Below are 72089 nucleotides of genomic sequence, written 5' to 3'. Positions count from 1 at the left end.
ACAGAACAAAAGGAGCATATAATGTATACACGCACTTTCACAAGAGGAAAATCACGTACGTGTTGAAAAACCAAGTTTTTGGTCCAAGGTATTTTGATCCAAGGTATTGATCCAAGGTATTTGGTCCGAGGTATTTGGTCCAAGGTATTGACCCTAGGTATTTGGTCCAAAGTGGCTTTGGTCCAAGGTATTAAGAAAGGCATAAGAATATATAAGGAGGAGAAGATCATTAGGCAAAGTGTGCAAGCAATAAGATTCTAAGGAATACTTCTATCTGAAGTATATTTTATGTTGCAGGATTGTGTTTGGGACTGGATCTAAAATATTTATGTGCACCTTGAGTTCAATGTTGGATCAGGATTATGAGACATGAAATAACTTATTTTTGAACGATATGATATTGGTTGAGGATAGATCTGATGCTTTATGCCTATTTTACTCATTATCTATCAAGATCTGGGTTTGTCTGAAGTCTGGAATTGCCGCAAAGTTCTAAGTCAATATTTTTAGATCTGTACGCAGGTTCATCTCGGATAAAGAGCATATACACGCAAGTTCGGTTCTTTCAAGTAGTGTGTACAAAGGAAAAGCTTCTTTCTCAGATCTGATTGAACTATCTGATCAAATTTTGTTGTTTTACTGTTGTCTGTCAATGAAGTCTTCTTAGATCTGAATGTAAAATTGAACACATAAGGAGGATGGCATTTGATTGATTGATAGTATAAGTGAGAAGAAGTGATCTCTATCCTTTCCTTTGTAAAGCTCTAAAAGTTGACAGTAGATATTCAGTATATTGATAGTTGGTACAGAATTGATTCAAAAGTTTATGTTTGCAGTAGTTTTGAAGGTATACGTAGGTTCAATTAACGGAAGTAGCGTATACATACAGTTTGGGTGCAGCCAAGTAGCATATACATTCTAATGCATGATTTTTGAGGTTACAACTGGTTCTGAATGATGATGCAGGGTTCTGGGTTCAATACAGTGTTCTGGTGTCAGTGATCTGATTGTTCAGATTAACTGAATATTGGTTGATGCAGTTTAAGTTTAAAAGCTTTGATGGGTCCAGTGTGAAAATTTGATGAAACGTGGCCTTCAGATTGTGGTGTTGTGATCCAGGAGTATCCAGTCTAAAAATTCATGAAACGTGGTCCCTGGTGAAAGAGTGGAGTTTTCTGTAGGCTGGCACCTACGTACTAGTAAACATATTGGCTAGTACAAGAGCTAGGGGGTTGTAGCTCCCTTCCAGTAGAAGCTGGAGAATGAGAGAAGGTTGCAACCTTTTATAGGTAGAAGCTTGCGTACTGGTATGAGTCTACACCAGTACAAGATTGTAAACATATTTTCTTATTATTAAAAGAAGACAGAGATGACAACAACAGGTGGTTTTTACCCACATTGGGTTTCCACCCTAAATCTTGGTGTTCATGTGTGTTGCTTATGTGTGATGCTTTATTCTGCTTTTACTGCACTGTCTAATAAATATCTGATATACTGGTTTAAGCTCAACACATGATAATTGTCTAAATCACAAGTTCTCTGCATATACACTAGTTTCTTTAAGCACAGTCGCACGTATATGCTAGTTCACTTCACTGAAATAGCGTATATAAATTTTTTTGGGAAATAAAATTATTGATCTGATAATACTAATTCACCCCCCTCTCAGTATTATTTCCAACAATTGGTATTAGAGCATGTCCTTCAAAAGAAGCTTTATCGCTTGAAGGGAGATCCATCAACATGAACAATCAAGAAAGCATGGGATCCATCAGACCACCAATCTTTGATGGGGAAAATTTGTTTATTGGAAAATAAGAACAACAACCTATCTACAATCTCTTGGAACAGATGTCTGGGAAATTTTGGAAGGAGGATATACATTTCCAACAACAATTCCTACAGACGCGGTAGGTAAAAAGCAATATGAAATCAATGCCAAAGCTATCAATACTTTATTGGAAATTCTATCACAATCAGAGTTTGTCAAAGTCATGCATCTCAAATCAGCCAAAGAAATATGGGACAAAATTGTTCTGAGCTACGAAGGAGACTCTCAGGTAAAACATGCTAAGCTTCAAACTCTCAGAATTCAATATGAAACTCTTAAGATGCATAGTGATGAAAGTATAGCTAGTTACCTCTTACGTACAGATGAGGTTTTCAATTGTATGAAAAATCTAGGTGAAGAAATAAAGGAAGTTACCTTAGTTGAGAAAGTTTTGAGATCCTTGTCTACTAAATTTGAATCCAAAGTGTCTTCCATAGAAGAAAAACAGGATCTGCAGAATATCACCATGACACAGCTTCACAGAATCTTAACTGCCAACGATATGAGAAGAGGACCATGAGATATGAGAGAAGCCGCATTTAAAGCCTCAGCAAAAGGAAAGGAAGAACACAATGAATTAGGACATATTTTAGAAGAAGAAGATGAGGTAAACTTTGTCAAGAAGCTTCAACGGGGTTCTGGAAGGTTTAGAGGTAAGCTACCCTTCAAATGCTTTTCTTGTGGCAGAGTCGGTCATTATGCTACCAGATGTCCTCATAAAGATAAATATGAAAAAGGAAAGGAATATGCAAAAGGGAATAGAAAACAAGTTGTGAATAAAAGGAGTTACTATACTCGTGAAGATAGCGATGGTTTATCTAATAACGATGAAGATGAAACTGGACAAGATTACAGACTTCTCATGGTTTATGATAACAATGATTTTTGGGATAGTTTAGAAGAGGATAGTGATGGTTTATCTAATAATGATGATTATAGACTTCTAATGGCTTATGACAATGATAATTTTTGGGGTGCTTTAGAAGAGGAAGACCTTCATGAAGAAATATCTAAACTCAAAATCTGTTTAGAAGAAAAGAATATGATTATAGATACCTTGACATACCAACTTGCTGAAAAAGAAAAACACAATGAAAAACTAGAATGTGAAATTGTGGGTCTAAGAAAGGATCTTGAGAGAATGAAATCTCTCAATATTAGATTTGCTAAAGGATCATAAACTTTAAATGAAATTATCAAAGTTCAACATTCTCCTATGATAAATACAGGTCTTGGATATACTGAAGAAGCATCTCAATCACTGAAGCTGTCAACCTTCATCAAAATCTATCTTGATGCAGCAAAGACTAGTGAACAGTATGACAATCGTCAACAAAGGCATAAAGTAGATCACCAGGTAAATCATACTCAATTTACTCCAAGGATGAATAGAATCCACAACCAACCTCAGGCAAATCATACTCAATTTTCTCCAAAGATGAATATCAATAGAAACTACAATCACCAGGTTAATAGATTCGATAGTTGCAGGAATTTCTTTAATGCACAATGTTTTTCATGTCATAGTTTTGGGCACAAATATGCTCAATGCGTTGCTTACAAAACCATCATGACTAGGGAAGCACGAAATCAAAGGAATGTAACAAGAATCAAGAGAAGCTCCTATAATAACTTTTCTCCTCTTGAAAATGATATAGAATTCTCAATCTATAACAACTTTGGTCATGAAGAATCTGAATGCAGTAGAAAATTTTGGCAAATATATCAAAAGGAGCAAACACCATTAAATCCCAAGATATGGAGAAGGAAAGAATATCGAACAGAAAGATGTGGTATAGCCTTGTATGCAGAAGGATAAGAAAATCAGTGGTACATCGATAGTGGATGCTCAAAACACATGATAGGTGACAAAGAAAAACTTCACTCATATATTGCCTTAGAAAAGGAAAAGAATGTCTCATTTGGAAATGAAACTCCTGTTGTCATAAAAGGTAAAGGCTTTGTTTTCTTGAAAGAAAGAGGTTAAATATGGAAATGTTATGTATGTAGACGGTTTAAAGCATAACCTTTAGAGTGTCAGTCAAATGTGTGATCAAGGAAATGAAGTGGTGTTTCGATCAAACAGATGTGTTGTTCATGAGCTTGATATAGGAGAGATCGTGATCAAAGGTACAAGAACTCCAAACAACTTATACATACTCAAGGGAGGACAACAACAGTTCTATCTAAACAAAAATGATGAAAACTGGCCGTGGCATAGAATATTGGGACATCTAAGCTTTTCTCAAATAAGAAAAGCATGTAGACTCAAGGCTATTCGTGATCTTCCAGATATCAACATCCCATAAAATACAATATGCAAACCATGCCAAATCGGTAAGCAAACCAGAGTTCACTTCATGGAAAAAGAAGGGTCAGCTAGTAAGCCTCTTGAACTTGTCCATATTGATCTATGTGGACCGTCAAGGAAAAAGTCTCTTCGTGGAGAAGAATATTTTATTTTGTTCATTGATGATTTTTCCAGAATGTGTTGGATAGGTCTTCTAAAGCATAAAGATGAAGCATTTGAAAAGTTCCAAGCCTTCAAAGCTTTGGTTGGAAATGAATTAGATCAAAAAATCAAATGTCTCAGATGTGATCGAGGAGGGGAATTTACATTGGATGAATACTTTGACTTTTGTGAACAACATAGAATAAAAATTCAATTCTCCACCGCAAGGACTCCTCAACAAAATGGTGTGGTAGAAAGAATGAACATAACAGTTCAAAAAATGGCTCGAGCTATGCTAGATGAATCTGGAACTCCTACAACCTTCTGGGGTGAAGCAACATTCGCTGCCATAACTATTCTCAACAAAGAAAATGTTCGGGTAAATTGCACTCAAACTCCACATGAACTTTGGTATGGCAAGACTCCTATTGTAAAATACTTTAAAGTTTTTGGAAGAAAATGTTTTATCAAAAGGACTGATGAAAAACTTGGTAAGTTTGAACCTAGAGTAGATGAAGGTATTATTCTTGGTTATTCCTCCAGAAGTAAAGGATATAAATGTTATAATAAAAGACCTGGGAAAATTGTTGAAAGCATTGATGTTGTAGTTGATGAAGCATGCAAAAATTCAAAACAGATAAAATCAACAGAAGATTATGACAATGAAGAATATGGGGATTATTTTACCACATCAAATCAAAATGATATTGAAGAAGAAACCAATGAAGCACCAGAAGAAGAGATAATGGTAGAAGAAAAGATTTCGTCCAGGTATGTTTAAAAAAATCATCTAGAAACTCAAATTTTAGGGGAAAAAGAGGCAGGTGTACAGACAAGAAGAACTACTACAGGGACCTCAAGCTATCTAGCATTACTATCTTCCACCGAACCTCAAAATGTAAATGAAGCATGCAAAGATGAATGTTGGGTAAAGGCCATGGATGAAGAACTTGAGCAAATTGAAAAGAATGATACTTGTGAATTTGTTCCTATACCTCATGATAAAAATATTATAGGAACTAAATGGATATTCAAAAAAAGGCTAAATGAAAGTGGAGAAGTCATTAGAAACAAGGCTAGACTTGTTTGTAAAGGATATGCTCAACAAGAAGGTATAGATTTTGAAGAAACCTTTGCACTTGTTGCCAGACTTGAAGCCATAAGGATGTTTCTTTCTCTTTCTATATTTCAGAAATTCAAAGTATACCAAATGGATGTAAAATCAACCTTCCTTAATGGAGATTTAGAAGAAGAAGTTTATATTGAACAGCCAGAAGGATTCATTCTTGGAAATGATGCAAAACTTATATGCAGACTCAAAAAGGATCTCTATGGTCTAAACAGGCTCCAAGGGCCTGGTATTACCACCTTGACAAATATCTACACCAACAAGGTTTTACAAAAGGTTTAGCAGATAAGAATCTATATACAAAGATTGAAACTGATAAATTGCTAATTATTATTGTTTATGTTGATGATATCATTTTTGGTAGCAATGAAGAATCCATGAGTCAGAATTTTGCTTCAATAATGCATCAAGAATTTGAAATGTCCTTGCTTGGTGAACTTACCTATTTTCTTGGTCTACAAGTTCAACAAATAAAGATGGTATTTTTCTGTCACAAACCAAATATCTCAAATAGATCTTGAAAAGGTGAGGAATGGAAGATTCTAAACCTGTATGTACCCCAATGATAACTGGATGTAGTCTCAGCTCAAATGATGAATCAACAGCAGTACATCAACTAAATTACAGATCCATGATTGGTGGTCTGCTTTCTCTAACAGGTACCTGACCTGAAATCATGCATGCAGTAGGAATAGTTGGAAGATTCCAAGAAAATCCAAAGGAATCACACCTTCAGGCAGTCAAAAGAATTTTCAAATATCTTCAAGGAACTCAGGAATTTGGTTTATGGTATCTTAGAGATGCAGATCTTACTCTTCATGCATATACATATGCAAATTGGGTAGGAAGTGTTGATGGTAGAAAAAGCACTAGTGATGGTGCATTCTATATGGGTTCCAGGTTAGTGTCTTAGTTCAGAAAGAAACAAAGTTCAATTGCTTTATCTACAGCTGAAGTAGAATATGTGGCTGCTGCATCTTGCTGTACACAACTACTTTGGATGATGCAAACTTTGCAAGACATTTAGATCACATGTACTCCACCTATATCCATTCTATGTGATAATACAAGTGCCATAAGTATTTCAAAGAATCCAGTCATGCACTCCAAGACCAAGCACATACCCATCAAGTACCATTTTCTACATGAACAAGTGTTTGAACAAAAGGTCAAATTGGAGTATGTTCCCTCCAAAGAACAGGTTGCTAATATATTCACTAAACCACTTCCCAGAGAAACATTTGAATATCTCAGACAAAAGCTAGGAGTAGTTGCTGCATCATCCTGTTGTTAAATCCAATTTTTTCAAAGAAAGGTTATTATACACGTGTTTCATGAAGTATAGTCACATACACACACGGGTTTTTGTAGGTCAAGGAGCATATATGTTTTTCAGACAGGAAAAATAGTGCAGCAGGCTCTGATATGGGTGCTCTGTCTGATATTGATGATTACTGTCTATCGATATGCTTTGTTCATTAATTTTTATATGATTGACATAGAGGCCTTGATAATTGATGTGTTAACAATGCATAGGTTGCACAGGTTCAGGGGGAGGATTAGCCTTCACATACGTTCAACATTGTTGGCATTATGGTTGCTGAGTCTAGCTTTGGCTTCAGATATTTATACCATTTGTTGCTTAAGTCATGTAAAAAGTCTAGGGTGTGATATGTCTTCTCATACATTTGAATGAGTCCTCTTGGACAAATGATGTAATTAGTATCCCCACTTTGCATGGGATGGTTGATGTAATATTTATTATTTCTTTCATGTATAAACTGGTATATCCCCACTTGGCTGGGAGATGGATGTATATATGAGTCATTGGTGACAGGAAAGTCATACTCACTTAGTTGAGTTATAGAATCATGTTGTTTTGGAGAATATTTTTGCAGACTCTGCATGTGCTCAGGGGGGGCATGGACGGTTTCAGTGCATCTCATCATGTACAAAGGGGAGCTCAATCAGAGAATTCAACATGTACTCAGGGGGAGCATGGACAACATAATGTATGTCAACGGGAGAGAATATCTTGGTTCGCTCTTTGCCCTTGATGTCAAAGGGGGCGAGTGTCTTGGTGTTGTTGTTGCCATCAAGTCCAAAGGGGGAGATTGTTGGCATTATGATACAGGTGTTGTCCTTGATGGCAACTCATTCAGATGACAGTTCACTGTGCAGTAGGTCAACAACAAAGGATTATAAATTAGACTCCAAAGTATGAAGAAATAGAGATATACACAGGTTAACCTTTTCCAAGAAGCGTATACACACGAGTTAATAGAAAAAATGGAGAATATAACGTATACACGCACTTTCATAAGAGGAAAAGCATGTACATGTTGAAAAACCAAGTTTTTGGTCCAAGGTATTTTGATCCAAGGTATTGATCCATGGTATTTGGTCCGAGGTATTTGGTCCAAGGTATTGGTCCTAAGTGGCTTTGGTCCAAGGTATTAAGAAAGGCCTAACAGTATATAAGGACGAGAAGATCATTAGGCAAAGTGTGCAAGCAATAAGATTCTAAGGAATACTTCTATCTGAAGTATATTTTATGTTGTGGGGTTGTGTTTGGGACTGTATCTAAAATATTTATGTGCACCTTGAGTTCAATGTTGGATCAGGATCATGAGACATGAAATAACTTATTCTTGAATGATTTGATATTGGTTGAGACTAGATCTGATGTTTTGTGCTTATTTTACTTATTATCTATCAAGATCCGGGTTTGTCTGAAGTCCAAAATTGATGCAAAGTTCTAAGTGAATATTTGCAGATATGTACGCAGGTTCATCTCGACCAAAGAGCGTATACGCATAGGTTCGGTTCTTTCAAGTAGTGTATGCAAAAGAAAAGATTCTTTCTCAAATCTGACTGAACTATCTGATCAAATTCTGTTGTTTTACTACTATCTGCCAATGAAGTCTTCTTAGATCTGAATGTAAAACTGAATACATAAGGAGGATGGAATTTGATTGATTGATTGTATAAGTGAGAAGAAGTGATCTCTGTCCCTGCCTATGTAAAGCTCTGAAAGTTGACAGTAGATATTTAGTATATTGATAGTTGGTATAGACTTGATTCAAAAGTTTATGTTTGCAGTAGTTTTGAAGGTATACGCAGGTTCAATTAACGGAAGTAGCGTATACACGTAGTTTGGGTGTAGCCAAGTAGCGTATACATTCTAATGCATGATTTTTGAGGTTACAACTAGTTTTGAATGATGATGCAGAGTTTTGGGTTTAGTAAAGTGTTCTGGTGTTAGTGATCTGATTATTCAGATTAAATGAATATTGGTTGATGCAATTTAAGTTTGAAAGCTTTGATGGGTCCAATTTGAAAATTTGATCAAACATGGCCTTTAGATTGTGGTGTTGTGATCCAGGAGTATCCAGTTTGAAAATTCATGAAACGTGGTCCTTGGTGAAAGAGTGGAGTTTTTTTGTAGGCTGGCACCTCTGTACTAGTAAACATATTGGCTAGTACAAGAGCTAGGGCATTGTAGCTCCCTTCCAGTAGAATTTGGAGAATGAGAGAAGGTTGTAACCTTCTGTAGGTAGAAGCTTGCGTACTGGTATGAGTATGTACTAGTACAAGATTGTAAACAAATTTACTATTAATAAAAGAAGACAGAGATGACAGTAGCAGGTGGTTTTTACTCACATTGGGTTTCCACCTTAAATCTTGGTGTTCGTGTGTGTTGCTTATGTGTGATGCTTTATTCTGCTTTTACTGTACTGTCTAATAAATCTATGATATATTGGTTTAATCTCAACACATGATAATTTTCTAAATCACAAGTTATCTGCATATACACTGGTTTCTTTAAGCACAGTCGTGTGTACACTCTAGTTCACTTCACTGAAGTAGCGTATATAAATCTGTTTGGGAAATAAAATTATTGATCTGATAATACTGATTCACCCCCCTCAGTATTATTTCCAACATAGAGAGAGACAATGTATGTTTTTGGGGACAAGATAGAGAGACAAAGAAGGAGACATGGAGGGAAATATAGTTATAGATGGTGGGGGAAGAAAGAGAGAGATTGGGGAGAGAGAGAAGGAGGGAGGGAGGGAGAGAGACACCGAGATTAAGGAGAGAGAAAGAGGGAAGATGAAAGAGACACACAGAGGAAAATAAATATATTATATAGTATTATACAATATTAAACATTATTAGCCATAGTGCAAGAGGAAGTAAGGCCTTTACAAAAGCTAAAATAAGTTGGATTTAAAAAAACCATGAATATTTTGGTTTTTCACCGAAATAAGTGCATTGATTTCAATGTAGATGTTGATTCGTTATCCTATTTGATTGGTTACATTGGATGTATTGATTTTAGTGTAGATGTTGATTTCTGATTTATTTGATTGCTTGCACTAGATGTATGATTTTAGTGTAGATGTTGATTTCTTACACGAGATGCATTCATTTTATTGTAGATCTTGGTTTCTAATCCTATTTGATTCCTTGCACTAGATGTATTGATTTTAGTGTAGATGTTGATTTTTTTATTTAATGTAACTAGATGTATGATGTACATTAATTTCAAAGTAATTAAAATAATAGTGTGCATTGATTTCAATGTAAGCACACAAAATTATTGATGATGTGCATTGATTTATGTGTTACAATAATTTATCCATGAATAAAATACATGAAGTTTCAACCTAAATAAAATGTTCACTTACCTGAAATGTTTTCTTCTTAAAATTGTAAACTATTTGTAATTGACTATGTGCTTACTACTCCAATTTTTCATCATTCAACTTTGTTAGTCACTTTGCAATCAAATGATGCAATAGAAACAACTATCGTTGAAACTTACTTGGGGTTTAACACTCCATAAGTCACAATGATTGAGTTTTGAGAAACCTACTATTAATATTGGAGAGAAAGAGAGACAATGTATTATGTTTACTACAATAGCTTGAGTTAAATATTTGAATGGTTTACGATTTCAACTGCCCCTTTCATATGCTCGATATGAATAGAGGAAAAAAGTAACAGGGTGACAATAAGAAAAATAGAAGAGAATAGTTTGAGATTGACCACAATGAAGACTATTTGTAATCGACTACTTTCTTATTCTTCACATTTTATATCAATAAACACTATTACATTATCACTTTGTATTCAAAATCTTTATTTATTATTTTTCATCATTCAAGTTATTAACAGTGTCGATCATTTTAACAAACTTAGTTAACTATGAAAATTTAAAATTAGAATGACGAGATTAATCTTAGACACATTTAACAATTTAAAAATTAAAATGATCAGAATAATTATATGTTCAACAAATTTTTCATGACCACACACGACTAAAACCAATCTAGATCCATCTTAACCATGGATCTATCAAGTGATGAGAGGGATCAAATCTCTCGATGTGGAAGCAATTCCTCAAGTTTTACACTCAAAAAAGAGGTTTGCACCTCGAGAGATTTGATCCATTAGTGATTTATAAATTTGGGAAATATATATCTATCTATATATATATATATATATATATATATATATAACTTTAACATATTGTTTATAAATATATAAGTTTATATAATTTAAGTGTGAATGGTGTATATATATGACAACATAATTTAAGTATTAAAATATTGATATCTTATGATAAGAAATATTGTTGTAGTGGCTATGTCTATATCCTTTGACTAAGAGAGAGGACAATTTCAGCCCTCACACACATTCAAAAATAATAAATAACAACAAAATTTAAATTATATATATATATATATATATATATATATATATATATATATATATATATATATATATATATATATATATATATATATATATATATATATATATATATATATATATGCAGAGCAGGGAGTTATTGAACTCAATACCAAAACCAGAAAATAAGAATGAAACTCAGATAACAGCACATAACACTCAGCCAGAGCAATTTTTCATTAATTTTCGAATGATCTTTACAATGCAAAGCTCATCAATATATAGCCTTTGAACCGGTTATCAGGTCATAACTTTTACCAAAAACTGGAAACCAAAAGAATCTCCTTTTAGCTAGATTATCATGCAAGATATCATAGTCCGAATGTAGGAGTACAATAATGAAGTGTAGATGAATCAAGAACTAACTAAAGAAATGTACTAAAAGCAAAGATTCGGGCAAGTGGGGACAACCACTTGTTATCTCATCCCTTAGAGGCTAAGCCATATGGGGACAAAATCTTGACATATGAAAAAAAAATCTTATCAGAATGGCCGGAATCTAGGACATCGAATATTTTACAAAAGTATTTACACAGTGGAGATTTTTTAACTGGACCAAATCCCACGGAAACCAAAAGCAATTATTCCATATCAATTGAGGTGATGTGCAAAGATTTCATTATAGTGATCTTCTGCAATCAGTCATTGTTTGCTCTTTCTTCATGATCATGTTGATGATGAGGATCCCTTTCTTGATAATAATCTGCTAAGCCATTTAACTCAGGAGCGAAAAATTCATTAGGAATATATAGCCATGGGGGATCATGTTCTCTGAAACAACAATAAAATGGGAATGAATACAGATTTTGGGGTCTGTATTGTTCATTGATAGAAATTCTACCTTGGAAACTTACAAAGAGATTAAAAGATTGGTCCCCTTCATTTGCAACTATCAATGAATCCTGACGAACTAATGTGAATTCTATGACATGATCATTATGAGCAACTATATGCAATTCCCACATTAGAGTACTAAGAGTACACTTAGTATCATGTTCTAACATCCAATTGATTCTCGGCATATACTTGACTAAAAAGATTTTGAACCAAGGACTCCACCAATTGACAACACTATCTATATTTATAGCAAAGAAAATGACTTTGACAAACCCATGTATCCTGGCTTTTTGATGAATGGTAAAGTAATCATGCCATGTCCAGTCAATGTTCTGGATGAATGCAAGATATGAAGGCTCTGCTTCTCTAGACAAAGTATAATAAACTCTCCAAGGTCTCTCTCTATATGGTATCTCTTTAGCATATGACCACATGCTATCCTTAGACTCAAACCATTTTTGCAGAACTAGTTCCCTAAGACTTAATGGCAAAGACTCAAACTTTTTACAAAACAATCCCAACAGAAATGGTAATGACATTGACTACAAACTATTACTTCGCTGACTCTTCTAGACTGGACTGAACTTGATGCTTCATCCTGTCGCAATGGCCTGAACATTTTGATTTCTTTGATTTCTTGTGAACCTTCTCTTGTGAGCATATCAACAAGATAATTTTCAGCACCGGATTTATAGACTATATCAAAATCAAAACCATCAAGCCATAATGCCGATCTCAATAACCTGGTACTCCCTTGTTCAAGCAGTCTTTTGTTTGCCAAAATGCTCTTCATATGTTTCAAATCCGTTCTGACTAAGAATCTGACACATTTTAGGAACAAATGAAACCATTTTATTCCTCTTTTAACAGCTAGTATCTCTTTATGTGAAGAAGGATACTTTCTTTCAGTATCATCAAATGTTCCCGAGGAATAGCCACATACCAGTTCTTTTCTTCCACGCTTCTGCAACAATACTGTAGCCCAAGTATGATCCGAAGCATATGTCTCAAGAATAAATTGTAGATTGGTATCTGGCAGCTTAAGCTTTGGCAAATCTGTGATTTTGCTTTTAATTCTTCTGACTGCATTGGTCATCTCTTCTGTCCATCCTGCTGCTTGCTTCTTTAATCTTTTCTGAAGGATTTTTGTATCATCTGCTTGTTTCTCATAAAACTATCTTATATAATTCAAGCAACCAAGAAATCTCTGCAATGTTTTAATATCTGGAATAATGTCAGGAAATTTCAACAAATGGGTTAGAACATGAGGTTGCAGATTTACATGTCCTTGTTCTATATGCAGTCCCAAATAATCTATCCTAACTTTACTAATCTGAAAATTTTTCTTCTGAATCTGAAAGAACGAGACCATGCTTATAAACCAACTCATAAAACGTTTCTAAATGCATCTTGTGACTATTTACATCTCTGCTAAAAACAAGCAAATCATCTTTGTAGACTATTATGTACTCCTCCCCACCAAAAATGTCTTCCATCCTTTTCTGAAATTCTGATGGAGCATTTTTCAAACCAAAAGGCATTACAGTCCATTTATATTGGCCATGAGGGAATGTAAAATCAGTCTTGTATCTGTCATCAGGAAGAATTCCTATCTGCCAGAAACCACTTTTTAAGTCAAATTTGTTGAAAACATTGGCATTAGCAATTTTGGCAAGTAATAGCTCTTTCTTGGGCAAAGGATAGCGGATTGGCAACAAGGCATCATTCAGAGCTTTATATTTGATGACAAGCGCTTCTTACCTATTTTCTTCTCACTGTGTTTATTCACATAAAATGCAGGACAAGCCCAAGGGCTTTTACAGGGCTCTGTTAGTTTCTATTCTAAAAATTGTGCTATCTCTTGTTGACATAAGTTTTGCTCTAAGGGTCTCATATGATTAGCACTGGCTTTTTGTGGCTTTGGAACATAATTTTCTTTATAAGGCAGGGCCACAAAATAATTTTCGCGGGTTCAAAATGCATCAGGCCTAGAGGTAGTGAAATCTTTCCGAAGCTTGTCTGATATTTTCTCCAAAGTTTTGGGACCATGAAGTTCTACATTCTTCACAATCCTGTTAATCTTGGTTAAATCTTGGAGACTGTAGTAGACTAAATCTTGGTCTATCGGTTGTACTCTTATTTGATAATCACTAGACGAGGGCAAGCTGACTGGACCTTCAAAGGTGTTGAAGGTGACTGTGCCTTTACCAAAAGTGACAAGCAATAGATCATTCAAAAAATCTTGTCCTAAAAGAAAGTCAGAACCTGTATCAAAACTGTACAATGTAACTTTCACCTGGACATCATTCAAATAAATTGGAAAACCTGGAGCTATGTGATTGATTTCCATCACATCTTTTGTAATAGCTCTAAACTGCAATTTAGTCAGTTTCCAATAATAGGAAGAAATTGCACCATACTTGCAGCAACTACTCATGGCTCCGGAATCAATTTGAGCATCTAGAGTGTAATCTTTTATTTTTAGCAATTTTATTTTTATAGGGATTACCATTCTATCCCCAATTCCCATTACTTTGACTACTTCTATACTGGTATCTTTCTGAGGGAATTCTTCTAAAACATTCTTAAGCAAAAAACTGGATAATTTGGAATTACAATCATCATAATCTGAGATAAGCATCTAGAGTTTGGATGATAACTGAATCATCTTTGATCTAGTATGATGAATTGAGGATTATAATGATTCTATCTTGTTCCTTAAAGAACTGATTTTATCCATACTTGAATCTGATGATGAACTTTCTTTTATCTGGAGTGGCTTGGACAGGGAATCAAATTCTTTTTCTATGAACTCTTTTCTGTGAATTTTTCTTTATTCCTCTTCCCAGAAGGTAGTTGTTTTTCTAGACTTTCAAGTTTTTCTGCCAATCTCCTTCTTGTAGTGAACTGGACTGGATCAAGCTGAGCCAATTCAACTTTGACTGTTGCAATCTTCATCTGCAGGTTTTCAGAAGATCTGTAAAACATCTTTACGTCAGTAATAAAAGTTTCTTCTGAATCATAGGAACTGCCATCCAGATCTATTCTTCTTATATCAGCAATATATTCTTCAGTATCAGATGAAGAGGAACTAGAAACCTCAAAATATTCTCCTTCAGATGAGATATAAGATCCCATTCTTTCGGATCATGAATTGTAGAGAAAATATCCATAATTTTCATTTGTTTCTTATCTTTCTTCTCTCTACAGTTATTTGCATAGTGACCTTCTTTCCCACAAATAAAGCAAGTAACTTTCTTTGAAGGTTTTGAAGATTAAAATATTTTTTTTAATATAACTATGTTTCCTTTATATATTTAACTTTTATATTTTATTGAAATATTACATTTTTAATAAAAAAATATTTTCTTGTGCACGAGATTACATACTGTAATAGGAATCAAGGTGTTTTTGAACAAAATGTCATAAAACATGAAATTCTTGTAATACTCACACTTTAATTTTTCTTATAAATCCAATTTGAATCATCAAACATACTACCTTTTTTCGAAGAAAAAATCGTAATTTTATTCAACCTAAAAAAACAAGGACAAAATTACATTCTACAGATGCCCAAGAGAGTTCGATCATGTTAGCCAAGAAACCTACAAAATGATAAGTGCGAAGCCCCAAAAAAAATTCTCCAAAAACTGGAGGTCCATGAAACATCTATAAAAAATTACATTTTGGGGTTAAGTGTTAAAACACTTAACAATGCCCTTTTCTTCCTTTATTTTTCTCTATTTTTCTTCAAATTCCTTGATTGGGAGTGGAATTTACAATTGGCAGTTGACTATCTTATGTATTTATCATTTGATTCTTTGCCACCTTCGAAGATGCCTCTTTGTCTAAGTTCGAACCCTCGGATGCATGGGGTCTTTTAATACCTGTCATCTTAGAGAGAGGCACTTTGTTCTATTAGACTCGAATTGTGGTTGTTACTGCTGCCATCACTTGCATGCTTTGAATCATTGTTCCCTTATGCTCAATACCTTTGTCCATAGATGTTCCTTGTGATTTCTGGGTGTCCATAGGGTTATCCATTATTTTGATGTCCTCTTCCTTTGAAGAGATTTTCTCCTGAAACTACCAACCCTTTGGATTTTGGAGTTGTTTCTTTTTTATTTTTGGATAATTCTTTACCCGTGAACACAGGGTTTGTAGATTTCCAGTTTGAAGACAAATACAAAATCAGAATGTGATATTTTCAAAATCTAAATGTTGGGTTTACTATAAGTTGTTATTAATCAAGTGAATATGATTAGGTAAACCCTTAATAGGGTCTACTTTGACACATATCCTAACAAAGGTAAAAATTCCTTTTGAAGGTCTATCCAGATCCATCTTTACATACTTCCCCAAACTGTTTCCAATACCTTTTAGAACTTGGTGCTGCCAAAAAGGAAGAGGAAGGTTGTGTAATCTTACCCACACTGACATTTTGGAATCTAAGATGGTGTTGGCATAAAAACTTGGAAACCATCAGGTGATAAAAGGGTCTGCACTGCCCCAAAACCATGGGCCCCCATTTAGGGTGAACGACACATCTTCCAAGGTAGAAAATTGTACAATGAAATAACCCCTTGAACATGAATGGATTTCAAAATTTGAGGTCCAATTTGTACATACCTAATGATGTATATCCTCCACTTTTGGCCAAAACCCATTAAATGTACGAATGAATGTTCAAGATTGGAGGGTGGAGAACCATTTTGTAACTTCCAAAACATTTAATTCCATTGCCAGTGCCTGATCTATCTATTCCATGATGTAAGGTAAAAAAATAATGATATTTGGATCAGATTTGTTTTGTGACTCAACCTATCTCTTCACTACATCCTTAAATGAAGCTAGTCACTTAGTTACTGGGGCTAGTAAAACCTCCTCTCAACTACAAATTGATGATGATAGAGTTACGTTTGATGTCATGATATTCTAGCAAAAAGTCATCTTGCATAGATCTACTAGCATAAATCAGATTTTGAAACTCCATCAGGATACCCAATTTTGATCCTCTGTGTGGGGTCCTATAATCTATAAGATCAATTGATAATTATCTTTTGATTTTTTTAATGAGATGTTGTCAATAATACTTCATTTGAAAATTATTTCCAATGAAAAATAGAAAAAAACAAAAAGAAAAGAAAAGAAAAGAAAAAAAAAGAAAGGGGATATAAAAAAAGTGTATGAAAAAATAAAAGAGAAAATAGATAAATATTCAAACAAACAAAAAAATGTGATGAAAAAACCCCTTAGAAAATAAAAATATGCTTTGCTAGTTTAAATGCCGCGTTACTTGTTTGATAAATGAGTATAATTACTTAATCGCACAGTTTAAGCGTGATTATGTTACATGTTAATAAGTTTTTGATATAACACTTTTGCCGTTATGTAATAAAATTCGGGCTGAAGTCAATGGTCGTGATCTGACCTTTCGAGATTGACGGCGAGCAATCACTTCGGGCCCTGCCCCCCGCCCCTCCAATAGTAAATCAAGGGGAGGTGTCCAAAAAACGATATCTCTGATTACAATTTTTGCAACGTGGTGCTCCCTGGTGGATATTAGAGACCCCCCCTCCTTGCCTAAAATACTTACCACTCACCCCCCCTCTGAAATCTGCCTTTCCCCTCTTTCTACCTAAAAAATAACCATTGAATCTACTCCTTCCACTCCACTCCTCTCCCGCCAAGTGGCACATCACTTCCTGCTCCACTCCAAATCGGCTCCCGCCACATGGAACTTCCCCTTCCCATTTCGCTCCTGCTCCTATTGCATCCCTACCTGTCACTTAACTATTAAACTATCTATTTTAGCACATATCCATTCCCAGAGTAATGAACCCACTCCATTAAACGAACAATTATCAATGGTACAATGATATTGCACATAAAGAAAACCAGAACCTCATTCGCTCAACCTTTCCTCTACACTCTAGTGACAATGAACACCTGTGACTCTTGCAACCGTATCAGGACAAATACTATTCTTTCAACCACTCTCGGGTAATCACTGTTGTTCTGATCTAGGTGGCTCCAGAGACACACACAGGACAAAGAGGACTCAGGAAAGCTTAAAAATCAAAGTGTTTGGATTATGCTCAAACCAAGACCAGAGCGTATATTTCATCATCCTGATTGCGGCGGTGCTGATGGTTTGTCAATCCAAGTCCGGATGAAGGAGATAGAGGCAATCAAAGTTGGGTTGACTTTTTGATGACTGGGCAGGTTTAACGAGGATACAATTTTCACTTTTCTGCGGATGGAGTTCGGCCAACTCCTGCCATATTTCGGATGAAATCGTGGCCTTGTTAAAAAGACTCCTTCGGCCTAAAATTCAAAATTTTGAACATTCCTTCTTAATTATAAAAAAAAAGTATATATTAAAAAAAAAGAGAGTGGTGGTGGGCCACCACCCCCACCACCCACGCCTCTTCTTACCCATACGCATATATTAAGGTGAGGCTAGTGGGAGTTGAACCCGCCAGCCATGTGGGCCGGACCCCAGCGGGCGGCCCCATAAAGAACACCCTCCATCAATGTGGTACCACCATAAACTGCAACCCATAAATGGGTACGTAATAATCGTAAAACAATGCGCCCGTAAACCTCAAGGATTAATGGGTGTGCATGAGACATGGGGTGGGCCACCCAATGCGGATCTGACCCCCTTTTTTAATTTATGTTCGTTTAAAAAAATTAACTATAACGTGCAAAAAATAGGAGGGGCAGGGTTTGACCACCTGACCCCTCCTCAACTAATGCCTGATCTTACCATTGGGCCAAATTAATTTATTAGAATATCTGCTCGAAAAATAATATAAACCCAACATTTTCATCAGTGTGCCCAAAATGGAGGTACCAGGAGCAGTCATGGATTTTGAGATAGGAGGAGGCTGTGCACGTAGTTCGAGGCAGCATTTTACACGAGGGGTGAAATTTCACTTTGTCAGATTTTGACAAATTTTATATGGTTTCAGCACTTCTTGATGCCACAAATGCAATGGTGTTGTCCGTGTCTCCATCAAAGTTTTGCATTTTTTGGCCATTTTTAGTATGAGGGTGGAACCATGATCACTGCAAAAACAGGGAGCGGAACCATGATCCTTGCAATTTTCCTAAGTAGGTAATTTTTCTCCATGTCGAAATATAGTAAAATTTACAGTTGTTTTTCATGGTTTTCCGCAGGGATCAAAATGGCAAGGTCAGATTTTCCTTTGGAGTTGCATATTTTCAGTCCACTTATGGAGTAGAATCTTTGAGGAATCTAGGGGGGTCTAAAATATTCCTGAGCCCTAGATTCTAAACTTCTCAAAATTCAGAAATTTGACAGTCGATTTTGCTCTATTCAACACCACAAGTCTGATGGTGCATTCAGATTTCTCATTTTCTCATTCTATTCTTCAGACACTTTTCTAAGTGGAATGCAGGTGTCAGCATTCATGTGCGAGCAACCATTTTTGTGCGATTAATGTCGTGAGATTGATGTTTGAGTAGCTTCAGCAGTTTGACATCTGCTTCTTCAGATGGCCCTTGGTTGTGAGGTATAATGTCCCCTCAACCTTTAGACCTCTTAACACCATTCGTAAGTCCCTCAGATCTGTGAAGGATCCTATCGACCCTAAGGACATGAAGGGGGTATATATTATTCCTTGTTCCTGTGGAACCCCCTATATTGGTGAGACTAGTCACTCCATTAATCAAAGGATTAGTGAGCATGCAGCTGACCTTAAACATAGGAGAACCAAGTCATCCACTTTAGCAGAACATGCGGAGAAAACCAATCATCATGTTTGTATTGAGGAAGCCAGTGTTATCACTAGAGTGTCGCAGTTCCATCACCATAAATTTAGGGAAGCCCTTGAGATTGAAAAAAGGCCGAGCAATCTCAATAGAGAGGATGGCTAGAAGATCAGTAGTTGTTGGGTCCCAACCCTCACCTCCTAGTTGCTTCCTGCCATCCCTCTTTTTACAACTGGTTCTAGTTTTCTTTTTGTTTCTTTCCCCTTATTATCCTGTAACCTTCTCTCCTTTGCCTTTGTTCATATAGTAACATTTGGTTATGCTATTATTAATTATGACTTAAGCAATAATAGGATAAGAATGACTTTAATATTAAAATCAATCTTATGTCTTTGATTAATTTATAATTATAATAATCGAGCAACTTAACATATAAATATATCTAAATATTTATTCGTGCACATAAATTTATTTCAATAATAAGATATACATGTATATTTATAATAATTATTTAATAGTTAACTCTTTTATATATATTTCTTTTATACCCCCACCCTTTTTATTAATTTATAATTAAAATAATTGAACAATTGAACATATAAGTATATCTAAATATTTATAAATTCTAGAGGTTTATTCGTATACGTAAATCTATAATAAGATATATACGTATATTTATTATAATTATTTAATAGTTAGCTCGTATTTTAATTCATTAATACTTTAACCCCTATTATTTGATTAATTATTTAAATCATTAATATAACTCCCAAAAATTTAAAATTAAATAAATAAATAAATAAATGAAATAATAATAAATAAATATGTCATCCCCCCTTTTTCCGTGGATCCTGTCCAACTAGCCGTTTCCAGTCAAATATAGCCATTAGTTAGTCATTGTAGCTGTTTCCTAGTCAAATATAGCCGTTAGTTAGTTACCGTTGGATGTTCTGCTCTGACTATTTAACTTGTAATCTAGATTTGACTCTTCAACTTGTCCTGACGATGAACCACATTAGTTGGTTCGAAATGCACCGACAAATGAAATTTCTTGTGATTTACACCAAAAAATCTCTCATAAAGTTAAGTTTTGTAATACTCGCAGATGTGGTATTATTTCATTGATCACTCGGCCACCGACAAAAATATTAGCACCAAAATCGTTAATGGGTTTTTTAACTAGGCTCTCGACTTATTACATGATTGAATTTGGAAATTTTCTTTACTCGGCACCCTTGACTAACAATTTCGTATATGTCTACCACTTCAATATGAGCATATTACTCCACAATATTTGCATTATAGATCTATGTGCTAGTCAATTGAAGTCGACTATAGGTGCTACAAAAGTATTACTCATCCATCATGAGAGACTATCAACTAGTAAATAATAGCTCTATTAAATTACACTTTTCTCTAGCATGATTTTTTTTTCAAAACATAAACAAAGCATTAGTTGTTCTATTCCATTAGTCTATACACATTCATTGCAGATTTTTCTTGATCATTGTGTCGAACAAATAGGTCTGCTTTGTCAAATTAAAAATACAAGGAATATCAACTAGGTCAACCAAGTCGACACTTTTTGAAGAGTAATCCAGGTTGACCATATAACTTAAATAAGGTTTTTCTCTCCTTAGTCGCCTTTGTCAATTCTCGTGGCATTTAAGCAAGCAAGACAAATGCTAAATCCCGCACAATTTAAATTATGTGCATGCCTTCTCCATATATTTTATGTAACAAGTTTTGAAAGTGATCAATCGCTCCTTCAACTATTTTTTAAGCAACCAACGATCGACAACCAATAATACCCTTAATGACACAATGTTTTGTTGTAAAAATTCTCCAATTTGCTTAACTAATTACCCTTGCAAGCGCACCACTGAGACCACTCTAATCAAATGTGAGACATATGATAAACAAATATGATATTCATCTCTTCTAGAGATACGAGCATAATGCCCCTTGTTACCATTCCTTTAGATCTTTCCATTTATAGTGTTTTAGCTAGAAAGGTGCATTATCATTCTTTTTTATGTTTCCATTTATAGCGTTAAGGTGCATTATCATTCCTTTTGATGTTTCCATTTATAGTGTTTTGGCTATAAAGGTCCATTATCAATTTTTTGATGTTTCTATTTATAATGTTTTGGTTAGAAAGAAGTATTAAGGGTGTGTACAAAAACAAATGTTGATCTAAGGCTTTTTATGCAGATGGCTCCAACACATATAACATTTCATGATTGTATGCCATGGAAAATGCATTAGATCATCAAGGTTGAAATGATTCATATTGATACTCCATTACCACAAACAACATTTTATAATATATTAGTAAAATAGTTCTATTTTCCCCACAAAAGAAAACAAAAAAAATCTCCATAATAATTAATCACAAGATTTCTCTATAATTCTTACTCAAGCATTTTTACGATAATAACCATAGGAATAACTTCTCACACATTTATTTTCTTTATTCCAATTGCTTTGATAGGTAAGCACTATCATACTTTTATTTTTACTTATGCAAGCTTTGTCGTACATAGTCCATGTGAAAACATCCATGGGAAATCTTTTAAATTTACAGACCTTCCACAAGCATTAGCATTGACAAGAAATTTTCTAGGTAGCACACTTTTCTCACACAACATCTTGTCAAATAGATCTTTATTTACAACCTAATGTTCTTCATTTTTCTTTCTTCTTTAGGTTCTCACCATCTTCATTTAATATTGTTAAAATGTCAGACTCAGTACCAATGGAAATGGAACCTGTGTTGAAGTAATAGCCTTCACATGCAACTGCAATGGATTACATGATAAGCATATAGCAAGAACATACACAATGCACAAAGAAGAAACAAATTTCTAGAATGAGTTCTAGCTGTCTTCTTATTATAACTTCATGCATATTCATACATAGTAGATGTGGTTGGAGCAGTGGTACCCGCTCCAACCAATAACTCATACATTTACGTTTTACCATTTATTACATGCATTTACTCATATAATTATGATGACTTACATAGGCCTAAAAGTCCCCTACAATAGCTACCTATGTACAAACTCATAAATCCCATAGGAAAAAATCCTCTCGAAAAGAGAAATATTCTAGTGCTTAGCTAAGTATGGAGCTAAAATTGTAGATCTCAAAAATATCCATTGAATGGAAAGAACATAAGCCCACTCTAATAAGGAAGTATTAAAACTATGAACATGAGTGCCAAGAAGTCTCAATGAACTTTGTTGATCTTTGAAGTCGAATATGTTACAAAGCCACAAAAAAGGCAAACATTGACAACTTCCTCATAAATGATTTAGATAAAATAGGCAATGGTAAAGAACCAAGGCAAAGGCTTTAAATATAGGAAACACCATCAACAAACAAACAAACAATCATTCCTATAAGTATGGAAAACTTAGCTTAAACATGGTACAAAAACACTTATTAAATTGTCTAAACATTGTCACCATCACGTTGATCAAACACAAGAAATGAAAAAAAAAGAAATCACAATAATATTTGTCATCATCTAACTTCCCCCCTAGGAAGTACTAAAACTATGAAGATGAGAGCCAAGAAGTTTTAGTGAACTTGGTTGATCTTTGAAGTATAATATGTTGTAGAGGCACAAGAAAGGAAAATACTGACAACTTCCTCATAAATTCTTCAGAGAAAATATGCAATGGTAAAGAACCAAAACAAAAGCTTCAAATAGAAGAAACACCATCAACCAACAAAAAAATAATGATTCCTATAAGTATGGAAAACTTAGCTTAAACATGGTACACAAACACTTACAAAGTTGTCTAAAAATTGTCACCATCATGTTGATTGAGCAAAGGAAATGCAAACAAAAAAATCATAACAATATATGTCATCATCTAACTCCCCCCCTGAAACACAATCCAGGGAGCAACCACAATCAACATCAAACAATAGGAATGATATACAATTCCATAGCCGATGAGACAAAACCTTTATAAATTTTAATTTTTTTAATTGATTCCATGATCATCTATGAATCCAACGACAATCGACCTTCATGGTTAGCATTATTCCATGATTGAGCCTTTCATGTAATTTTTGCAATGATCTAAATGCATAATTGCGAGGTTTTGTGTTCTTGGGTAAAATCCTTTAAGATGAAGGATCAAAATTTTGTTTTGTAGGCTCATATATAGATGAAACATTAGGAATAAAACCATGTACATCAAAAATTCTCTTAGTGATCATATCAATCTAAGCAACATAAACAACAATGGATTGGTCTTCCAAAAACCTAGTCTAACCTCTACCTTCAAATAGTGATATCTATTCAATATGTTTATATGTAGGAAACGATGCAATAGTTTCATCATATCTGAGACCTGCTTGAGATGCTCTCACTTGAGTAATAGGAGCATGATTTCCCTATCCATTTTCCATAGGTCCTCCTGTGGTATCTGCTTTTTATTAGCAATCATGATCCAAATAGTATGTTTTGCAAAACTAGGTGTAAAGAAATCATGTGATGAGTCATGAACATTAACATTAGCCTTATAATAATCAACATCATGAAGGGTGGAAATACATGAGCCTAACAACTCAACAACAATGTCCTTCCTCTCAATATTTTGTATTTGATTGGCTTCATGTTCAATGTTTTTCTTACACTCTTGCAAGTATTGAATAATGTAATTTTTCTTAGTCAACTTTAAAAACAAGGCACCACAATTTTCTTTCAAAATTTGATATTAATAAAAAAATCTCTTGTTATGTTCTTGAAGAGGGGTAGCTTCTTCATAAAGCATTTCCATGGAGGATATTAAATAGGAAACCTCAGTTATTCGTTGATCATTTTTCTCCTCTAGCTAGTGAATTTTCTTCTTGAAGAAGCGTTTTTTGAGTCAAACAAGGACTTAACTTCCTCCTTCAAACCATAAAGGAGGTCAAATTTGGTCTAAAAATTGTCTACTAGGTTTTGGAAATACTTTCCCATTATTGACTCTATATTATCAACCTTCCTTATTTTCTCAGTGATAGAAGACTAGAACCAATTCTTAAGTGTTACATTTTCTTCTTGAAATATAGCAACAATGGACTACAAATGAAGGACCTTGTTGTGAAGCTGGTCCTCTACCTTCATCTCATGAAGTTCCTATAATATCTTACCCATTATGATAAATTGTTCAAAGAACCATAATTTAAACAAGAAAAGAGAGTTAGAGTTATTATCATTGCTAGGTAGTGTAATTGATCAATATGTTTGACAAAAAAAAGATAGAAAATATTTTCCATGGGCATTGAATGGGTAGAGCATCTTCTCCAAATGTACACCTCACAAACTAAATACTTCAATAATGGAAGTCAATTTAAAAAAATACTTTTTAATATTAAAAAAAAACATTTTCCAAATCAAATGATATTGGTGAATATATATTCTCAAAAAATCATGATCCTTGGCTAAAGTAATCCTTGCTCGTTAAATATAGTTTCACATGAGCTAAAGAATTTTTAAATTACCAGTCCTTATAAAAAAATTTCCCTTTGAAAAATATATTCCTCTATTGAATTGTTGAAAAAAATGGCCCACCAATACACATGCTCAAACAAAATAAATTACAACTTTTAATAATGCATTGGACCAATGAAATTTAAGATTGTGCCAACTAAATCTGAGCCTCCAATTCAATGGTCCCATATTTTAATAGATTAAGTGTTTGCAATAAAAAGGTTTCGCTAAAATAAATAATAAAAAATTGGGTGAGATTGATATTAATGCGGATAAACAAAGAAATTTACCACACTTTTTTTTTTAATTAAATGCACTTACTTTGGCACCATAAATCAGCATAGTAAAAACAGGAAATCACCATAGTGAAAAATATATACTTTAATAATGTTAAAAATGGAAAGACAAATTAGAATGAAACTTACAAACTGAAACTAGCAACTCACACGTGAGCCACGCTACACCTAGCGACTTCCCAAGTAGTACCGCTCAATTTTATTAATCATCAAATCATAAATATATAATTTTACATTAAATTTAGGGAGATCAAAACTATCTCCTAGAAAATAGGAACTAACTCTAATCTAAGACACACACACAGCTGTGAAACAAACTTTCTCCATTAATTTCAACTCTCCCCATTAATGGAGAAAGGATTCACTTGCACACCTAACATCTCCCTAAACAATTCAAATTTGATCTTTCCAAGAGGCTTTGTAAAGATATCAGTTGCATTTTCACAGGTGTTACAATATTCAAGAAAATCCTCTTTAGACTAAACATTTTCTCTAACAAAGTGAAATTGAGTATCTATATGTTTTGTGTTTTTATGAAAAACAAGATTATTTGCCAACTTGATTGAACTTTGGTTGTCATGTTTAATCACCATATCATCCTTTTGTTCTTCTCCTGCATCATGAAGAAGTCTTATCAACCAAAATGCTTCATAAGGGGATGCATATATATCTTGATACTCTACTTCTGTTGATGATAAGGATAAAATATTCTACTTTTTACTGCTCCAAGAAATGACCCACGACCCAATTTTGAAAGTATACCTAGTTATAGATTTTCTATCATCCAGATTTCGAGCCCAATATGAATCTGAATCACTTGCCTGTTTAACATCAAAAGAGTCAGTATATTTAATGCCAAAATGTATGGTTCCTGGAAGATACCTTAGGACACATTTTCTTGTCATCCTATGATTTTCAAGAGGTTTTGTCATAAACTGACTCAACAAACTGACTAAATATGTTAAGTCAGGTCTGGTTGTAGTCAAATAAATAAAAATTCCAACTAGTTGTCTGTACAGTGTAGCATCCACCTCTTTAGAACCATCATCACTTTGAAATTGAACATTCTACTATATCGGTACTAAAACAACTTTACACTGATCCATTTTTAATTTCTTCAACAATTCCCTAAAATACTTTCCTTGAGTAACAAAAGTCTAGCCAATATCTCTCTAGACTTCAAGACCCAAACAATAATGTAGTTGATGGCCAATATTCTGTCTTTCAAACTTATGTCTCCAAAATTTATGTTTCCAGACACACTGCTTCTGAGTGAGGTTGGAAAATTCAATTTTCGAGTTTGATGACTCAGCAAAAAGTAGACACACAGGGCTACTTGACCCAGTTATCAAAGTTCGAAATGGTCTCCTAAAAGTTGATTAAAAACACAATTCTGAATCGGGTCAACCCTTCTATAGGCTGGCGCGACATTTCTGTAAGCTAGCATGACCTTTCTGTAGGCTACCGTGACCTTTCTGTCTTACATGTGAGCCTTCTACTGCAGGCACGACCAACAGTGCAACCTTTTTATCTCACACGCGACCCTTCTGCTGCAGGCGCGACCAACGGTGCAAGCTTTTTATCTCACACGCGACCCTTCTACTGTAGGCACGACCCACGTGTGACCTTTCAGTCGGCTATGTGACCCTTTTGATTCTGGTGTGACCTTTCTGTTTCAAGTTCGACCCACGGCGCGATGCTTCTGTGACTAAGGGTTTTGCTTTCTTGGGGCTATTTAAAGCAAGAAAAAACATGTAAATTCAAGAATTCCTTAGATCTATCATTGATAAAACATGCAATTAGGATAAAATACTCACAACATTGACAAAATCTATAGATCAACCTCGTTTCGATGCAAAATTCCCACGGATACACAATTTACTGGATATCAATCTACAAGATTTCCACCATTAAACTACAACATAATTATTTTTCATCAATTGAAGCAAACAATTTCTTGACATAAGATGATATCAGATACACCATGAAACTCTACTAAATCAATTATAAAAGGAAAAATCACTACACATAAAATTGTTCTGGCCTTTACTGACCTGATCTACATTCAACATCTCTCAAAAAATGAGTTTTTCTCTTTTTTAAAGCTCTTCTCTAAATTCGAATTTCTGAATAACCTAATCTCTATTTAATTGGCCTAACACACACCTAAGCTAACAAAATCTATCACTTCACTCCTAATCTGGGCACTCCAATAAATTTTACAAACATATAATAAATAAGAACATTTAAGAGATCCAACCCTCTTTAGTGAATAATTTTGACCGGTCAAGTCAAAGGTAATTTATCTCCTTTGATGCTCCTGCATTAGACTCTTGGGGAGGAAAAGAAGGTTCCATCAAGTCTTCAAGATTCAATTGATATTTGTTCAACTTTGCTATTGTCATCCAACTAGCATCTTCAATTGGCCGTCCCTTCCATTTGATAAGATACTGATAATATGTTTGTCCTCTAGTTTTCTTTGTTACTCGCTTCTCCAAGACTGCTTCCACTTCTCTCTTTGATGTCCTTGGCATCTGTTCCTCCCAATTTAGAGTCTAAACTTCCTCATCTGCACGTCCATCTTTTGATTCTGCCCATGTTTCCTTGTACGGATACAAATTTGCAACATTAACGATAGGATATATTCCAATTCCTTCCGACAATAAAATCTCATAAGCATTTGAGGAAAGCTTCCTTAAAATTCTGTAGGGTCCCATCTTTTTAATTTTTAATTTTTTATAAGTCCTTACAAGAAATATTTCTTTCCTGAAGTAAACCATAACTAAATCACTCACTTGGAATTCCTTTTCTCTTCTCTTCACATCAGCCCTTTGTTTATACTTCCTGCTACTTTCCTATGACCTTTGCTTGACATCCTCCTGCAATTGCTGCATTTTTTCTACAAATTCCTCAACATTTTCACTCCTTATATCTTGTTTTCCCAAATCTCTAAGCTCATATACTCTTCTAGGATGAATATAAAAAACAATCTGAACTGGGCTCATCCCTGTACTCTTGTTAGGAGTATCATTGTAAGAAAATTCAGCTTGAGCAAGCGTTAAATTCCACTATTTTGGATGTTTGTAAACCAAGCTTCTTAATATGTTTCCCAAGGTCCTATTAACCACTTCAGTTTGCCCATCCATTTGTGGGTGATAGGCTGAACTAAAACAGAGGTTTGTACCTAACTTCTTCCATAGATTCCTTCAAATGTGTCCCATGAACTTATTATCTCTATCTGAAAGAATACTTACAGGCAACCCATGTAACCTTCCAATTTTTGAGAAAAAAAATTTAACAATATGAGTTTCATCACTAGTTTTCTTACAGGCAATGAAATAAGCCATTTTCGAATATTTATCCACAACAACATAGATAGAGTCATATCCTCTTTGAGTCTTTGGAAAAACCAAAACAAAATCCATGTTGACTGCATCCCAAGGCCTATTTCGCATTGGAAATGGTAGATATAACCCAGTATTTTGGCTCCTTCCTTTGGCATGTTGAAAAATCTTGCATTTCTCAACAAACGTTTTAACGTCAGTTTGCATTTTTGGCCAATAATAAAAAGCATTCACTTGAGTGAATGCCTTATCCTGCCCAAAGTGTCTAGACAATCCTCCGCTATGCTTTTCTTTACTCAATTTTTACCTCATGGAACATTTAGGAATACATAGTTTATTATTTTGGAACAACAAACCTCCTTGAATTAGGTAGTCTAACCATTGACTTCTATTATGAATCATAGGATTCTGAAAAATTGCATATATTTCTTTAAAATCCGCATATTCCTTGTACATGTTAATCATTTATTCAAATCCCAAAACACCAACCTTCAGCTCCTGCATAACCAAATTCACTTGGCTCAAAGCATCAACAACTTTATTTGACTTACCACTTGTGTGCTTAATTACAAAGGTGGAACTCTGTAAGTACTCCACCCACTTAGCATGCTTTTGGCTCAACTTTGGCTGATTATTTCTGAACTGTAGTGCATGATTGTTAGAATACAAAATAAATTCTTTGGGCAACAAGTAATGCTTCCATTTCTTTAAAGCTTGAATAACAAAATATAATTCTTTATCATAGGATGAGTACCTCCACTTGGCCTCATTCAACGTTTCACTGAAATAAGCTATAGGTCTTGGCTCCTGACTCAATACAACTCCAATTTCTACCCCACTAACATTAGTCTCAACTTGGAATATTTTATCAAAGTTTGGTAGGGCTAAAACAGGTTTTTTAGTAATTTTCTTTTTCAACAGTTTGAAGTAGTCTGTTGCGTTTGTCCACTTAAATGGTTGTTTGTTTTCCTTTATTGTTTCAACTATTGATGCATAGATCTGACTAAGTCTTCTTATAAACTTTCTATAAAAACTTGCAAGACCATGAAAACTTCTTACCTAAAATACGCTCCTTGGAGTTGGCCAATTCAAAATTGCTTGTATCTTTTCTGGGTCCATCTTCAAACCTTCTTCTGAGACTACAAATCCTAGGAAGACTTCAATTAAATCAACAAAAAGGAAACAACTAACCTATATGTATCAAATCCTATCTAAACTACTTAAGCTACTCTAATCTAGCCCTAGCTATCCTAATCTATCATGCAAGAGCAAAACAAAATGAGGTTAAACATCATATATAAATCCCAAGTCCAAATGAATTAATTACTAGTCCACATAAGAACAAGGCTGTATTAAATCCTAATCGCAATCCAATTACTTATACAGGAATATACATTCCTTTCCATACAAATAACATGTGCAACTGATGTTTAACAAAGTCTGGAATCAACAACCTTTCATGAATTATCAATGCTATTGAATTACATTCAAATAACCAAGAACAACCATGAACTGGTAGTTAACAATTTGCACAAAACAAATCACATTTATCTTTGTGTCAGCAAAAACACATTGATTCTAAACATATGAGAGAAAAGGAAAATAAATCTGAAACACAGGCTCCTTCTTGAACCAAACAATCCTCTTTATTCATAATAAATCAAAGCTTTTTTTTCCAAACAAAAAGCCCCCATCTCCTTTATATATAGAATTTAAAACCTTGGTGGAAAATCAGTTTGGTAAGAGCATAAAAATTCTCCGATCTGACCAAGGGGGAGAATACAAGCTAAAGGAATTCATGAAATTATGAAAATCTCACGGTATTGTTCAGCAGTATACAGTGCCACACACACCACAACAGAATGGAGTTGCAGAGTGCAAAAACAGAACCTTGGTGGAGTGCACAAGGAGCATGTTACAAGGTAAGGGTCTGTCTAATAGCTTTTGGGCAGAGGCTATTAATACTGCTGTATATTTGAAGAACAAAAGTCCTACCAGGGATCTTGGCTTCAAAACCCCTTTTGAAGCTCTATATGGATTTAAACCAGCAGTAAACCATCTAAGAGTATTTGGGTCAAAAGCATTTGCCCATATACCCAAAGCTGATAGGAAGAAATTAGATCCTAAAGCTGTGAAATGCATCTTTGTTGGTTATGGCACAAAATTTAAAGCATATAAATTATACAATCCTGAGTCTCGTAAGACATTTGCGAGCATGGATGTAGTGTTTCATGAACAGGTACAGGAAGGGAAAGATGATGTTGGTGATGATTGGCACATTCCATTGTTGTTGGAGGAAAGTAGCGAGGATGAAAGAGAGCAGGAGCAGAAAGAAGAGTAGAAAGAAGAGCAAAAAGAAGAACAGCAAGAAGGTGATAATGCAAGCCCAGTTATAGCAGAAGAAAACAAATTTGAGGTAAGTCCCCTACCAAGGAGATCAGGTAGGAAGACTCAATTACCATTGAAATTGAGAAACTATGCTTTGATGTCAAAGGTTTTGAACATTGTAGAACCCTCTAATTACAAAGAAGCTAGTCAATTTAAGGAATGGAGAGCTGCAATGAATGAAGAAATGGAATCAATTCTTAGAAATGATACTTGGGATTTAGTTGAGCTGCCTAAGAATAAAACACCCATAGGATGCAAGTGGCTGTTTAAACCAAAAACGAATGCAGACAGAAGTATAGATAAGTTAAAAGCTAGGCTGGTTGCAAAAGGATATTCACAACAGGAAGGTATAGATTTTGATGATGCTTTTGCACCTGTAGCAAAGCTAAATACAATTAGAATGCTTATTGCTTTAGCTACTAAATGTAATTGGGAATTACACCAGCTTGATGTTAAATCTGCATTTTTAAATGGTGATTTAAAAGAGGAAATTTACTTAGTACAACCAGAAGGATATGTAAAGCAGGGGCAGGAACATCTTGTTTGCAGATTGAAAAAGGCTTTATATGGTTTAAATCAAGCACCCAGGTCTTGGTACGAAAAGGTTGATTCTTTCTTTGTAGAGTATGGTTTCCATAGAAGTTTAAATGACCCAAATTTGTATACCAAGTACAATAATCAGGGGCAGATTATTTTGATTTCTCTGTATGTGGATGACATGATTATAACAGGAAATGCAGATGATTTAATCAGAGGAATCAAAAGGCTTATGGCACAAGTTTTTGAGATGAAGGATCTCGGAAGCCTTCACTACTGTCTGGGATTAGAAGTATCCAGAGATACTGGGCAAACTTTTCTTACCCAAGGGAAGTATGCCAGAAATCTGTTGGAAAAGTTTGGTATGGATCAGTGTAGAGCAGCAGCGACACCTTTGCAGCAGAATCTGAAATTGAACAGTGATGATGGCACTAAGGAGGTTGATGCCACAATGTACAGACAGCTGGTTGGCAGCCTGATATATCTTACAACAACCAGACCTGACTTGGCATACTCTATTAGTGTGTTGAGCCAATTTATGTCGAAACCGCTTGAAAGTCACTAGATAGCAGCAAAGAGCGTGTTAAGGTATCTTTGTGGTACTGTTAATTATGGTATTTTATACACTGATGTATCTGATGTTACTCTAGCAGGTTTTTCAGACTCAGACTGGGCAGGTAACCTGGATGATCGAAGGTCCATCACAGGTTATGCATTCAACATAGGTTCCGGGGTCATAGCTTGGAGCAACAAGAAGCAGAGTACTGTAGCCTTGTCTTCATGTGAAGCTGAGTATCAAGCATTGTGTGCGGCAACGTGTGAAGCGATCTGGTTGAGAAGGCTTCTCAAAGATGCAGGAAAAGAACAGAAGAATCCCACTTCCATCAAAAGCGACAACCAGAGCACCATTAAATTAGCATACAATCCAGTGTTTCACAAAAACACCAAACATATAGACACTCAGTTCCATTTTGTTAGAGAGAAAATATAGTCTAAAGAAATTGCTGTTGTATATTATAAAACTTGTGACAATGTGGCTGATATTTTCACAAAGCCTCTTGCACAAGTGAAATTTGAATTGTTTAGAAAGATGCTAGGAGTCCAGGAGAACCCTTTCTCCATTAAGGGGGGGAGTTAAAAATAATTAATATTATTTTTATATTAATGGAGAAAATGGTTACATTGTTGTAACGTTCTCCCTAGTTTAGGATTAGTTCCTAAAGTTTAGGGGTTTGGGTGCAACTTCCTAATTCCTAGTATTGTATTTAATGATGTAATCTTTCATTGATGAATATAGAGTGTACGAGCGTGATCTCTCTATTTTGGTGAGTGTAGTCTCCAGGTGCAGTCCACACCTGAGAGCTACATCTCTTTCTTTCAATTCTGTTCACATTTTATCTTTACAAAAGGTCACACTTGTTGATTAAGAAATTTACATGAAGCCAAAAGTTTTGTAATTTTTAAAGATTTAAATAAGTATTATCTTCATATGAAGATAGGGATGCATTTATATATCCTAGAAGTTAAAGATGCTAAGATAGCTAAAACATGGGGAATGAGAAGATCAAGATTTATGAACAAAATTTATAAATAAAATTTATTTTATTAAGATTGAGATTTATGAATAAATTTTATAAATATAATTTATTATATATATATGTTAATTTTTTTTTTTAAATCTTGTATTTGGTTATGAATTTTATTTTTTATTTTTTTTATAATGTTGTTGAATGTAAATATTATTAGTATATTCTTAAATTAGTATATTATTATAATAATTTTAGTTTGATTTTGAAAATTGTAAATTTTAATTGAAATCTTTATATCTACACATGAATTTTATTCTTTTAAAAACACACTTATATATTCTAGGAGTTCCTCTTAACTCATTTCTTCATAATTTTTTTTTGGGAGTACAATGAACCATTTTTATAATATGAACAATGATCTCTTTGGGCTAAAAATAATGTTTTTTTGACCATGTAAACTATGTCAATACCTGAAAAAAAAATGTATCGCCACGAAAATGAAATAAAAAAGCAAGTATAACATGTAATTAGATAAATGTATATAATTTATAATAAGTATGATGTAATTACAATAAATTTAAATTAAAGGATATTTTTTATTTCGATTTAATTTAATGTTATAATTTATTCTAATAATTATTATGTGGTATAAAAAAATAAAATTTAAAATTATTTTTAAATATATGAAATAATAAATCTAATTTAAAATTTATTTATATTAAAATTTTATAATTTTAAATATATAATATTATTTTGAGTGGGTTAAATGGTTAAGAAGACGTGTCTTATGAGATTATAAGTTCAAATTCAAGGGTAGAGTATATACACTTTTTTATTATTTATATTTTAGCAGCCAAATCTTTATGAAGAGGAGAGTTCCTTATTAGTCTATGCCTGCCAAAGTAGGACATTACTAATTTAATATTGACCAATACAAGTCATAATACTTAACTTTGAAAACTAAATATTTATTTTTCAATATTATTGAAAACATTAATTTTCAAATATTTGATTGGACCATAAATTGAAGGTCTTCTTGCATCATTTGCACAATTAATGTCATGTGGATCACTGCCTCTAATTTTTTGCCATAATTTTTGGATGCGTGGTTTTTAGATATTTGTGCAATGATTTTTCGTGGTTAAGCTTCATAGGAAAACCACATAAAATTAATTTTTTACCATTATTTAATGCCACCATAATTTAAGCACATATTTAAATAAAAAATAGATAGAAATAAGATATAAATAAGTATACTTATGAAAAACACACCATTATTTGTGTTTTCATGTTTTCTTCAACACTTTGACAAGAATGAGTAAAAATGTAAATATATAATCTTACCATTTACCATAATTAATACCCATCAAAAATTTAAAATCCAAAATCAAAAAATAACATGAGTTTTATCCACGATTAAAAATATGTTAATCTAGATAATAAGCTCAGATGTTATGATCTAGATATTTGAATAATTATCTCGATCCTAACATATTCTTATCGTTTCATAAAAGTCAAATCATTCATGGTTTTTACAAGTGACCTATTGTTCTTTTAGCGATAATAATTTCAAATTATACGGTATAACCAATAAGAATTCTTATGTGTTGAATGTCATAAAAGATTCTAGTTCTATGTGAGAATGATTTGTGCAATGTAGTGACAGAGTATGGTAACACTTCTCACTGGTTTAAAGGCATATTAGAACTCCCTCAATTAAACTCTTAAAAACTCGTGTAACCCAGATATCATGGTAACAAATTATTTATCATTCATTTTATTATATTTTACAAAATGATTAGTTCTCCAAATTTCTGATTTTCATAAACAATCTATTTATATAAAAACTATATTACTCTGAATTTAAAGAATGTCCAAATTTCTACTTTTCATGAACATGCGCTTCATGTTAATTATTAAACATGAATTCAAAGAAATATATATTTAAACTTCTTGGAATTTGTCATTTTTTCAAATTTTATTTGTTTGCAAGCAGGGAGCGGTATATATATATAAGAAGATTCGCCAAGCTTCTTGAAATTTGTCACTTCTTAGAGTTTTCATTATTTGCAGGCAGAGGCGATTGCAGGGCAGTCCTCACTATGGCTTTTGATGTGAGCGACGGGCACGGGTTGATAATCCAGTTTCTCGCGGTGATGCCATCTTGCGGATCTGTAAACAGGGAGGAGTACCCGCTGTGGTCGAGGCTCACACACTATGGGTTTGAATCTTTTTGTTTATGTGGTGGAGATTAAAATTCAAATCTATTTAAGCACCCCATTTTAGAAGATCAAAAGTATCTCTCTATTTTAACTAGCTCAAAGAAGAAAATTAAAATTAATATAGCAAAGATTAGAACGAATTCTCATAAGCTCCATAATGAAACAGGTCGTTGGGCAGTTCCCAAAAGGCCATGGATGGAAAGGATCTGCCATATATGTGAGAATAGGAACATGGAGGATGAAAACGACTTCTTCTTAGAGTGCCCCGCGTACAACCACGTTAGAGTTTCACAATCTTTGTTACAATACTGACCTTCCTAGCCTTTTACAATGTCAAAATTATAGTGAGCTTGGGAGGCTTCTCTCCAAGCTTTTTGAGCATAGGAATAAAATCTTAAATCAAAATAAATAATTTGTTTCTTTAGGTCCGATAGACCAATGTTTGGTCTCAGTGGACGTTAACCACCATCATCATCATCATCACAAATAAGTACAAATGAGTACTGAGTATAACTACTAAGTTTTTTTTTTAGTTACAAATGATTTGAGGCATGACTATTTATAATAATTTTCTCCACTTCAATATAATCCATTCCACATGAATTGGTGTGATGGATGAGATTAAGATTCAAATTTATTGAAGCAGAGCCTAATACAAATGAGTACCAAGTATGAGAATGATTATTAAGATTTTTTTTTTTTTTTAATACAAGGCCAAATTGAAAGTTTTAGTTGAACCAACTTTTTCTTTTAATACAGCGAACTACCAAGGCTAATAATACTAGAACATGAAAGAAGTTTATTTTGCATGAAAGCCAATCTAAACATCATTGGGAGACACATATTCCTGAAATAAACAAGGCAATTGGAATTAAGCACATCATTGGGAGACATATATTCCTGAAATAAACAAGGCAATTGGAATTAAGCACAGTAACCATACAATTTAAAAAACATGATCTGCAAAAATATCACTGAATCAAAATAAAACATAAATTAGTAAAAGCCACTAATACAATTCATTTATATATGGATATTTTGAAAAAATTACAACAATTATCTTTATATTCATTTCTATATGGATATTTTGAAAAAAATACAACAATTATCTTTAACATGTAGGAGTGAAAGTGTAAATGTGCAAACTTAATAGTCTTTACTACCCAATCACTTTGCAATTCTTCTAAAAACATAACATCCACTTAAGTGACAAAGACTACTTTTCCTTGCAATACTTGTTTAAAGAATAAATTAAACCATCCTAAATTCATATTAACTTCGGATTAAAGAATAAATTAAAAAAATTTACCTCGAAAAAAATTTGATTTCTAAATATTTAATAGATCCAAAATTAAAACCAATTTATATTAATTTTTAATAATTAAAAAACAATTTTAAAAAAATTATAATTTTTGTATTATTTAAAATATGTTTTTAATTGTGGGAGAAGGTAGTTAAAAGCTGGAGGACAGCGAGTATAGTCCAAGAAATCGAGGAAACTCTGAAAGGGATTGAATACAAGATCACCTCTCATGTAAGAAGAGAAGGAAATAAGCCCGCGGATTGCTTGGCCAATTGGGGAAGTAAAGAATCATTAGCGAAAGTGGATGACAGCTGGTCCAATCAAGCAACGATGACAAGATGGGACGGCCTAAAACAGCTCATAAACAACGATAACCATGACTCAGAATAATGGTAATCAAAATTTTGCATGGAGCGGGAGAAGGAGAATAAGGCAGGCTCATGCGGCAGCGAAGACAGGACAGAAGGACGGCGGCCTTAAATCCCTGACATCAGCATTTAATGATCATTCAGATCAGCAGGGACGCGGCCCAAAGCGAAAACCGGACATCACCGCAGGAACCATCATTCAAAGCGTAAGGGAGATAAGAAGTGGAGAGCAAACCCATCATAAGCGAAAAGGTGGCGAGAAGTTTATAAGGCAGAACAGGAGGAGAATGACAGGCAACAAGAATTCGAAGAAGGTGGCAAGAGAAGGGGAGATTTGGCAGAGGAATCATAATCAACGCCTCAACCGCACCAAAATGGCTGAGAGAAGGGATAAGACAGTCCAGGCAGAGAGGGAGGCAGTAGGCGACAGGCACTTTGAACGGGGCCGCGTCAAAATTGAAATAGAAAGCTCAGACGAAATGGAGCATAGCCAGGGGGGAGGCTTCAGGGGCAAGCATTTCGAAACAGGGCAAAGCAGCAAAGGAATTAAACGAGGCAGAAAAGGTGGGAGATGGAAGACGCATGAACAGAGAGGAAGAGGTCGACCCCGACAACCAACCATCAACGAGGAGGGTAATCAGGCGCAGAGAAGACGGAAAAGGGGAAAGAAATCAATTAGCATGGCGGTGCATGAAGCTGAACAGGCTTACAACTTGGAGACAAATCTGGACATAAGGAAAATCATTGATGCCATAGAGGACAGAGTATTAGAGGAACCGTCCGACCCGGAGATGGAGGAATGGGCCTCACAGCTGCTGGACCCAGGCAACACGCGAGGCAGATTAACCCTGTACCGCCGCGCTCTTCACACTTACTGGGTGCTGAAGCACCTCTTGGCAAAAGCCATGGAGCAAGTCGCGGCCGAGATGGTGGAAATGGCGCAGGAAACGGCGGCAGCGAAAAAGGAGGTGGCGAACGTGGAAGGGCTGTTGCGTCAACAGAACGAGCAACTCAAGGAAATCCAAGAGATGCTGAAGGAGCTGGGGAAGACCAACGACAACAACAAATTCGGAAGAGGAAATGCGGCGAATTGAGAGGCCTGTTATCTGTTTTCTTTTGAATTTAGAATGATACTGCTTGGGTTTTTGAATATGAGTTTGTATGCCTTAGCAGTAGTAGTAAATCTAGATCTGTTAGCAGTAATGGGACAGAATAGTTTTTTGGATAAACCTGGAGAGATAGGGCTTAATGTCCTGCAAAGTTTTTTGACATTTTTCAGCATGAAAAACTTTATTGACTGTCTGATGTTCTGGAACCAATAGATCCGGTTTCCCAGTTGGGCGGATTGAGCTTCCTATGGTTGTACTTCTAATTTTGATGTAGATAATAGAAATGACGTAGCGTACAAAAAAAAAAAATATGTTTTTAACCGTAATTTGAAAAACCTAAAACTCAAGCACTTTACCAATTTGACAAATGCAAATTATATTCTTACCAAAAATTATTAAAAAAAATACCTTATCAATTTTTATCATTACACTATACCATAAACTGAGAGACTCTCAGGTGAAAGACTGCAACGGGAAACTGCCTAAAAACATCATACAACATAACTCGAACTTCAAGTCATTTACGCTTGAGTACTAGAAACAGAATTCCTCCTTTCTCTCCACATCCCATGCTGTGTTCAGTGTTGTATCTCTTTCCAATTATTTGTCCGAACCTCTCAAACAACGCATCCATTATTTCTTCTCCAAAATGGTGTTTCAACAGACTTTCCAACACTGCTCTCAATATCTTCGCATCCTTTTTGCCAACTGCAGCCTTTGCAGAGGCCGAGCCTCTCATGGCTTCCATCTCCTCCTCGGTAAGTGTCTCTGATTTTCTCTGGAGCTCCAGTCGTAGTATTTCAAATGAACCCTGTCTCTCTACTTCTCCGCTCACTTCTTCTGGACATGGAGCATACAAGGGGATGTTGAATGAGTCAATATTCTCTTCCTCGATCAACCCCTGCACAAATAGTAAACTTTTCAATAACCATTTGAATTCAAGATCAAACCCATTCAAACTGAAGCTAAAAGCAATAATATAAAATTACCTGAGATACGAATTCATTCAAACTTCTCTCTAACGCTTCCCAGTAGAAGGCAAGGAAACCCTGATCGCTTGGATCTTGAGTTGTTCGACCTATTAACACCAAAAACATCCAGCCTCCTTCAACCACCTCCTCTGCCCGGACTCTCAGAAACGTGTTGAAATCTTTTCTGAAATTGACGAGAATACGCTTCCCCAACAACCCGAGATCCTCCACAGAAGATTTTCCCCTTATTCCATGCCACTGAATTTTTATTTGAAATATCAGCAGGAACCTGATCATGACACAAAAACTGGGTTAAGGTTGTGGATTAAGTGGATTTATTTTAATAATATTTATGTTTGTGTTAGGGCTGTATTATGTAAAACCATAAAATTTAAGGTTCAAATTCTCATTACTGAAATCAAAATAAAAATGAAAACAAGATTACCAAAACATACTTGGGAGAGCCAATGAACACTAAAGGAAGAATGAACGAAATGGATAGCTTTGTCTAGAAATAGCTTGCAATAGAATGAACCTGGTACGCCTGCTGCGAAATATGATCTGGCTGCTACTCCCTCTTCATTCTGATGATCAATATTTATTGAAAAAGAAAGAAAAATTCTAAAGAGTGAATTGAAATCAGAAGCAGGAAGATCGTTAAAGAATACTTGGCACTGCGGAACAGCCTGTTGGAATGATAATTTCAAACTGCCGGAAGCTGATAGTTGAAAAGCAGCAACGACTTTACTTCAACGAACCTGCAGATTTTTTCCTGCGATGCGATCCCATCGCATATCGCACATTTCCTTGTCAACCTTCACTGCGACCCTTTGATTGTCTGCGATTGCGATTTCGCGATGCGATCTGATCGCATATTGCAAATCGCATGATTCAACGGTTATGGAAGCGGTGGCACATCTTTTCTCTTCCTCTGATGCGATGGTGCGATATTATGATAAGCCATGCATTAAATTCCGATAAGATATTTTCAGCCGTGTAATTAATGATATTTACTAGGGTTGGTAAATGTAGGTGAAATTTTTAATTTTATTGTTTTCTATTTTACGGAAGTATGGGCACAAGCAACACGTATTGTAAGATATTTTTGTGTTGTTCATTATATAAAAAAAAAAATGCAAGCACAGACATAGGAGTGTAGAGAATTAGAGAAGAAGAGTTTTTTTTTATGCAACGCACAGCAGTACTGAACCTTTAGTTTTCTGAGATAATGAAATTGGTTTCTGGAACTGGAGCATTCCTGATGTAATCCCTCTGAAGAGGAAGACTATTTTGTAACAGTTTTATTTTTGTTGTTTTCTAATAAAGATCCTGTATTAGAAACAGAGCGTTGTTCTCTGTGCTATTTCTTTTGTGTTTGAAATAACCAGACATTTTCAACATGGTATCAGAGCTAGTCTAGGCACTCAGTGATTCAAAAACAGAGTTTGTTTTTCACTATAGGAGTTGTAAGAAGCTTATCAAGAAGAGAAAGTTTTTTTTTGCTTTTTATTATACAGTCAGTATCTCTTCTTTATTTATACAGGTTAAGATGGCAAATGCTGGAACCGGTTTGACAAATTCCCAACTGCCACAGTTTAATGGGAAAAATTACAGTTATTGGTCCATAACAATGAAAGCATTGTTTGCTTCTCAAGGAATATGGGAGCTGGTTGAAATTGGCTATGCTGAACCGGCAAATGCAACAGCATTGGCTGCTTTGACAGTAGAAGAAAGAGACTAGTTGAAGAGCGATAGGAAGAAGGATGCCAAAGCCCTCTTTTTCTCTTCCAATCAGTACATGAAAGTGTTTTTCCACGGATTGTAGCAGTAACAAAATCCAAGGAGGCATGGGATATTCTCAAAACTGCCTATCAAGGCATGGAGAAGGTGAAGACTGCAAAGTTGCAGATGTTGAGAAGAGACTTTGAAACACTCAGCATGAAGGAATCTGATACAATAGATTCATTTGTCACTCAGTTTATTGAGCTGATAACCCAGATAAGATCTCATGGTGAGATTCTTGAAGAAAGAAGGATTGTAGAGAAGATCTTGATATGTTTACCCTCAAGGTTTGAAGCTGTTGTGGTAGCAATAGAAGAAACAAAGGATCTCTCACAGTTCACAGTAGATGAACTGAGTGCTTCTCTTATGTCTCATGAACACAGAGTGAGTAGAGGAACAAATTCCTCTTTTGAGCAAGCATTCAAGACTCAGATGTCTTTTGGCCAAGGAAAAGGTCGAGGGAGAGCAAATAATAGAGGTCATGGAAGAAGCCAAAACAAAGGCAGAAATAATCCTGCAAGCACAAGCGGAAGGAGCTGCAATCAGAACCAAGATGAAGGTTCAAGCAAACAGCAAGCTCATGGACAAAGGTATGACAAATCTCAAGTCCAATGTCATTATTGTAAAAAATATGGGCACTACGCCAATGAATGTAGAAAAAAACAAAATGACATGAATAGTAGGCAGAATGAAAATTTTGCAAATGAAGGAGATAAGAATCCAAAGATTGTGCTGTTAACATGTAATATTGCACAAGACAAACAAGAAGATTTTTGGTTCTTAGACTCAGGTTGTAGTAATCACATGATGGGAAATATTGCAATGTTTGCCAATCTGGATGAAAATGTGAAATCTGAGGTAACAACAGGAACTGATAGTAAGATATCTGTCAAGGGTAAGGGCAGAGTCAGTATCCAAGAAAGAAATGGAGAACAGATGATTGTGCCAGAGGTATATTATGTACCCGGTCTGAAATGTAATCTTTTGAGCATTGGACAGCTCATTAACAAAGGTTACAATGTGTTCTTCAAAGATGATATGTGTACAATCAGAGACATACCTCCAAGTAAGAAGATCATTGCACAAGTGTAGATGACCAGCAATAGAATGTTTCCTCTCAAACTCAGGGCAGATTTGAAGGAAGGAAGAGCTATTACAGCTGTAACACAAGAAGTCTTTCAGGAACAAGTGAAAGATGAGAATTGGTTGTGGCACTTGAGATTTGGACATCTCAATTTTGGAGGCTTGAATCTGTTGCACAGAAAGGGAATGGTAAAGGGATTGCCATTGATCGAGAAACCAGACAGCCTTTGTGAAGGCTGCATCTTGGGCAAGTAACACAAAGAAAGCTTTCCAGCAGGAAAGAGTATAAGGGCAAAAGAACCCCTGGAAATTGTTCACTCTGATGTGTGTGGACCGATGCAAATACCATCATTTTCCAGAAATAAATATGTTTTAACTTTCATTGATGATAACACCAGAAAGACATGGGTGTATATGCTGAAACAGAAGAGTGAAGTGTTTGAGAAATTCTGCCACTTCAAAACTCTTGTTGAGAAGCAGTGTGGGCATTATATCAAAGTGCTCAGAACAGATAGAGGAGGAGAGTACATCTCCAAATACTTTCTGCATTTTTGCAGAGAGAATGGCATACAAAAGCAGTTCACCACGAGGTATACACCTCAGCAAAACGGTGTTGCCGAAAGGAAGAACAAGACCATTCTTGACATGGTCAGAAGTATGCTAAAGGCAAAACACTTGCCGCATGAGTATTGGGCAAAAGCTGTCATTTGCGCAGTTTACATCTTGAATAGATGCCCAGCTAAAGCTGTCATGAACAAAATACCAGAAGAAGCATGGAGTGGTCAAAAGAAAATTGTCACTCACATGAGATTATTCGGTTGTGTAGCATATGCACATGTACCAGATCAGCTAAGGAAGAAGCTTCACAGTAAGGGGGAGAAGTGTGTCTTTATTGGCTATTGTGATGAGTCAAAAGCATACAAACTCTATAATCCATCCACCAAGAAATTGATAGTAAGCAGAGATGTGCAGTTTATTGAAGATGAAGCTTGGGATGGAAGCTTAGAGAAGACAGTGTGTTATGAAACCAGCTCAAGAAAATATAGAAAAGAAAGATCAACGCCTTAGAATTCAGCCTCTTCGAGGGGGCAACCTCCTTTACATTACATAAATGAACAATTCTTGGATGATACAAATGACAAAACCTCCTTTCTATATATAGGAGTCTAAGGAGTCACAATATAATCCAGCCGACCTAACACTAATAATATAAAGCCACAAAAATAACAATAGAGGGATTCTATGGGGTACATAAATAACAATATGGGGGTAATAGCGGCACAACAATATAAATAGGGGGTATAACTACAATAGTAATGGGGTAATCACTAGTATTATAGGGACCCAACATGCCCCTCTCCTTCAAAAAAGTGTTGTCCTCAACGCTTGAGCAGTTCTGGATACTTCTGCATAAAATTCTCATCCTCCCATGTGGAATCTTCAGTGGATAAGTTCTTCCACTTGATAAGATACTATGAAATTGATCGATTTCGTAGCTGTCGAGTTCTTGTTTCTGTGATTGCTTCCGGTTCCAATATAATTTTTCCTTCCTCGTCAAGTTCTGGCAATATTGTTTGAATTGGGAGCTTGTCACCTATAACCTTATTTAAACATGAAACATGGAAAACTGGGTGGAATCGAGAAGCTGCAGGAAGCTCCAATTTGTATGCCATAGTACCAATCTTTTCGAACACCTTGTACAGACCATAATACTTTGGTGATAATTTATTATCCTTCTTAGCTTGCTTTAGGGACATTTTCTTATATGGTTATAGCCGTAGGAATACCCAATCACCTACATCAAAACTTATTTCACTGCGATGTTGATCTGCCTGTTGTTTCATTCTATTTTGTGCCAACACGAGGTTATCCTTTAAGAGTTGGAGGACTTGTTGTTGATGTTCGATGTGATGTTCCACTGCCTGAACCTTAGAATTTTCTCTTAAATATGATGTGATGGATGGTGGTTGATACCCATAAAGTGCCATAAATGGGGTCATTTTTGTTGCTGTATGGAAGGAAGTGTTATACCACCATTTAGCTAGAGGCAACCATTTGACCCATTGTGTATGTTTATCAGATACAAAGCAACGAAGATATCCTTCCAAACATTTGTTTACTATCTCAGTTTCCCATCAGATTGAGGATGATAAGATGAGCTATGAGCTAACTGAGTACCAAGACAAGAAAATAATTCTGTCCAAAAATTTCCAGTGAAAATGGGATCTCTGTCACTTACAATAATCTTTGGGTTTCCATGTAGCTTTTGAACTGTTTCCATAAATGCAGTAGAAACTGTACTGGCTTTAAATGGATGTGATAATGCACAAAAGTGTGCATACTTGGTAAGTCTATCAACTACCACCATGATGACACTCTTTCCCTCAGACTTGGGTAAACCTGTGATAAAATCCATTGAAACCTCCTCCCAACGTTGGCTTGGAATGGATAAAGGTTGTAATAGACCTGGTGTCTTAATTGTTTCAACTTTATTTTGCTGGCAAACCAAACATTCCGCCACAAAATTTTGAATATCTGATTTAAGGCCATCCCAAAAAAATTCCTTCTTAACCCTGTGGTAAGTTTTTAAAAATCCTGAGTGCCCTCCTAAGGGAGAAGTGTGCAATTCCATAAGAATCTTTTGTTTTAGCTGGGAATTCTTACAGAGGTATAAGCGATCTTTGTACCATAACGAATCATTTTTCCAGCTAAATGTATCAGAAGTACTGGAATCTTGTTGTAGCTTTTGAATAAGTGCCCACACTTCTTCGTCGTTCTTCCATTCCTCCCTTGCTTCATTTATCCAATCTGGTTGGATAATAGAAATGGCACACAACAATGCTTCCACATCCTCATCCTTTCTTGAGAGTGCATCTGCCACCACATTTTGCTTCCCTTTTTTGTAGATGATTTCAAAGTCATAACCCAACATCTTTGTGACCCACTTTTGTTGCTCTTCAGAGGATAATCTTTGTTCTAAAAAGTATTTAAGGCTATCATGATCCGTTTTTACCTTGAAGTGTCTTCCCATTAGGTAGGGTCGCCATTTCTTAAGTGCATGGAGTATTGCCAACATTTCCTTCTCATAAATAGCTTTGTTTAAAAACTTTCCCTTGATTGGACGACTTTCAAAAGCAATGGGTCTTTCATCTTGCATTAGAACAGCACCAATTCCATTTCCTGAAGCATCACATTCCACAATAAAGGTTTTTGTGAAGTCCGGCGTAGCTAAGACCGGTGCTTGGCACATTGCCTCTTTAAGATGTTCAAAGGCCTTTGTTGCTTCCGAAGTCCATGAAAATGAATCTTTCTTCAATAATGTTGTTAGAGGTGTTGCTATTCTCCCATAATTCTTAAGAAACTTGCGATAATACCCTGTCAACCCAAGAAATCCTCACAGATGCTTTATGGATGTGGGGATTTTCCATTCCTTAATGGCTTTAATTTTTCTAGGTTCTACCTTAACTCCTTCATGAGATACAATATGACCCAAATATTCCACCTCCTGGACTCCAAAGAAACATTTGGATCTTTTTGCATATAATTGTTTCTCCTCCAATAGTTGTAACACCCTGTCAACATGTTCAACATGATCCTTCCAAGACTTGCTGTAGATTAGTATATCATCAAAAAATACTAACACAAATTTTCTAAGAAATGGTTTGAAAATTGAATTCATCAAACCTTGAAATGTTGAAGGTGCATTGGTAAGGCCAAAAGGCATGACCAAAAATTCATAATGACCCTCATGAGTTCTAAATGCTGTTTTCGGAATGTCTTCAATCTTCATTCTAATTTGATGATATCCCGAACGAAGATCCAACTTGGTGAAGTAAATTGATCCATGCAATTCATCCAGTAATTCATCAATAACAGGAATGGGGAACTTATCTTTAATAGTGAGCTTGTTGAGCTCCCTATAATCTGGACACATGCGCCATGATCCATCCTTCTTGTGCACCAATACTACTGGAGCTGAGAAAGAACTTTGACTCGGTTGAATTATACCAGCCTCTAGCATTTCTGCAACCATACGTTCAATTTCACTTTTTTGGACATATGGATATCTGTACGGCCTGATGTTTGGAGGAACACTTCCTGGAATCAGATGAATAGCATGATCATGATCACGCATAGGTGGGAGACCTTTGGGAGTCTCAAATACCTTGGAATGATTGTCCAGGACTTTTTGGAGATCTGGAGAAATAGATGATTCCAATGTGGAAACATCTAGCGAACATAATTGTGAAATTACACCTCTTTGCTCCTTTTTTAGAAGCTTTGTCATGCCATTAGAGCTGATTATCTTTCCTGGTTTCCCCGCAATACCCCTTAATTCAACTTCCTTTCCTTCCACAGAAAATTTCATGAAAAGTTCTTGAAAATTAAAAGCTATTGTACCCAAGGATTGTAGCCATTGGACTCCTAGTACAACATCAGCACCTCCCATTGGAATGGAAAGCATTAGGCTAGTCAATACATATTCTCCCATGGATAGCTTGATATTATGGCACTTTCCAGAACAATTTATTGTTCCTCCATTTGCAATCATCACTTGACACTCTGGTGCTGGATATAGGAAGCAATTCAATTCTTTTGCTACCCTACAATGAATAAAATTGTGGGTGCTTCTTGAATCAATCAACACTATTACCTTTTTCTTCTTGATTTGTCCTTCTATCTTGATGGTTTGAGGAGTGGTAATTCCCGCCAATGCATTACAAGATATGGTCGGATTTATTTGTTCTTCATCTAGGCTTTGTTCCTGGAATCCTCTTCTTTTGACCTTTCTTGCTCCTTTTCTTCTTCTTCTTCACAATCTATGTAGAATAATTTCTTCTCAGCACACTTATGACCTTTTGTGTATTTGCTATCACAATTGTAACAAAGCCCTTTTGCTCTTTTTTCTTCCAATTGTTGTGGTGTCAACCTTGTAGGTTGTGGAAGACTGTGGGCAACAACACTTCCGTCTTTATAGTTGTGAACGGTATGCTTCCTAGTTGCCATAATTTTGCTTTCCATTTTTCTTGCTAACCTGAATGCCTTCTTAATGAATCAGGTTCCCAAAGGCGCACATCATGTTGGATATTATCCTTTAAAGACCCTATGAACACATCAATCCTATGCTCCTCTGGAATATCTTTTACCCTTATGTTCAATTTTTGGAAATCCTCAATGTGCTCCATTATTGAACCCTTTTGTTTGAGACTTATCAATTGGCTAAAAAAAGTGTTGCTTTTTGTATCCTCATAATGTGCTATCAATTCTTCCGTAAAAATTTCCCAAGTGATAAATTGTTTACGAGAAAAAAGCCATTGATACCATACAAACTGATTTGGTTCCAAATATAAAGTTGCCATACGTACCTTTTGTGTGTTTTGCACATTATTGAGATCGAAGAATTGCTCCATCTGTAATATCCATGTGGCGGGATCCTTGCCATCAAAATTCCTCATATCGATTTTTGGAACATGGTGAGTCTTCGATCCAACATTAGAGTCTATGGAATCATGATTAACATTTCTTTTATTCTCATCATGAGTTTCCTTTACTACCTTTTCACCATTAGTGACCCTTTCTTGTAGCAACTTCTTCAATTCATCCATCTTATCATCCATGCCATCAATTTTAGCGTCCATGCCATTCACCTTAGCTTCCATGCCATCCATCTTAGCTTCCATGCCCTTTATCTTAGATTCCACGCCATTTACCTTAGATTCCACGCCACTTATCTTAGCTTCTGTTAGCTTTTGTGAGCGTGACATTTGTTGCACTTGTTCTTGTAATTTTGATATATCATGTAGCATTTCTTCCTCTTCTTCATGAGTCATACTAGAGCTTTCAGGTTCCTTACTAGGTGTTTGCATTTTATTTCCTCGGGGCATCAGTTACCGATAATAATGTTTTAGTATGCCCTTTGAATTCCGTTAAACCAAGCTTACACAAAAATTAAAAAAAACTACACACCTTTTTTTCACTTTATAGAAGCCTGATATTGAATCTGATGTATCTCTGTAATTTCGGATCATCCAATTCTGAAATTACTACCTGCAGTAGCCTTCTGTGTCCTCTTTCCAATGCCACAAGTCTGAGCCAAATTGGATTCTCCAAGGAAGAGTTATGTGAAATCTCCCACAGTGACTTGCTTTTAGACTAGTTCAGTAGAGCGAACTTGTACGACGTGCCACGAGTCACTGTTTCAACCTTTGAATCTGAAACACACATACAAGAAACTACAGTCCGTTCTCTTTCTGTACCTTTTTACGAAATTTCAATCCGATCCTCAGAGAGAGAGTTATGACAATTTTCCCTAGGTCACCTGTTTTGAATGTAATTCAGGAGTCTGCAAAAAGGCCAACTTCCTCAGATCATATCTCCGAAAATATCACGCGCAAAGCTCTGAAATTTGGACCCAAGGTTCAGCGCCAATTCTTCTCAAATGGGTTTTTTTTTGCGACTTCTGAAACGTCACAGAAAAAAATTTATAGCGAAAATTCCACGATGACCTGTTTGGAACAGCGAAACCCTAGAATCCAAAGCTCTGATACCAAATGTTATGAAACCAGCTCAAGAAAAGATAGAAAAGAAAGATCAACGCCTTAGAATTCAGCGTCTTCGAGGGGGAAACCTCCTTTACATTACATAAATGAACAATTCTTGGATGATACAAATGACAAAACCTCCTTTCTATATATAGGAGTCTAAGGAGTCACAATATAATCCAGCCGACCTAACACTAATAATATAAAGCCACAAAAATAACAATAGAGGGATTCTATGGGGCACATAAATAACAATATGGGGGTAATAGGGGCACAAAAATATAAATAGGGGGTATAACTACAATAGTAATGGGGTAATCACTAGTATTATAGGGACCCAACACAGTGAATGTGAAGACAATTGTGTCTCACGAAGAAGAAGAGGAAGGGACAGCCACAAATAATCCTTCCTTGGTGGCTCCTCCTCCACCACTGCAAGTACAACAAACCACACCACAAGCTGGAATTCGAACAGCCTTGAGAAGTCAAGGAAGTGCTTCTCCAAGCACATCACAGGGATAAAAAATACCCTCAAGTTCGGATGGAACTCCAAGCACACCAAGAAGACCAAGATTCAGAAATCTGAATGAGATTTATGAACAAGGAGAGGTAAGTAACAATACCGGTCCAAATTCATTATTCTCTTTATATTGTCATGTTGATGACCCAGTTCATTTTGAAGATGCTATAAATGAAGATAAATGGATTGAAGCAATGAATGAAGAAATTGGTGCAATTGAGAAGAGTAAAACATGGGAGTTAGTGGACCTCCCTGAAGGCAAAGATGCCATTGGAGTTAAGTGGGTCTATAAGACCAAAAGCAATGCTGAAGGCAAGATTGACAGGCACAAAGCAATACTTGTTGTGAAAGGCTACAAGCAGCAACAAGGAAAATACTATGAGGAAACCTTTGCACCAGTAGCAAGGATGGAAACAGTCAGAACAGTGTTGTCTATTGCGGCACAACACAAATGGAAGATTTATCAGATGGATGTTAAATCTGCATTCCTGAATGGAGTGTTAAAAGAAGAGGTTTATGTTGAACAACCTCCAGGCTATGAAGTTGAAGGCCAAGAGCATAAAGTCTGCAAACTGAAGAAGGCTCTTTATGGGCTGAAGCAAGCTCCAAGAGCATGGTACAGCAGAATAGATGCTTATCTGATTGACAATGGGTTTGATAAGTGTGATGGTGAACCCACCCTCTACATAAAGGATAATGACGTAAGATTCTTATTGTTGTTTTATATGTAGATGATTTGCTTTTTACTAGCAATGATGCTTCTCTCATTGCTGATTTTAAAGCAGTTATGAAAAGTGAATTTGAAATGACTGACTTGGGCTTCTTAAGATATTTTCTTGGAATTGAAGTAGACCAAAGTGAAAATGGTGTTTTCATTTCTCAAGTTAAATATGTGGAAACAGTGTTGAAGAGATTTAACATGCAGAACAGCAAGGCACCTGTGACTCCAACTGTAATGGGGTTGAAATTGACCAAAGAAGACAGCAACAAGGATTTTGATCCAAAATTGTACAAGAGCATAGTTGGTAGCCTTATGTACTTAACTGCAACTAGGCCAGACATTATGCACGCTATGAGTTTAATCTCCAGATTTATGGAAAGAACGAAAGAGACTCATTGGCAGGCAGCCAAGAGGATTCTAAGGTATGTAAATGGAACGAAGGGGTTTGGTATTTTATACTCCTCTTCTGAAAGTTTCATGTTGATAGGTTACACTGACAGTGATTGGGCTGGAAGTGTTGATGATAGGAAAAGAACATCTGGATATGTGTTTCATATGGGATCGAGAGCCATCTCATGGGCTTCTAAGAAGCAACCTGTTGTGTCTTTGTCAACAGCAGAGGCAGAGTATGTGGCAGCAACAGCAGCAGCATGCCAAGCAGTATGGCTGAGAAGAGTTCTTAGAGATTTGTGTCATGAACAAAAAAATGACACAACCATTTACTGTGACAATAACTCAGCAATAGCATTGTCTAAAAACTCTGTTTTTCATAAAAGAACAAAGCATATAGACACCAAATTTCACTTCATACGTGAATTGGTTAACAATGGTGAGATTGTTTTGCAGCACTGCAGAACAGAGGATCAGTTAGCTGACATCTTGACAAAACCATTGGGAAAGAAAAGTTTCGATCATTTCAGGACATGCTTGGGTATGCAGAAAAACCCAGCAGTTAAAATTAAAGGGGAGTGTTGGAATGATAATTTCAAACTGCCGGAAGCTGATAGTTGAAAAGCAGCAATGACTTTACTTCAACGAACCTGCAGATTTTTTCCTGCGATGCGATCCCATCGCATATCGCACATTTCCTTGTCAACCTTCACTGCGACCCTTTGATTGTCTGCGATTGCGATTTCGCGATGCGATCTGATCGCATATCGCAAATCGCATGATTCAACAGTTATGGAAGCGGTGGCACATCTTTTCTCTTCCTCCGATGCGATGGTGCGATATTATGATAAGCCATGCATTAAATTCCGATAAGATATTTTCAGCCATGTAATTAATGATATTTACTAGGGTTGGTAAATGTAGGTGAAATTTTTAATTTTATTGTTTTCTATTTTACGGAAGTATGGGCACAAGCAACACGTATTGTAAGATATTTTTGTGTTGTTCATTATATAAAAAAAAAAATGCAAGAGCAGACACAGGTGTGTAGAATTAGAGAAGGAGAGTTTTTTTTTCTGCAACGCACAGCAGTGCTGAACCTTTAGTTTTCTGAGATAATGAAATTGGTTTCTGGAACTGGAGCGTTCCTGATGTAATCCCTCTGAAGAGGAAGACTATTTTGTAACAGTTTTATTTTTGTTGTTTTCTAATAAAGATCCTGTATTAGAAACAGAGCGTTGTTCTCTGTGCTATTTCTTTTGTGTTTGAAATAACCAGACATTTTCAACACAGCCATGCCCGCAGATAAATATTTGGCTTTGAGGGTATTTGTTATGTTTTCCGCGGGAATAAGAGCATTGGGGCTGGATGAACAACCAAGATCTGCAATGCAAACTGTACTGCATTCCATCAACATCTTCATTTTCATGGATAAAATGTTGTCCTCCATGATGGGCTCTACAAATTCTAATCTCTCTCTGCAATATTGCATTACTATCAATAGTGAGACGATATATAATTTATTTTAAAACGTAAGATAGAAAATGGTAGATTAAAAATGGAAACCTAGAAGCGAGTGGAATTTTTAGCATAGCTGGAGTCTCCAAGCCCCGCGTTCATATGAAGCACCTTCTCCACTTCCATCTTTCTCAGCTTCCAGCAGAAACACAGTACGGCTAAATAAAATGCCAACTCTGTAGTAAAGAAGCACAGGGTTACCTTATGTTGATAAAGTTGCTGAACTTATATGGATTGCAAATTTTGGAAGTATCTTAATTAAGATTACTACTTCATGGAATCCAAGATATTTGCAGAATAAGATACGCTAGTTGCGTTACTTATCTCGAAGCAGCTACAATGGACTTCTGAATTTGAACAGGCTCTAATAACCCAAATTGCCAAAATGGACTTCTGAATTTGAACAGTCTCTAGACTTGAAAGAGTTCCTAATATCGCAAATTCTTAGAGAAGACTATGAAAGGACGAAACCGATTGCAAATTTTAAAAATAAGACAATGGAACTTGTAACATTTCACAAAGTCAGATCACATGAGTTGTGTTAGAAATTTCACAAAGGTTGTTGGAAGGTATTAATTCCAACTACTCTCTATTAATTCAGTAGCTAGATTAATTTAGAGAATACAACTGATGTTCAGAGTACAGGTTCTAGAAGTCGGCGGAGGATATGTTGACAATGGGGGAAGCTTTTTCAAGAAGCCACCGCCCGAATTTCCAGAGCTTTCTCTTGATGTGTATAAATACATGATTAAACAGCAAATGAAACCAATATGTTGTGAAGTTCAAGTTCAGTTCTGTGTTTGTGTGTTTGCGCCTCTGCACTCTCTGTCAAAGGTTTCTCAGGCCTTTGTTGTATCTGATAAGTGCAGCGCCAATCTGCAAGAGCCACACAGTGTATTATTTTTCGATTATTTAAGAGCCGTGAATTCCTTATTGGCCTGCAGTGCACTAGCCGCCACTGCAAGCGACTAATCCACCATCCCCGTCGTCGTGAACAGAGTTGGAGTACTAGAAGATACAAGCATTAATAAATTGCAAAAGGCCTAGAAGATATGAGCATTAATAAATTGCAAAAGTGTGCTAGCCGTCACCGTAAGCAACTAATCCTCATCCCCCGTCGAACAGATTTGAAGGACTAGAAAATACAAGCATTAATAAATTGCAAAGCCGTGTTGGTGGTTAAGAGCCCCGCAGAGCTGCAGGACTAGAAAATACAAGCATTAATAAATTCCATTTTAATTACGTGTGGGAAAACCGACATCACGTGTAGGTCGCAAACTCCTCTTACAGTAGCCGTTGAGGAATAAGTTGAATTCACCATTCACCAATCGAAGGATATGAAAGTCATTTAGCATGCATGCTATTCATTTAGTGCACGATCTGAAGGGGATATGTGATTTTTTATTAAGAAGATATGTGATTTTTTAAAAGAAAGTCAAAAGGTTTGACCTTATTCCAAAGGTGTTTCAATTAAAGAAGTTTTTGAATTTTTTTTTAAGGGTCTAAGATATATGGAAGATATTTTTGGAATTTTATTTTTTATTTAAAAAAAGAGAAAGGTACAGGGTATAAAGGTGTTTTCTTTAAAGAGCTTGATATTTTTTAATTGAAATGGAATTAAGAAAAAAAAAGTTTTCTGACAAAAGAATTTAGGGTTTTGTAAAATCTGTCACTTTACAAAATTATTTCGTTTTTTTGTCTAACATGACACTCTTTAAGGTGAAGATTGTGCCTTATGGGGGCACATATTGAAAAATATATATATATATATATATATTTTTCGAAGGCGATATGGGAGAGAGCCTCATGCAATCAACAAAGTAAATATAAGAAAAGGAATGATAACAGTCATGGGTCACAAACTGTGACTGAAGAAGACTAAGAAAATGAATCAAAAAGAAGAGGGAGAGATTGTTGCCATGGTTAAAGAGGTTGAAGCCACAGCAGAGGAACTCAGAAGTCTAACAAAAGACAAAGAAGTTTAATTGAGCTCCATGCTTCTTATGGAGTGATATTCTTTAAAACTTTAGTAGGAGTGTCGTTTACTATGTAATCTGCGTAGTTAATTGCTTCTGCCCAAAAATTAAGACTAAGTCCTTTAGATTGAAGCATACAATTAGCCATTTTCTTTAATGTGCGATTCTTCCTTTCAGCTACACCATTTTGTTGTGGAGTATATGGAACATTATGTTGCATTTGAGTTCCATTCTTAGTGCAAAATTTGATGAATTTGTTGTTAACATATTCTCTGCCATTATCAGATCTTAGCTTAAGAATTTGATGTCCAAATTGTTTTTCAACAAAGGCCTTAAAGGCCAAGAACATGTTAAATTCTTCACTCTTGATTTTAAAAAGTATACCCAAATGCGCCTGGAGAAATCATCAATGAAAGTTAAGAAATACTTGTAGCCAGAGAATGAAACCACTGGAAGTGGACCACATAAATCACTATGCACAAACTGTAAAGGGGCTGAGGTGTGCCAAGAGGCACGTTTTTCAAAACTATCCCAATGATGTTTTCTGAGTACACATCTGGAACAAACACCATCTCTGCAAGATACCATTGGAAGACCTGTCACCATATTTTATTTACATAGATTTCGAAGGGAGCGATAGTTTAAGTGACCAAATCGCTCATGCCAAAGTTTTCTCACTTCATCATTATGAACAACAAATATCGAGGGAAGATTTGATGACCCAAAGTTGTTAAACTTATACAACCTTGTAGAATCATTAGCAATGCCAGTAGCTAAAACGCGTCTAGGATCTCTTAGGTGCTTAATTACAACATCGTGAGGTGAAAATTCAATGATTTTACCTTCACCTGAATGAGTTAGCTGATATACAGATAGAAGGTTGCAGGATAAGGTTGGAACACGTAATACATCATTAAATTGACCATTGCCTAGATGAACAGTTCTAGTCCCTACAACACTAAGAGATCTATCATCACCAACATATATATTTATGGTGTTACAATCATTTAAAGAAGAAAACATGGCTTTGTTTTTGGCCATGTGATAAGAAGCTCCATAATCAATGAGCCACTCATGAGAATGAGAAGAATAAGATACATTTAGTGCATAACCAGACCAAGATGCTTGACAACCACATGCAGAAAGTGCTATTCCTGAAGATGAAGTCGAAGTTGAAGAGTGCTCCAAATGGATGTTATGCTTCTTCATTGCTTGATCCGAATTGGATCCATACAAGACTGTCAAAGAACCATGATTGTATCAGGTGGGAACAAAACTCTAAAGAATCCAAAACAGTGATCAAAACACCCTGAACCAGTGGCAATGGTAGCCAGCGTGGAACGATGAGGACCTTGGTCATAGCGCGCTGATCGAGGCCCATGGAGACTGCGAAGGAGGCTGAATTAGCTCCCAGGAGCCTAGGATTGGGAAACAGAGGTGGATTTTGAATCGCGCATCGCTGGGAAAACAGGGCCAAAATGGAGGAAGCCCAAGCACTCAGTTGCGTTGGGAGCCGAAGAATCATGGATGGAAAAGGTAAAAGCGCTAAAGTACAAAGGCAGTCTGGAAACCAACGGTATTGATCGAGGTGCCCTGAACAGTAAGAGCTTTTGGATGAGAGCAGAGCGATTCCATACATCGATCACCGTGTGGCAAGCGGAGGTGAGAGAAAACCGCCATTGATTGCGCGCTATTGGTCGAGCAAGTCAACTACCTGAAACGTGCGTATGGCGTCGGATCTGGAGGGCTCATATCGGATGGCTGAGATTGCACCCGACAGAGGAAGTGGAATCGAAAAGGGAATACGTCGTGCTTTGGAAGGGATTTAGAATCCATTTGACCACCACGGTGGAGGAAAGACTCATCCATGACGTAACTGAAGAAACGAACCGACGAAGGAGGCTGGCACCATTTAGAGGAGGACAAGTGGCCACTCCCTGAGCGTTCATGATGACGCCGAACAAGGAACTCCAAGCGCAGCTGCAGAAGGTGAATCAGCAGAGGCGGAAGAGGAACCGAACAGGCATATGGGACGGATGGCTAAAAGCCATGAACAGAGACAGTCGAATAAGGGAAGTTAGACAGCTAGTCGAAGTCAAGAGATGAAGAAGTGGAATAGTGAACCCCGAGAGGAGGACTGAACATAGAGAACAGTAAAGCAAAGCAGAAGAGATAGAGGGCCGAGCTGACCAGCGGCAGCATCAAGCACCAGAGAGCTTGAAGACTTAAGCTATCCCATAGAGGATCTGTCCAGGTTGAGCACCACATTGGGCTCTTGCCATTGTAGACCAAAAGGTCACAGAGCTGGTAGAAGAAGAAGAGTCTGTGCACTCCAGTGGCTTTGGGAATCCAAGAACCACCCTGCCAAGCAAAACCTTCTTCAGGAAAACTCACATTGAGTCCCTGTATTGTAATTTCTCTGCTTAAGACACAATAAAACAAGGCCACCACTGAAAGCTAGACCAGAGATGTAGCCTTGGAGAATAGGGTGAACTCCTTATTAAATTTCTTGTGTCTTTGTGTTGCTTACTACATTTCTCTGCTGTCTTTCCATTTAAATGTCTGTGTATTGGCAATCTGATCGATCCGTTGCTTAAATAACACAGAACACACACCAGCACATGAGTCTGTAATACCTTTGTTTAATAAATCTTTAACTGATGTCACTCATAGGGTGAATAATAGATCAGGTGGTATCAGAGCACTAAGCTGTAAGGTTAGACAAGCTTGTGTTGGTTTAGCTCTGAATGTTCACAAGATCAAAGCTCAAATTAGGAGAAGGAGAGTTGGTGGAAACTAATCCTGAAATTGGGAGAGTTTATTCTCGGAAGACAATGTCAGAGGAAGGTTTTGTTGGGCCAGACCCTTAATTCATAGAGAGTTTCCTAGCTATAAAGTCTATGGTAGAAGAAATGTACAGACTTTAGAAAGAAAAAGGTTGAAGATTCACCAATTTCTAAACAAGATAAAGAAGAAGATGAGTCTCATTCCCATGACCACTCCAAAAGAAGGGGAAAGAGGAAAGCTTTCTCACACCTCTTAATAGCCTTGTGCATAATAAGAAAGCATCTTTGATTAAGCTAGATGTTAAATTTGATTTGCCTATATATGATGGAGAGCTAAACACTGAAAAATTGGACAATTGGATTAGACAAATTGATGTGTATTGTAGGGTATAGAACATAAACTCAGACAAGAGTAAGATTTAGCTGGTAAGCCTATGCCTAGGAGGCACTGCCTTGGTTTGGTGGGAAGGCAGAACCCAAGTTGTCTGGAGTGAATTTGTTTCTGCAATCAAAAAGCAGTTCTATCCATTGGCCTACACGCAACAAGCTATGATGAGTTGGAAAACTCTTCGATAGTTGAAAGGGAAAAGTGTGCAAGGGTATACTCAAGAGTTCAGAAAGAGAGCATTGATGTTAGGTATCTCATTAGACTCACCAGAGATTCTTTTGAAGTACATTGGTGGTCTACACAGTTACATGAGGCATGCCATCCTCATGTTTAATCCCACTAGTATAGATGAGGTATCTGTACAAGCTACTCATCTAGAAGCTAGAGGAAAGAATGGAAATCTAGAAGTTGGGGAACCATCCCAGCCCACTGTAAGCAAGAGCAAGGAGAAAAGAAAGTAGAAGTGGAAAGCAAGGAAGGCTAACACTGCACAGAAAGCCAAAGCTTCATGCGCTCACTGTAAAAAGGAGGGGCATGATGATGAGCATTGTTGGATTTTGCATCTAGAGCTGAGACCTAAGAAGTCCAAGGGTAAGAAGAAGAAGGCAGCTGCAGCTATTTAGAAAGATTTGGGGTCAGACTCGAGAGATGAAACAGCTATAGCAGCCACAGGTATAAAAGGTTGTCTGCTTTAGAGAATGCTAAAATCAAGAAGCAGGTGCAGGAGTTGCTCGAGAAGGGCTTCATCAGGCCTAGCACATCACCATGTGGGTCACCAATCGTTTTGATGAGAGAGAAAGATGGCTCGTGTAGAATGTGCATTGATTACTGAGCACTGAATAAGATAACAATCAAAAATCATTATCCCCTTCATCACATAGATGATCTTCTAGATCAATTAAAAGAAGCTGTTTATTTCACCAAGTTGGATTTGGACAGTGGATACCATCAGGTCAGAGTTGCAGAGCAAGATGCATGGAAGACTGCTTTTAAAACAAAGTAGGGATTGTATGAATGGTTGGTTATGCCTTTTACCTTAACCAATGCTCCTACTACTTTCATGAGACTAATGAATGATGTACTCGGACCTTTTCTTGATGATTTTGTTATTGTGTACCTGGATGACATTCTGATTTTTAGAAAAATGTGGGAAGAACATTTAAAGCATGTTAAGCAGACATTAGATGTTTTGAAAAGAGAAAAACTTTATGTTAAACTCTCAAAATGTGAATTTGGCAAAACATCTCTAAACTACTTGGGTCATATAGTAGGGGGAGGTGAATTGAAAATAGATCCCTCTAAAGTGGCAGTGATTGTGAACTGGCCTAAACCCAGGTCTACTACAAGAGCGAGAAGTTTCTTAGGAGCAACACAATATTGGAGGAAGTTCATTTCTAATTTCTCCTCGATTGTACCTCCCTTACATGCTTTAGCAGGATTGAATAAGGTGTTTCAATGGGGAGGCAAATATCAGAAAGCCTTCAACACCTTGAAAGAAAAAATCAGTACGGCACCTGTACTAGCACTACCAGATCTGCAAAGACCATTTGAGATCCAAACTGATGCCAGTGACTATGCCATGGGAGCATTGTTGACACAACATGGTAAACCCATATGTTATCATTCTGAGAGCTTTAATCCTGTAGTAGTTAACTATCCTACATATGATAAAGAATTGTATGCATTAGTTCAGAGGGTGAAAAAGTGGAAACATTATTTAATGGGCAAAGAGACAGTAATAAATACTGATCATCAACCACTTCAATATCTACACTCCCAAACTAAGTTGCAACAATCAAGACATTATAGATGGATGGGTTTTCTACAATAGTTTCATCTAGTCATCATATATAAAAATGGCATACATAACAAGGTTGCAGACATGTTATCTAGACCCATTATAAATGTATCTACCATAATTAAGCATAATTTTGTGCTACATGAGAGATACATAAAACAATATGCTCAGGATATGGACTTTAAGGATGTATATGCAACTTTGAGTCAAGGCAAAAGAGTAGAAGAATTGGACTATCATGTGAAGGACCGACTCTTATATCATTGTGGGAAACTTTGCATTCCACAAACTGAGAGAATAAAGATAATTAGGGAAGCACACACTTCTCTGATATCAGGCCAGTTTGGGGTAAGTAAAACAGTTGCACAGCTGCAAAGATTCTGCTATTGGCCAAAAATGAATGAGACAGTTTCTAGATATGTAAGAGGGTGTGCCATGTGTGCTAAAAGCAAGCCCAACAACAGAAAGCTATGCTTATACACTCCATTGCCAGTTCCTTCTCACACTTGGGAAAGTGTTTCCATGGACTTTGTTGGAGGACTGCCTAAGTCTAGGAAAGTTCATGATTATCTATATGTTTTTGTGGATAGGTTCAACAAAATGTGTATTTTGATACCTTGTAGTAAACAAATTACAGCTGAATAGACTGCAAAATAGTTCTTTGAACATGTATGGGTTCATTTTGGATTACCCACTTCCATTGTATCTGATCGAGACACTCGATTTGTGGGGAAGTTTTCGTCGAGTCTGTGGGAACTGATGGACACCAAGTTGAAGAAAAGCACAGCTTTTCATCCACAAACAGATGGCTAGACAGAAGTAGTAAACAGAACAGTGATCTAATTACTGAGAGGTTATTGCAGCAAACATCCTAAGCTTTGGGATGAACACGTGTGTTATGTGCAGCATGCTTACAATAGAGCCAAGCACTCTTCTACATAGAGATCTCCTTTTGAGACCTGTTTTGGTTTCACACCAAGGTCTCCTTTGGATTTTGTCTTTGGTAAAGATACCATGGTTGATGGACACAGTGATGTGGACAAGGCAACTAGGTTCATTGAATAGATCCAAGAGATCCACCAGGCAGTACGGGAACAACTGGAAAGGAGCCAAGCCAAGTATAAGGCTAGGCATGACAAGCATCAAATAGAGCATATTTTTTAGGTTGGAGATCAAGTCTGGCTGTATATCAGCAAGGACAAGATGTAAGGTGAAGGTAAAAAGCTAAAGCCTATCAGGTATGGACCATTTAGGATACTTGAGAAGATTGGTGAAAATGCTTTTCACCTTGATTTACTAGCTTACATACACATCTACTCAGTCGTAAATGCAGATTGCTTGAGATTGTTTGAATCTTCAATGATTGAGGACCCTCAAGAGCAAAGTCAATTGCCTTCTATTGATGACCTACTACCTGAGTATCTTAATGAGTTGTAGGAAGACACAGTGCTGGATAGGAAGGTGAGGACAACGCGCAGGGGAGATGTTGAGCACCTCAGGATTAGACTCAAGGGTTCAAAGCCGAGCAGAACAAAGTGGATTGAGATTGGATAAGTGAAGAAGAAATACCCTCACTTAGTCGATGCTTGAAAAACAACTTTTGATGGACCAAAAGCTTTTTCAGTGGGAAGACCGTGATCCAAATTGGATCCATAGAAGACTGTCAAAGAACCATGACTGTATCAGGTGGGAACAAAACTCTAAAGAATCCAAAACAACAATAGAAAACACCTTGAACCAGTGGCAATGGTAGCCAGTGTGGAACGACGAGGACCTCGGTCAAAGCGCACTGACTGAGGCCAATGGAGACTGCGCGAGAGGCCTAATTATCCCCTGGGAACCCAGGATTGGGAAACGGAGGTGGATTTTGAATCGTGCATCACTGGGAGAACAAGGCCAAAATGGAGGAAGTCCGAGCACTCGGTTGCATTGGGAACCGGAGAACCGCGGACGGAAAAGGTAAAAGCGGTAAAGTACAAAGGCGAGACCCGCGCTCTGGAAACCAATGGTATTGATCGGGGTGCCCTTGAACAGTAAGAGGTTTTGGACGAGATCGGAGCGATTCCATACAATGATCCTCGTGTGGCAATCGGAGGTGAGAGAAAACCCCCATTGGTCGCCCGCTATTGGTCGAGCAAGTCAACCGCGTGAAACATGCAATGGCGTCGGATCTGGAGGGCTCAGATCGGATGGCTGAGATCGTGCCTGACGGAGGAAGCGGAATCAACAAGGGAATACGCCGCGCTTTGGAAGGGATTTGGAATTCCTTTGACCACCACGATGGAGGAAAGACTCATCCATGACGTAATTGAAGAAACAAACCGACGAAGCAGGCTGTCACCGTTTAGAGGAGGACAAGTGGCCACTCCCTGAGCGTTCATGATGACGCCGAACAGGGAACTCCAAGCACAACTGCAGAAGGTGAATCAGTAGAGGTGGAAGAGGAACTGAACAGGCATAGGGGACGGATGGCTAAAAGCCATGAACAGAGATAGTCGAATAAAGGAAGTTAGACAACTAGTCAAAGTCAAGAGACGAAGAAGTGGAACAGTGAACCCCGAGAGGAGGACTGAACACAAAGAACAGTAAAGCAAAGCAGAAGAGATAGAGGGCCGAGCTGACCAGCGGCAGCATCGAGCACGAGAGAGCTTGAAGACTCAAGCTATCCTATAGAGGATCTGTCCAAGATGAGCACCACATTGGGCTCTTGCCATTGTAGACCAGAAGGTCACAGAGCTAGCAGAAGAAGAAGAGTCTATCCACTCTAGTGGCTTTGGGAATCCAAGAACCACCCTGCCAAGCAAAACTTGCTTCAGGAGAACTCACATTGAGTCTCTGTATTGTAATTTCTCTACTTAAGACACAATAAAACAAGGCCACCATTGGAAGCTGGACCGGAGATGTAGCCCTGGAGAATAGGGTGAGCGCCTTATTAAATTTCTTGTGTCTTTTTTTTGCTTATTGCATTTCTCTGCTATCTTTCCATTTAAATGTTTGTGTATTGGCAATCTGATCGATTCGTTGCTTAAATAACATAGAACACACACCATCGCATGAGTCTGGAATACCTTTGTTTAATAAATCTTTAACTGATGTCACCCATAGGGTGAATATCAGATCATTGCTGCTTCCAAGGCTTCCATCTTCTTAAAGCATTTGGATTCTAAGTGGCCATCTCGATTACAAAAGTGGCAATGTCTATCAGTCTTCTTCCCTTTGTTTTTATTTGCCTTATCATTTGGTTGAAATGATTTTTCATTTTGAGACTGAAATTGCTTAGGACCCTTGTTTGGTTTAGGACTATTCTTTTTAGGATACTACTTCATAGGATTCTTTAAATTTGGTTGTTGCTGGGCGGCTAAGGCTTTCTTAGAAGAGTTTCCAAGATTAAGAAGACTAAGATATAAGATCTTTTCTTGTTCTCTTATTAAAGAATCACAAAAGGCATCAAAAGAGGGGGACTTGTAGTCTTATCCTTGAGAAATAAAGGCTTCTCTAGTAGAATGGAAGGTGAAAACAAACACAGAGTAGGTTGGTCCCAACTTAGTAAGAATGGAATAGATAAGGCTACCATCTTCTTTCTTAACCTTAACACCTTCCAAGAGAAGTCTAAGGGTCTTGAACTTGGACAAAACATCTTCAATGGAAGAAAGGTTATTGGGGTCCAATGTAAGCAACTCATTTTTGAGTTGATGGGTTCTAATTTCATTTTTAATTCCACAAACTTTAGTGAGCTGTTTCATTGCTTCATTAGGAGTACCAAGTTTCACGATATGGAATCTAAGTTTTGGAGAAATAGATATCCCTATCAACCCACATGCTTGATCTTGCCTATTTTTCCATTTGGTTGCCTTATCTTCATCTTGAGGTTTGGTTTCTTGGCCTGAGGCTATTCTGTAAAGACCTTTACTTCTAACTAAAATCCACAATGTAGGACCACCATTGGAAGTAGTTGGTGCTGTCAAGAATAACTTGGCATGGACTTTCCATTTTAACAGAAAATGAAGTTATAGATGCTGAAAATAAGTGTTCCAATTGAAAGATCTCAAAAAATTATGCTGATTAATAAAAAACGGCTCTCAAAATGGCTTCCGGATGAAGAAGTTATGATTTTTTGAAGAAAAGTTGTTGAAGATGCCGATGAAGTGTGTGAATGTGCGGAAATGAATGATAATGTTATATGTAAAAAAAATTCCCCCCTTGTTTCTAAAATTAATCTAATTAGTCCAGTTAAAAAAAATATATCTTATGTGACTCACTTTTATAAATAAGTGAAAGTCACTTTTACAATGGTACTTTATGAGCTACCCACTAAACTGTAACTTAAATAAAAGATAAAGAGACCTTAGAATTATAAGTGGCTCACTTTTTATAATGGGTGAGTAACTTTAAAACATAAGTTACATGTGCTTTTTGAAAAAGTAACTCAACAAAAAGAAAGACGTGAACTCGAGACCTCTATTCTCATAAAGTAACTTTGGACCAAGTGAGCTAGTTTAAAATGTTAGTAATTTTTGGAAAAGAGGAAGGGGTTTTTTTTGTCACTGAAGCTTTGGGGTGCATGCTTACTTGAAAAAACTCTTTTTTGCCTACAAAACAAAAACCAAAAAACCCAACATGGACATGCGAAAAAAAATAAACCTTATGGCTTGAAGTTAGCTTTAGCCGGAAACTAAATATTTTCCTCAATGTTTCTGATTTTTTGAGATCACACTAAAGCAAAGCTAAAAAGAGATTATGCATGAGAAAAATCCTTCCTTTCTATTTCTGATTGGCGCAGATCATACAGTGTCATGGGGCAAAAAGAATACGCAGAAATGAAAGCTATAGATCCAATAATAAAAAATAGAGAGCTAAATAAACTGAAATAAGCAGAGAGATGAATAGCTAGAACTGCAAATAAAGACTGTATACCTCCAGATCTTAAAAATGGCGCAGCTAGGGCTACTGAAAAACTTTTCACGTGAAACGAAAGGGGTTCCTCACTGGAACATATGCTCCTAAACAATAGAGTAGTCCTCTCGGCTTGAAAGCAGTCAGAAACAATAAATCTAGGAAACGACAGTTGGATGCAGTTGTATCGGCTTCAGATTTGGATCACCAATGGATGCGGCCCTCAAATAACTCTAATACCATGTAGAAATTTATAGGGTAAGTTCCTCAAACAAAACACCAAAGGATACTGCTCATAAACAGATCACAGATCAATACACTAGTATTCTTGACGTAGTTAAAACCCTCAAAGAGGGAAACAGTCCACGACTTGAGCCAACGCGACCACTTCAGGCAATTTATTAATAAAAGAATGAAAATTTACATAAGCTTCTCTCATGAACAGTTACCCTACAAATGACCCTGGATGCTCTTTAAATAGAGATCATGGACCAATCAGGTGTTAAGTCATAGATCAAGTGTTGATAATACCAAGGAGAGAATGAACCATCAGATCACTTCATGTCTAGAACATATCGTGACCGTCAGATTGCAAGTTACAAAAGTACATGGTAAAGAAACACACTTTACCTAACTCTACACTAGACCAAGTTGTACTTAACTATTTCCTATGTGTCGGAATATCCTAACAGATTGGTGTAGCTTTGATCTGCTAACACCTCCATTGTTTATAGGTAAATATTTTGATCATTAGGTTATCAAGATGTTAATTTTTCTTCAAACTAAAGAGTTAATTGAGTACAATTCTAATAACTCATATGATGAAGTATGCAATGCTTTAGCATTGAATTTTATAAAACAAGCATTGGATGAGAAGTGTTTTTGCAAGGTAGTAAATGCTACAAATTCCAAGGAAGCGTGAAAGATCTTGGAAGCAAAGTTTGGCACAAAGGAGAGTGACATGCAGCTGTAGGTTATGTCACAAGAAAAGAAGTCAACCACAGATCTGAGAGTATATGAGCAAGACTCTGAGAGGAAAATAGAGTTTGGAGAGCCCCACTCAAAAGTGGATTATGGTTGTCAAGACCATAAAATTGAAACCCATTATGCAAGAATGCATATGGATGAAGAAGATGCAAAAAATATTGCAGAGAGAGAAGTAGAATCTTCTTTGTGTGAAACAGAGCACGAGCAAATAAATTCTCAAGGACTCCACTGTAATGTGGATGATACAGATGATGATGCATCTCACTGTGATGAAACACATGTGGATGATGACTGAAAAATTATATGTGAATTGGTGAATCCAGCCATAGCTGATGGATTTGGGGAAGTTGAAATTTTCAATGAGCACAAGAATGATCGGATATGCCACCATAGTGTTGATGATATGTGTGGTTTCGTTTTTGAAACAGAGATTGATTGTAGCAATATAGTAAGTGCAATGTTTGATGAAACATTGAAGGTTGAAGCTGCCATTGTAGCAGCCAGATATGAAGCAGTTGGAACTGCTCATGACGCAGTATGTGATTTAGCAACAGCTGATGATCAAGAACATGATAAAGTGATTGAAGAGTTTTTGATGAGAATATCCACTAACAACATACTAGTGGAAGACAACCTCCATGTAGTTGAAAAGAAGGTAGAGAAGGAAAAGGTAGAGCAAGAAGCTCTCACTGAAGATCATAATAAAGATATTTTCAACATTGTTTTTGAATATGCAGGTATTTAGAATAACATGGGTGAAAAAGTTGAAAACAAGGTTGTTAATAAATTTGATGCAGATTTTAAGCTCGTTGAAGAATGGATTCAAAAACCAATAGAAAAAAATGAAGTGAGTCTTACAGCAGCAACTGGAATAAAAGAATTGAATGAAATGGTGAATGATGATCTTGAGTGTGTAGATTATAGAAAAAAAGTAGCAGCACCTTATGATGAAAGTGAAAAGAATGATATGGATGTTTCTGCAGACAAATATGAATGCATTGGAACCATTTTTCAACAATGGAGTCAAGAAGAGATAATATTTTGCTATCAAGAAATATCGCTGAAAGAATGTCAGAAATATGAAGCACAGGGAGGAGAAAATAAGATAGTTTGAAGATGCAATTTTGTGGCAATAGTCCATGGTTGAACGAATATTTGAAGAGGAAGGTGTAGAAGACAAGATCAGATTGTGTTTCAGCACAAATTCAATAAAAGTGAAAGAAAAATTACAGTAGTAGCAAGTAAAGAAATATGGAGCTTACAACAAGAAAGCGCCACAAAGAATGAAGCAATTTCGAGGATTTAAAATTTGGAGGAAGAGAAAAAGAAAATGAAAAATTGTGAAAGTCTTGAGTCATTGGAAGCCTAGCTGAGACATAGATCAGCAAGCATGTTTAAGTGATAATTGAGTCAATTTCTATTGTAAGACTAGCAGGCATAGTTGAGTCATGTTGATTCATGTTGAGTCATACTGTCGTAATTAAGGGAGAGTGTTAGAAATTGTAATTACTCCCCCATGTGGAGTTAACTAAAATTAGAGAATCAGTTAAGTGAGCATTGAGTCAAGTCGAGTGATGGATGAAGAGATAAGTGCAGTCCATATTTAGAATGTGAGTTAACTAAGTTAAGTGTGTGTGCATGTCAGGATATTTTAGGCGAGTATCTAGTCGAAAAGGTTTAAATACCCTTCACCAGGTTCATTGTAAGAATCAAGTTCTTGTGTACACAATAGAAGAGCCGCGGCTCGTATGAATTGTGTGTGAATTTTTGTTTTGTCTCCTCTGCCTATCCAACAAGTTGCTTGATGAAAAATGAATGATAAGTCTCCATTGTGATTTCTTAGGCATTTGGCATTAAGAACATAAAATGTGTTCCCATTTCTTATGAATTTGGCATTAAGAAGATAAAACACGTTCTGATTTCTTAGGCATTTGACATTAAGAAGATAAAATGTGTTCCCATTTCTTAGGAATTTGGCATTAAGAAGATAAAATGTGTGCCAATTTCTTAGGCATTTGGCATTAAGAAGATAAAATGATTTTTAAGCATCATACTCTTATACAATAATTTGGAAGTAATCAATATTTTGAATTATAAGCATATTTTTAATATATTAATGATTTTTTAAGAGAGAGAATTATGTTGACCTCATAAACAATAATTAGTTGAGAAAACTTTTCAATTGCAAGCTAATTTATGAAGATAGTTAATTGGATAATGTCTCTAAAATTAATTAGATCTATCCAACCCCTAAATAATAGAAATAAACTTCTCCTAAAACCAATTTTCTCGCTTAAGACAAGTAGGAGTTATATACTCCAATACTCCCTATAATGACTACTTGTCTTAATCTCAATGAGCTCAAGTTTTCACCATATGTTCCCTTCTGCAACACATGATTCACTGTGAACTGAAAGACCTTGTGATTATTAAAGTCTATGTTTGGTCTAATCTGACATTTACAAACGTTACCAATATATTGACATCCATAAAAGGGAACAACCATATATTAGAATACATGGGTAATGAGCTGCTACAACCACTAGTCTACTAGGATGTATTTTTATGTACATGATTCATTCAACCTTCCTTGAATCACGTATCTTCATACATGTACGCATACCTTTAACTTTCCCTGCATCACTATTATCACCATCTTGTGGTTTCTCAACTCACCCTTTGTATATTTTAACCCTCTACAATTAATAACTACAAATAGAATCTAATAGAAAAAAAATATACAATGGCGAACACCCAAATTTACATAGAGATTTTGTCCTGGAAACCCAAACCTGCCAACAAGGTTTTTTCTCATTATATTTTATGTACAATTCAACTATATAATATAGATCATGTGGCATAATGAACTGCTTATCGAACTATAGTTTCATAAATACAACTACAAAACCATGAGCAAAAATACCATGCGCCACATCACCACACTGAGTAAAACCATGGGATGAAAATTGCCAAAAACAAATGCAAAAAACCACCAAAATTGTTTTTCTTGGGGCAAATGCATGTAGGGGGGCTCTTGTTACCCTGCATACCCCCCAACTACAGGGGGATGACAAAAATTGCCCTAGGATCACCCTTTTTTCATGGTGCATATAAGCTATGCAAGGAATATAACACATACTCTACATTCTCTCACTTGCTATTTTCTTTGCATATAAGGGGTAATAGGAGTACATAATTGAAAATTCAAGGAAATGATGCCCATTGTTTCTCTACAACAAGAGAAATTTTCAGTGCTCACATATTTTGTTAATGCATCTACAACATTCTTCAAACAATCCACATTTTCCATGGACACCACCATTTTTCCAATGATATCCCTCGCAAAGTGATACTGAACATCAATATGTTTTTTCGTTGAATGATGAATAGGGTTATTTGCCATGAAAATTCACTTTGGCTGTCGCAATCTATTCTTATAGCTTGTTTTATGAACCCCATTCGTGAATACAATCTTTGTAACCAAACTACTTCCTTGCTTGCATGAGTGGTTGCCATGTATTTAGCTTATGTAACTGAAAATGGCACTATAAACTGTCTCTTGCTCATCCAACTAATAACTCCTCCAAATAGGTTAAATACATACCCATGTTAAATCTACATCAAGAAAGCTATGAATATCCAACACTTGGTCTAATGCTGGTTTTCCTTAGTAGCATAATCCATATCTAGAATTTCCTCACAAATCCTAGAAAACTCTTTTCACTATTATCAATTCCTCCCTCCCTGACTTTGACATATACTTTCTCAATACTCCCATTTCATGTGCAGTGTATGATTTGGTACAAACCATTACATGTATCAAACTTCCAACTGCACTAGCATATGGAACACCGGACATGTTGTCTTCCTCTTCCTATGTCTTGGGGAACTGATCTGCATATAACTTTACACCTATAAGAATAGGACCTTCACCAGTTTACTTTCCTGCATATTAAAACTTCAAATATTGCGTTGACATACTTTATTTGATTTAATCATAGTTTCCTCTTTTCTCAATCTCTTTTAATTTCCATGCCCAAGATAACATTTGTAGCACTAAGATCCTTCATGTCAAATTTATGAGACAATTGAGATTTCACTTCATGGATGATTTTCTTGTCATTTTCCATCAACAAAATATCATCTACAGACATGAAAAAATAAATAAGATGATAATCAACTAATTTAAAATGCACACAATGATCCAATTTTCTCCTTGTGAAGCCAAGTCTTGTGTATATGTATAAAAATTTTGATACCACCTCCCTGGTTATTGCTTCAACCCATACAAGGACTTTTTCAACCTTCGTAACAACTCTTTCTTACCCTTCACTATAAAGCCTTATGGATACATCATGTAGATATCTTTTTCGAGATTCCATCTTGGTAGGATTTCTTCACATCCATCTATTATACCTCAAAATTAAAAGCAACAACAACAGATAAAATAAATCTAATAAAAGATAAATTACAATAGGAGAGAAAAGATCACTAATATCAATTCCCTGCACCTGAGAATAACCCTTTACTACTAACCGAGCTTTGTATTTCTGTACTTTTCCTTTTGCATTGAACTTCTTATTAAACAACCATTTGCTGCAAATGGGTTTTCTTCTAGTTGGTAACTCCACTAGTTGTCCAAGGACACCATTTCTTTAACCATGGCCTTTTTCTAGAGTTTTCCAACGTCTGAATCCTTGCCTCCCTGATAGTTCTAGGATCATGTTCAATAATAAACAAGGAAAATTTTGAATGGAAATCATGTGGAGTATACCTTTCTAGATGCCTTCTTTCCAGAACTGATCTCCTCAAAACCAGATTAAGTGGTTCTTCTTCTTTTGACTCCTGTTCTTTTGTAGAGTTTGAATCGTCATCCTTTATTTCAAAATATATCTTCTCTGGTTCTTTCTCCCTTGGTAGGACTTCTTATTTGATAACATCTTTCCCTTTACTAAATACCACATATTGATTGTACACAACCTTCTTTATTTTTGGGTTCTAAAGCTTGTAACCTTTTAATCAATCTTTATAATCAATAAAGATGCACCTTTCAAATTTTCTATCCAACTTAGTTATGCTTTCCTTTGGAACTTATACATATGCATCACATCCAAATACCTTGAGATGGATGAGAGATGGTTTTTTATGAGTCCATACCTCATGTGGAGCAGGTTATCATCCAATGCTGATGAGGATGATTTATTTACCAAGTGACATGCAATATCCTCTGGCTCTACCCAAAATTCATGTCCTAAGACAACACCATTGAGTACGACGTTTTATTTTTCCATCAACTTCTTATTCATCCTTTTTACAACTCCATTCTGTTGAGGCATGTATACAGTAGTCTTATGCCATGCTATACCACACTTTTTACACAACTCTTAAAATTCCTTACCGTAAAACTCTCCACCATTATTCATCCTCACCACTTTTATTTTCTTCTTTGTTTGATTCTCCACCAGAGCCTTAAATTCTTTAATTTTTTCAACGACTTTAGACTTCTTCCTGAGGAAATATATCCATGTATTACTCGAGAAGTCATCTATAAATGAGACGTAATACACATATTTACCCAATGATGGAACTGCCATAGGTTCAAACACATCATTATTCACTAGATGTAGTATTCACCTGATTATGCTTTCCATGCAAACACTGTTCATAGAAATCTAAATCCAAGGAGAAATTAGACATAGCTTTGAGCAATTAGAAATACCTTATACCATTCCATTACTAAGCAATACTCAAATACGTTTCTCTCTAATATGTCCTAGTCTTTGATGCCACAACATAATATTTTCTCCACAAGCTATAAGAGATTTTCCTTCTTTTGCTCCACTCTCAGGAACAACAAAACTATTGCACCCAACAATAATAATTCTCCCCAACAACTTATATATAGTTACAATCCAAGCTCCTCGACAATACCATTTATATTTGAACCATCCTACAAGTATCCTTTCAAACACGGTTTTTACACCTCTATCACTCATCTTGGTTACAAAAAAAAAGTTTCTGGAAAATTATGGGATGTGAAAAACACCAAAGAGTGTCCCAATCCGCCCATCGTATCATATATATAGTAAGTATTTAGCTAAATATGTTTTATTAAACATCAAAACCACTCCATCTTATCATATATAGTAAGTATTTAGCTAAATACAGTTTATTAAACATCAAAACCACCAACCTGGACATCTTATCATATATAATAAGTATTTAGCTAAATACATTTTATTAAACATCAAAACCACCAACCTAGACTTAAAGAAAAAGGAAGAACATGGCTGTTTGTCCGACATCGAAATAAAATTTTGGTTTTTAGCTTCGGGAAGTTAACGAGTGAGTTTGAAGGAGAGGAGTATTATGAGTTTCTCAATAGCCTCAGACAATGTCAACTTTGTGCTTCAAGGTATTCAACGAACGTCATTTCACATGTGTCCCACTTGGACATGCAAATTGTGGATAAGCTTTTAATTCTCCCTTCCTCTGTGTAAGACTCGAAGTTGATCAAGTTCTTGAAACAATAATAATGAAGAGGAATCGGTTTACGATTAAAGTAGTTTAATGTGAGAATACCTCGTAAAATATATGTATATACCTATTGTTGCCAATTGTTCATAGAAGTTTTTGAGAGTGAAGTTTTAACCTTTGCTCCACTCCACCTCAAGTGATGGAAGAGATTTTTTGAGGATACTAATATTGTGTGGCCCCATGGTCGTGAAAAATTAAACCAGTTTCTCAACCATCTTAATTCCCAATCTCACTCCATCAAATTCACGATGGAAATCGAGATAGATGGATGTCTCCCTTTTCTTGATATTCTAATGGATGATGGTACTGTCTCTCACCATATTTTTCGCAAGAAAACACACATAGAATGGTATTTCATGCCAGTTCTCATCATTTTCCAGCACAAAAACTTGGGGTTCTCAACACCCTTGTGACCCGTGCTCTAAGAATCTTTGATGAGAATCACTTAGAAGTGGAAAAATCCCATCTTCTGAAAGTTTTTGAAAATAACGGCTATTGCAGGTAGCAAGGCCTCAAAGCTTTTCCAAAGGCTAGTAAAGAATCAAGGATTAAACCTTCTTGTGATAGTATAATCTCCTGTGTTCAACTTCCTTTTATTCAAAGGACCACCGATAAGATTTCTCATATCCTCAAAAAGAAAAAAGTTTCTACTACCTTCAAACCCATTAATACAATTAGAAATTCTCTTAGATCCATCAAAGACCCTGTAAACCCTAAAGACATGAAAGGGGTCTACTCCATCCCATGTTCCTGTGGGATTCCCTATATTGGGGAAACTGGTCGCTCCATTAACTAGAGAATCCAAAAACATGCAGCAGATATTAAGCACAACCGCTCTTGTTCCTCGGCTTTAGCTGA

General features: G+C 36.1%; 1 protein-coding gene across 1 annotated transcript; it reads right to left on the bottom strand.

Moving 5' to 3' along the window:
- Positions 1-38856: 38856 nt before the first annotated feature.
- LOC149233821 (carlactonoate CLA methyltransferase-like) lies at positions 38857-51798 on the bottom strand. Its single transcript, XM_089382306.1, has 6 exons — positions 51629-51798; positions 50999-51104; positions 40069-40239; positions 39766-39996; positions 39329-39568; positions 38857-39240 (listed from the first exon to the last, which is right to left on the bottom strand). Exons 1-6 carry the CDS (start codon positions 51796-51798, stop codon positions 38857-38859), a joined length of 1302 nt encoding a protein of 433 aa, XP_089238432.1.
- Between the last annotated feature and the right edge of the window lie 20291 nt (positions 51799-72089).

Source organism: Pinus tabuliformis, chromosome J (assembly GCF_031772625.1).
Source record: "Pinus tabuliformis cultivar Carrire ecotype Pingquan chromosome J, CPIR1, whole genome shotgun sequence".
NCBI lineage: Eukaryota > Viridiplantae > Streptophyta > Pinopsida > Pinales > Pinaceae > Pinus > Pinus tabuliformis.
Note: the sequence above shows the minus strand (reverse complement) of the source record. Positions and strands in the feature narration are given on the sequence as shown.

Bases quoted from the DNA above. Each gene is read 5' to 3' on its own strand.
- LOC149233821 (XM_089382306.1), bottom strand. From the start codon at position 51,798: ATGGAGGACAACATTTTATCCATGAAAATGAAGATGTTGATGGAATGC. The intron at 40,240-50,998 runs GTTCGTTGAAGT...ATCGCATCAGAG, and splicing joins TCGCAGGAAAAAATCTGCAG to GAAGAGAAAAGATGTGCCAC. The intron at 39,997-40,068 runs GTTCGTTGAAGT...TCATTCCAACAG, and splicing joins TCGCAGGAAAAAATCTGCAG to GCTGTTCCGCAGTGCCAAGT.